The following is a 71,912-nucleotide window of genomic DNA, read 5'->3' as shown; positions in this document are numbered from 1 at the left end:
ACAGCTCTAGGGAAATGGATGCTGTTCAAGAGAGAGACACCTTTGCTTATAGGTCTGTTTGGATTATATCATATTTTCTAAGATGCTGAGCCTGTGTTGGACAGCACAAGACATTGTATGAATATTTTGGGTGTATATTTGATGCTTTAGTTTTGTTTTGAAAAGTTCTCTGCTGGTAAAAGTTTGAATAATATTTCTATGGGCCTGGACAATAATTTCTTCCAAAAGGAGTCAGTTCTTATGCTTCCAGTCACTTCAAACTGCGCAATATTAATATCTGCAACAGTGGGCAGGATTCAGCTAATGAATCCCAATAGTGGAAGTCCCGTGTAAGGACTTCTGCTTACACAATGGGGTGTTCCCCTCTCTCCTCCCCTCCCGCACCCCTGAATTTGCTTGGTGGGGTGGACAACCCCCAACCAGAACAGCATGCAGGTGGAGAGGGAGGATTATTATCTCCGGCAAGCTGAAATGCTTGTGCTTATGGAATGATCAGAAGGGTGCAACATTGAAGTCTTCCCTATATGATTTGGAACAGTACCATGATGCAAAGATAATGGGTGTAGGGGACTAATAATAAATAAATAAATTAAAAATACCAACACATTTTGAGTAACTAGCAGTTCACCTGGAGATGTTGCTATGATATTTTGGGGCGACGTCCTCCAAAAGTAGCCTCTCAGCTCTTGATTTCTGTAATGGTAGCTATTGTGATTTCTTACAGTAATCGCAATATACGGCAAAGAAGTTGGAGGTGTCTCGGAAATGCTCCATGTTTGCAAGAGTAAAAAATAAATAAACTTTTTGTTAATTTTGGAAGGCAGAATATGTAAATGTACAGAAATTTTAACATTAGGGCCAAACTAGGCATGAGATGGAAGGGATGTAATCAGGATGTCCCATGCCACATGTCCAAATCAAATTAGGACTATGGCATTGGAGGAGAGTTAACCTATAGGACCATAACTGGTAGAAATGTGCATTGTCAAAGAATATTTCTTGAAATCAATCAGCACTCAAATGTCAAATATGTTAGGGTATAAGATACCACTGAACCCAGTATTTTTTCTGTTAAACTATACAGATGGTTTAGTTAACCAGGAACATAAGGAACTGGCATCATATATGGTGTTGGCAGCAAGAATTTAGTTTTCCGGGGGGGGGGGGGAGGGAGGGAAATGAAGACCAGCAACGTTACCAACTGTTAATTAGATAGAAGAAAGAGAAAATGTGGGAGCTTGTCTGAATGGCCAAATTCACTATTTTTGATGGATTTAAAGAAAAACCAAACACAAAGACAAGATAAATCTGCAGCAAATTGGCAACAATTTTTGGAACACACACACACACACACACACACACACACACACACACACACACACATATATACCATCTCTTAAATTCACAAATTCAATCCGCTTCATTATTTCAGCCGTTTCCCAAAGCTTGGGTTGCAATCCTATGTATATACCGGTACTTACTTGGGAAAAAGTCCCCGTGAATCCTGTGGGGCTTACTTCTGAGTAGACATCATTAGTCTTACACTGATGGCTCTTCCTGCAATGCTGGGAAAATGGAAAATTCTATGTACACTCCCCCCCCCTGTAATTATTATTTTAGCTCCAGTTCCTAAGTTGTGTACTAGCTCATAGAACTGTAATCTGATATCAGGTCATTTATTTGTGGTAAATTCTATCCTATCTGTGGGCTAAGGTTGACTAACCGCCATTGTGAATTGTAGATTCGCATGCATGTCCCTTATAGCAGGATGTGGGGAACCTGTAACTCTGCAGATATTGTCAGACTTCATCTCTCATCATCCCAGACTATTGGCCATTCTGATGGGAGGACCACATTTTCCCCATCCCTCCCCAACTATAGACTATGTAAGGAGGAGGAGGAGGAGGAGGAGAGGGTGGGTGGGAAGAAGATAACATGAAATTTTAAAATACTGGTAAACACAGATGAGGAATAATTAGGAGAGGAGGGAATCAAAGGAACCAATCCTGGCTTATCCAGCTGCTTACAAATATTCTGAAGGAGAAAGCTGCAAATTATACATGCTTGCTGCATTCTTTGTGCTAGAAGCAATACAAGTGTACATTGTGCTTGGGTATTAGAATCCAAGCGGAACATGTATTGCTAGAAGGATGGAACGGAATGCTAAATAGAGCTTTTCCTCAATTAACTCACACATTCTGTTGTTTCTGGATAAAACAAACCCCTGTGCTTCCCTCTGGCATATATATTAGAGACATGAACCACGCGCATGTACTTGAGAAGAAACTCAAGACACTCATTCATATATTGAACTACTTTCCACCCCTCCCTCCCCATCTCTTTGCCTTATGTTATCCAAGGGGGCACTAAATCAGATTTATGAGTCATTCTCAGCAAGGCTGTATCCTTCCATAAAGCAGATGACTGTAAGATATAGACAGTGGAACTAATCACAGATACCAGAAGCCATTTATTCTGCAATAAGAGCACTGCAAAAAGCCATACCGCTACTTCACACCTTCTATAGAGCCTGTTATTGACCTTTCAGGCAAAATGGATAGGCTGGAAGGCTAAGATTTGCTGGCATAAGAGGAAAAATGGGATTACAAGGGAACAATTGAATTTCTGCTTGGTACGACTGGAAATCAATCCAAAGCAGAGATGGGAGAAATAGGGGTTCAGTCATTTTATTTAAAGTTCAATTTTTTTAAGAGGGAGAGGAGTGTCTAAGATTCATTGATAGGATACAGCTGGCAGAAAAAGAATTTGCTAGATTTTATATTCCTAGTGGTTTTGAGATTAATATCCCTCCTCCGGTACTAAAAGTAAATTGGAGTCAAGAATGCCTTAGCCACTCATGGAGAATAGTGATCATCCATATACCACACATGAATGAGGAAAGAGGAACAGAGGAGGGTTACTCCAAGTTATTTGTTTCATTTAAAATAAGCCCACATTTCATCAATATCAATATCAGGGCTGGGTACATAAAATGAAATAAAAACAACAAACCAAATAAAATAAACAACAATACACACTCAATTCTACCATCAAACAAATAAAAACAACAGAGCAGGCTGAACCAGTTTACAAAAGTTAAAATGCCTTGGCCAATAAGCAGTTCTTAACCTGGTGCTGGTATGATTATAGCAGTGGCACCAGTTGTTCCTGTAAGAAGGGGTGCCACCACAGAGAAGGCTCTCTGCCTTGTTACCACATTGCAAGCTTCTCTAGACTGCAGAATATGGAGAAGAGGCTTCACTGAAGAATTCTTAAGCTACCCCACCCCACCAACATATTGAGTTTAGATAGATAGATAGATAGATAGATAGATAGATAGATAGATAGATAGATAAACAGACAGACAGACAGACAGACCTCTACGGTACATTCAGAGCTTTACTGACCCTGAGGCCTTTACTGCTGGACATGAATAATGTGTAGTAGACATTATTTTAAAGCCTTGCTTCTGGAGACAGAATGCTTGACTAGACAGATTTCATACTAATCTGGAACAGAAAGTCCTATGCTTCTTACAACTCAAAACATCAGTTTTACTTACAGTATTTTTGTCTAAATTGTATTCTGATCCATAAATGTAGCAGCAGAACATGTTCTTGCTGACAGTATCGATGCTTCAATCAAAGCAGATTCATAGCCATTATTTATAATTGCTCTCCTTGCCCCCCCCACCCAATACTGTTTTTCTGTGCCTGATATAGAGAAACTGAGGGGAGGCTTTCCCCATAATTTAACCTTTGAATCAGAAAGTACTCTCCCTACTAAATTTCTGTGCATCCTATTGAGGGCAAAATGTTGTGAAAGCCACCAACTTGGATGCTTTAAAGTCATGGAGGATAGGACTAATGGCCTGATCCACAATGGCCCTTCTTAAGAACTTAAGAACTCACTTGATTGTCAGGTTCTAATTAAGGCCCTATCTGATAAAGCAGTAACAGTAACGTCTTCCCTCACAGAATCCTGGGAACTGTAGTTGTTAAGAATGCTGAGTGTTGGAGTTAGACAATCTATTCACCTCACAGAACTACAATTCCCAGAATTCCTGGGAAGAGGGATTGAGTCTTAAACCACTGTTGGAATTCTTCATCGGTGCGGGGAATAGGAGTCTCTTAACAACTTGCAAAACCCTTTAAAAACTGCAGTTTTGAAGATTCTTGGGGGGGGGGCATGACTGTTTAAAGCGTTGTGCTACTGCTTTAAACGTAATGCACAGATGGGGCCCAAGTGTGCTAGCTGTTAGTCCTCCTCATCAATGTCTGAGCAAGAATTTAAGAGTTGATCTCCCTCTTCCAACATGTTTCTCCTTGAAGTTCATCCTACTCAGGCATGGCAGAAATGTATCCATTAGTATGACGGATGTGCTTGTGCAGAAAAACCTCTTCCTTGCTACGTTTCCATTAGACCCAATTGCCCTTATTTACATGTGCTGCACATGTGCAAGGAGTGAAAGGTAATTGATCTTCATTCATTTTCAGGGTACTGTATTACCATTCATGTTGAGAGTTTCCCTGGAGACAGCACTCTCACAGTGGTGAATTCATTCACAAAATAGAGACACTGGAGGTAAAATAATACAGTACACCGTGCTCTTTCTTTCTTTCTTTCTAAAAAAGAAGCATGTTGCATTTTTCAATCATTAAAAAGGGTTCTTGATTTTTATGCTAAGCAAGTTAGCTCTTTTATGCACACATTTGTGTTACATCTGACTTTCCAGTACGGATGTGTCATTTTGCTAAGCAAAATGTGTAAGGCTGAAAACAACACATGGTTCAGAGTTTCTTGGAAGATAAATTACCTTAGAATTTGAAATGTGGTGTAGGCCCCAGTCCTAAAACCACTTCAATTGGCTTCATATTCACCTTTGTGCATTTAGGGTAGAAGCATCAGAATTTGGCTCCAAGAATTCAGCCTGCAAAAATTTAGCAGGTTATTTTGAGGTAAAGTTACGTGATTCACATCCAGAAAGGTCTGTTTTGTTTTTAAAACAGGAGGATATAATTGGCCTGGAGAATATAATTTCACCAAGTATGGTCAGGGTAGCCCAGGGGTCAGCAAACTTTTTTCGCAGGGGGCCGGTCCACTGTCCCTCAGACCTTGTGGGGAGCCGGACTATATTTTGGAAAAAAATATGAACGAATTCCTATGCCCCCCAAAACCCAGAGATGCATTTTAAATAAAAGGACACATTCTACTCATGTAAAAACATGCTGATTCCCGGACCGTCCGTGGGCCGGATTTAGAAGGCGATTGGGCCGCATCTGGCCCCCGGGCCTTAGTTTGGGGACCCCTGGGGTAGCCTAAGACATTTTGCCGCCTGAAGCAGAATAGAAAATGCATTCCTTCTGCCTATGTTGGCATACAGTAACCACAGGTGGCTATGTTACTTTGATAACTAAGGGGTAAGAAATAATCCCACAAGCCCCACTCTCTGTGAGTAAAAGTATGATACGTTTTTTTAAAAAAGGTTTGCTGCCTTTTTCATGCTTCCTGAGGTGGTTGCTTCTTTCTGCCTAATGTTAGGGCCGGCCCTGTTTTCACAGTACCATAGTGGAATTTGCTATATAGGATTGTCTAAGCTCCCTTGCATGTAAGATAATCAGGTGCAAAGGGATTTAGGTGTCAACTTTTTAATAGTTGTATGGAGAAGGGGATTTCTACTGCCCTGTTTGGGGTGGGAGTCGCATGCTAACCAAATGTGTGAGCATGGAGTGGAGGAACCAAACAGGGCAAAATACCACCAATGCTGGTGTGCTGTTCTGACCATGAACCTAACACATTCACACGTTCAATGTGTGAGTGAGGATTTCCACACAGGCATCCACCCTCCACAACTGGGGTTCCTGACTGAATGGAAGCCTTCACAGGTGTACACTGTAGGGGTTTCCACACAGAATATGAACAGTTGAAAATGTGTAGTCCTGCAGGAATATCTCACCTGCAAGCATGTGCTTGCCAGCGTGGTGTAGTGGTTAAGAGCGTTAGTCTTGTAATCTGGTGAACTGGGTTCACGTCTCCGCTCCTCCACATGCAGCTTGGGCTAGTCACACTTCTCTGAAGTCTTTCAGCCCCACTCACCTCACAGAGTGTTTGTTGTGGGAGAGGAAAGGAAAGGAGATTGTTAGCCGCTTTGAGACTCCTTAGGGTAGTGATAAAGCAGGATATCAAATCCAAACTCCTCCTCCTCCTCCTCCTCCTCCTCCTCCTCTTCATTGAGGGGGGGCACATCTCTTCCATTCATCGGAGCCATTGAGCAAGTGCTGAACACACCTCCACTTCACCCCAAATCCTATTCAGCTACCTGAAGCTGCAGATCATCTCCCTCCCCAGACTCCAACAATGCTATCTCCCTGGGACTCCTGCCTCACCATCAAAGCCTGCAAGGTTTGGGGGGAGGTTGTCCACTATCTTCTGCTCCGGTGTTCCAGCTTCCCACCCCCCTTTTGCCCTCGTTTCCCTCCTCCTCTCCCATTAGAGTCTACCGACCCCAATCTGGGCCTGAAGGCACCGTGGGACTTACAATATCCCTTTAGGAACATGGGGAGCTGCCTTATTGTGAGCAGAAGGAACAACATTGAAGAGCTGATGCCACTAACCCAACTTTTGTCATGCTGGCTGGGGCTGATGGGAGTTGGAGTGCAAAATATCTGGAGGACACAAGGTTGGTGAAGGCTGTGCTAACAAAACTACTATTGCAAACCAAAGAAGAAGAGATATACGGTATTTTATTTTTCACATAGCACCACATGCAGTGTTAGGTGGCAACACAGCTTGCTAGGGAGCATTAGCAGAAAGACTGGTGTTCAGCCTGAACACACAAAAGGCAGCATGATGCCATTACAATGGCATCTCAAAATGGGTTTGTAGTGACTAGCAAATTAAGTTTTTTTGGTAGTCTTTTTATGAGGGGGGGAATGGGATAGATTTGATTGCCCACAGACAGCTCACCTGAGTCATGTTGCTACCACTTTGTCACTTAGCTCAGAAAGGGAATATTAGAGACTGGATGGTGGTTTTATAAAATCTCTGGATGCAGGGAGAGACTGTTCAAGATTGGTCACACCAGGTAAAAGGTAAAGGTAAAGGACCCCTGGGCGGATAAGTCCAGTCAAAGGTGACTATGGGGCTGTGGCGTTCATCTCACTTTCAGCTTTCTGGGTCATATGGTCAGCTTGACTAAACCGCTTCTGCCGCAATGGAACACCATGATGGAAACCAGAGCGCACAGAAACGCCCTTTACCTTCCCGCCACAGCAGTACATATTTATCTACTTGCACTTTAACGTGCTTTCGAACTGCTAGGTTGGCAGGAGCTGGGACTGAGCAACGGAAGCTCACCCCGTCACAGGGATTCGAACCACCAACCTTCTGATCAGCAAGCCCAAGAAGCTGAGTGGTTTAGACCACAGCGACACCCACACCCCACCTCTTTCATGGAGGTGGGCATAACTCCCTTCTGTATTGAGGCATTAATGATGCATGGGACCCATTCAGTCAACCCCCTCCTACTAGATTTTACCAGCCATGATGAGCAGGAATAGAGAGGGCATGTAGTCAGCTTTACTGCCATAGTTGTCCTGTCGATCTCCCCAGGCTGCAACTGAAACCGACCGTACAGCCTGTAATTCTATGCTGCTCCAGGATCCTCCAACCAGCCTGAACTAACTATGACATCAAGTTCAGCATGGATCTGAGGAATTTCCGCCTTAGAGTGATATCCAGGTAATATTCTCAATATGATGCCTCCTGAACTAAAGCTCCCATCACCACACTGGCTACCCCAATTTAGATAAACAGATAAATCTCCCTTCATCTCTTCAAGACTTCTAATGCAAGGCTCTCCTCTTCTTATTAATTCCCCGTGTGCAACTTTAAAGTCTTCGGCTGCAACTGTATTTACACTTGCTTGAGAGTAAGCTCCGCTGAACTCAGCAGGGCTGCCTTTTGAACAGACAAGCGTTTGGACTGTGTGATATGCCATTATCTGATCTCCTTGTTTTGTAAGTGTTTCCAAGGGACTAGAACCATCTTCATATATTAATTCATTTAAAAGGCCTTTCAGGGTGTGATTCCTCAAATGATGGTGCAATTATGAGGCTTTGACAAGAAGGACAATTTACAACACCAACAAGCCAAAGAGTCCACGTAGGCACCTGCTTAATATTCACTGCCATGCCTTTGAGGAAGAAAATAAAATCTCGTGACCACTCAGTCTAGCAATGCGAGTCCAATTAATGTTATACTGAATAAATTAAAGCGTCCTTTTGTTTACTATGGGGAAACTGCCACGGTGCTGTGAAAGGTATTAATTTTATGTGTTTGCAATTAGCCTCCATGCTTCTAACAAGCCAGAGCTCCTTGAACGCGGGGCCTTCAAAAAATAACTTTGATATGAAGTTTAGATAAGTTTGTTTTCTAAGTTAAAAATTGAAATATATAATTATCAGTTCAAGCAGTGCAGCTTTTCTCTGTGTGGAAACGCAGTAGACAATCTGTAATCCTAGGCATTTAAAACATACCAGGCATATGACTATAATGCAGTGGGGCAATTCATAAGGATGCAGTCCTACGCCCACTTTAGGCAAGCCACTATTCTCTCTCAATCTAAGCCTCACATCTGAAATACAGGAAATATCAGCTTACAGGGCAGTTGTAGAGACTTAACATGTGTGAATATATATATATTCACACATGCTAAGTCTCTACAATGCTCTATATAATGCTGTTTACAAATGCCCTATTTTCTTTAAGGATTTTTAAAATATGGTTATTGGCTGTTTTTATGGCCAGGACTATTCACTCTTGTGGTTTTGATTTTGTCCCTGTATCTGTTTTGTTTATTGTATGTTACTGATCATAGCTGCCAAGTTATCCCTTTTTTAAAGGGATTTTCCCTTATGCTGAATAGGCTTCCTCGCGAGAAAAGGGAAAACTTGGAAGCTATGGTTACTGATACTTGTCTTTTATTTCTCTTGTATTTTATTCCCCTCTGTGCAAATTGTGAACGAAAGACAAGTCGTAATTTTCTAAAACCAAACCAAATGATCCATCCTATGAACATTTGCTTCCATTGACCTCAGTGGAATTCATTTTTGAGTAAACATGTGAATGATCAGCCTGCAATGCCCAGTCCGTTTACTGTGTTTTTATTATACTGATCATTCCCAGCAGAGAAAGTGCATCTTAACAGAGCCATGCTAATGACTTTTTCCCATCCCCCCTTTTTTGCCTACACACTGTAATTACTTCCCCCTTTCACTCATTTCTCATTCTCCACATTTTATTTCATGGACCGTGTACAGTGCATAGCTGTCAAGTTTTCCCTTTTCTCGTGAGTAAGCCTATTCAGCATAAGGGAATTTCCCTTAAAAAAGGGGAGAACTTGACAGCTATGCATAGCTGCCAAGTTTTCCCTTTTCTCGCAAGGAAGCCTATTCAGCATAATGGAAAATCCCTTTAAAAAAGGGATAACTTGGCAGCTATGCAGCTATGGTACAGCTATGGAATTGTAGCTCTGTGAGGGGTAAACTCCAGTGCTTTAAGCAGATGGGGTGTGTGCAGCCAAGGTCCCCGCCTTCCCACAAGAAGTTAAAATAGAAATAAAAGTGCTTCCTTTGATCAGGAAAGCCCGAAAGCCTCGTTCTAAGAAGAGTTGCTTGGAAGGCCTCACTGAGTTACATGGGAATGACTCCCAAATAAATGCGCACAGGATAACCATTCTGTGATAACTACTGTATCTCCATGTGGGAAGATAGGAAGAGTTATCCGAATCTTGGAGACCTCAGCATCATCTTCTATGTTGCTTATTCCTGAGGGATGCTGTGAATGACAGCTTTATCTTCCAGCAAGAATGGTCTCTTTTTGCACTGAGCTACCTCTAGGGAGGGACGCAGGTGGCGCTGTGGTCTAAACCACAGAGCCTAGGGCTTGCCGATCAGAAAGTTGGCGGTTCGAATCCCCGTGCCAGGGTGAGCTCCTGTTGCTCGGTCCCTGCTCCTGCCAACCTAGCAGTTCGAAAGCACATCAAAGTGCAAGTAGATAAATAGGTACCGCTCTGGTGGGAAGGTAAACGACATTTCCGTGCGGTGCTCTGGTTCGCCAGAAGCGGCTTAGTCATGCTGGCCACATGACCCGGAAGCTGTCTGCGGACAAACGCTGGCTCCCTCGGCCAGTAAAGCGAGATGAGCGCCGCAACCCCAGAGTGGTTCGCGACTTGACTTAACAGTTAGGGGTCCCTTTACCTTTTACCTCTGGGGAAGTATAAACTCCCTATTGTCGTAGTTGCAACATGAAATTGGCAATAAAGTGCTGGCGCCAGCACAAGTTAATAGACGGGAATAAATCTTCAGTGGAAAAGCTAATCCAACCTGTTAAGAGTGTCAATTTACTGGAAAGCAGGGGTCTTTTACGGCCTGCGGTCTTAAAAGTAGTTTGGTCTGCTGAAATATTAAGGGTGTTCCCGCAAATGCTCCTCAGACATTGATGGGGCAGTCCAGGAGTCCCCCCCCCCCCAGCAGGTGAATCCCACACATTTTATGTGTTCTCTGTCTTCAGGAGTAGATAAGATCATAAAGGGTTCCAGCAAGATGAGGCATCTGTGGCACTTCAGATGTTGGTGGGCTATAAATCCCACCATCCCTGATTGCTGGCCATGTTGCCTGGGGCTGGTGCAGGTCAGAGTCCAATAACATCAGGAGGCCCACTGGTTTTCCATCTCTGGCTTACAGTTTTCATTGATACCTTTGGTGAGTTCCAATGATACATCTAATAGTTGATTTTGAGGGGTAGTGTATGAGCACTGTGTTAGAGCAATTAACTTCTTGAAATAGCACTTTTTCAGTTTTCAGGCTTTTGGTCATTAATTTGAAGAGTGTTGTAATGTGACTTCTTTTAGTTGAGTGGGATCTAGAAGTCCTGCCTTTTATTTGTTTTGGGGGTTTTACTCGGTTGTTCTTAATTGCTTTTAATGTAACTCACTTTGGGTCACTCTTTGAGAAAAGCAACTAACAAATATAATAAACAATAATATTATGAATAACAATAATAGAGGAACTGAGAAGTTCTCTGTGTTCACAGCTGTGCATACATATTGTTTGTGTATTAGCTGGGTTAAGGCAATATATTCCCAAGCTCTTCCCTAAATGAAGACTTGGGAGTTTAAGGCAGGAATTGCTTAATGATGTTGTGTTTTCCTTAGTAGTATATTCTATATCTCACTTTACTACACAGAACTGCACTGCCATCTACTGATAAACAACAGCTCTAACCACCCACTCTTTTTGTTAAGCAAAAGGGTGTTCACAAACAAGGGCAACTTCCAATTATTGGGTCAAGTGTGAGTTGCACTAATTGATTTATTAGGGATCTGAGGGATCGTCACATGGATGATGGAGAAAATTTGTTTTCCATTGTTCCAGAAGTAAGGACCCAAATTAACAAGATCAAATGACAAGAAATGGGATTTAGTCTAAAAATCAGGAAGAACTTCTCAAGAATGTGAGCTGTAGAGCAAACTGACTCAGAAAGTGGTGGGATCTCTTTTGTTAAATGTTTTGAACCCGAAGCCGGATGCCTACCTATCAGGGGTGCTGTAATGGTGCATTCCCAACATTGGCAGGAGGTTAGACATGATAACCCTTTATGCTCATTTATGATTCTGTCTACTCAGAAGAAAATTCATGTGAGGGAGATGGAGAAGCTAGAGAGATTAGTGTGCCAGAAGAGGCTAGGGTTTGGTTTTTTTATTTGGTTTTTTACCTGCCAATATTAAAGGGGAGAGAGGCTGAGAGCTGCTGGGTGGGCGAAAAAAAGCTTCTGACTCAGTGAGGCACCTGTTCTGAATGAGAGACCAAGAACCAAAAGAGAGACATAAACTGCAGAGATAAGATTACAACAGAAGTAAGGCCTTTTAGGAGGTGAGGTTTGAGCAGAAGAAGCCTCCAACCCAATAGAACCTGTGCCTAGAGAAAAGTGCAGTAGGGAGAAGAAAGTATCAGGAGGTTTCATTTTTATTAACAAGGAGACCAGGCAGGAAGCGAGTAGTTTTTTTGTTTGAAGGGGAACTTCCCAGGGAGACCTTGTAATGAAAAGCCACTGCTATTCCTGAAGTAAGGGAAGCAGGCTGGATTTTGAGGGTGCCTGGTAAAGCGGGTTCTCCTTCATGGAGAGCACGTGTTGCGGTAGGGTCTAACAAGATTCCTCCTCTGCTGATGGGTGGGATCATCTAGATGGCCACATTTACGACTGGGTCCTTTTGGTTGTTAGGGAGATTTATATGTTGCAATTTTTTATTGTCAGACCAGAAGCTATAAAACCTTTGCTCTCAGCGTTGCACTTTCTCTTTCGCAGAGTGCAACGGATCACCCGCCCACCCTCCCTTTATTTAGGCTGGTGCTTTGACCTTCCTACGCCTGTCATGGGGTCGTCTGCTGCTGGGGCAGGGGCCCGGGAGGAATTTTTTCAATTTGGCTGATTGGCTGGTGCCACCTGGTTTTCGCCTACTGCGTAGCAAATCGTCACAACTCGTAAGGTTGCGGTTAGGCATTGGTTGGTGGAGGGATCAGGATTGGCTGTGCCCGTCCCTCCAATGCTGCTGGTTGGTGGCATAGCTGCCAAGTTTTCCCTTTTCTCGCGAGGAAGCCTATTCAGCATAAGGGAAAATCCCTTAAAAAAAGGGATAACTTGGCAGCTATGGTTGGTGGAGGGGCCAGGATTGGCTGTGCCGGCCCCTCCAATGCTGCTGCTGCATGGGTGAATTCTGTTAAAGGAATCCAGGGGCTCAACATGCTTTCGTCTGTACCCCCGACAAGGGGCTAGGGCCATGCAAGAGCCCCTGAGAGCATTTGGCGGAGAGCCGAAGGGTCAGACCCCTGGCTCCATTCTCTCCCCAAAATGGTTTCCCCACACTGACTTCCGGAGGCGGAGGAAGTCAGTTTTGTCATAGGGACAGATAGATGGAACCAATGCCTAAGCAACCACTCACATTTTTGTATTTAAATAAAGTTGTGGCCAAAATTATGCCAAAAACCTTAAACTTAATTTTCTGTGTGAAGTGTGATTTATTTGGGGTATCTTGGGGGACCTCTGCAAGCAAATCATAGCAACTCCTCTGAGTTCAATGTGGGTCACACCCTGGTAAGTGGTGGAGGATTGCAGCCTTAAACTTACTCAAAATTTCACATGCAGTATCTTGGTAATAAAACTCTGTCACCCTTAGCAATTCTATTACATGTATATCATTTCTTAAGTAAGCGGCCTAGCCGGAGCAACTTGAAACTCCAAAGCAGACTTCTATTATTAGATCCAATTGATGTAGATTTCATAATATTTTGCATGCATAACAAAGAACAGGATGCTTCATGAATTTCCTAGGTAGCTGCAGGCTGCACCAAAGTTAGTCGCTATGCCCTTGATAGTATCAGGTTACTATTTTTCCATTTCCTGTGTTGCATGCTCCTCTAGCAACATATGGGCTAAGATGACTTGATAAAACCTTGACGTCAAATCGAGGAAAATAACACCAGGGTGCATCTAGATAAAGTGCACAGGAAATTATGAGCTCTACATATGCGATCCCCCATGCTGTTTCAGAAGTAGCCCAAGAGTTTGTTTTGGAGACAAAGGGCTTATCCACATAATGTGGATTTGAAGCTGCTTGTGCCTCAATGTGTCTGGCATTGTCCGCATGGCATCCTTCCCATCCACCTGGCAGCCAGGAATTTGGCCATGCCAAGCTATGGTGGTTTCTTTCTCTTGTGTAATAGGGAAGAGCACAGGTGTGTTGAAATCAGCGGTCGAGAGTGGCGTGTACATGGTAAATCATTATGGTTTACTGCGTCAAGTGAATGATACCATTATTTCTAGCCCCCTCTCAAAATCTTGGCCTATGAGCAGCAGAGTTCAGTTTAAGCTTCTATTTTCCCTAATTTATCCTCCTTTAAGGTTTCCTTTCTGTTTTCTGGGCCTGTGACCTTTTGATCGTACAATGAAGAGCAGTTTCTAACTAAAACAGAAAGCAACAGAATGATCTAGAACAGCCTTCCTGTGCACAGAAGACATTTTATTTTTTAATAAATTAAACTTTCACCCAGACTTTTTTAAAAAAGCAATCATGCCAATGTGGAAATATGGCAAACTGAATTCGATGATGGGGGGGGGGGAACCAAACTTTACAGCTTCATTCATTTCAAACTCCCACTCCAATTATCTTTTGCCAGGGAAGAGTAAAGTAGCTGCCTTGGATACTGAGGGGGTGGGGTGGGGATGGGGAGCGGTACTAAGATGTTGGAGAACAGAGTTGTTCTCCAGTGTTGAAGTAAGATTCAGCTGGCGGTCCAGTCAGCTTCTGGCTTGGGATGAGGGCACCATCTTGTACTTTTCTTCAGGCACAAAAATGCTGGTCCCTTTCACTCACACAGCCAGGGGCCGATGAGACTTGAAGTCCAACAACTTACAGAGGGCCACAGTGCCCACCCCACCCCCTATTCCTGTGTCTCTGCTCTATAGCACAGCTTCTGATTTCAGAACCATCATGGCTTTGTCCTGTGAACTACTGGACATGGCAACCTTTTGTGAAAGTTGTGCATCTCTTTGGCTCTCAGAAGGGCCGCACTTGATTATGTTCCAAATATCCCTTCTTCCAGTTTCACTCACGAAGCAGTAGAGAATAGGGTCAGCTACACAGTTCAAACTTGTCAGTGCAGTTGTAATCCTGTAAGGTATAAACATCCTCTGGGCAGCGTCACAGCCACAGCCACAGTCACACTCACATGGCTCAATGATACTGCGAATGAACAGAACGACATGATATGGAGTGAAGCACAAAAAGAAAGTGACGACGATGCTCAGCAGTAAGTGGTTGATTTTCCTCTTGTCCCTGTTTTGGGTCGCTTGATTGTGCTTTACGGCTCGGTATATTTTCTGATAGCAGAAGACCATGATGGCCAGTGGGATTGCATACCCCACAACCACACGGTAGAAGTTCAGTTGGGCCTGCCAGTTTACTAGAGGGTATGTATCATAACAAAATGTATGGCGGCTGTGGTTTGTGGATTCCAAAGTTTCATTAAATATGTCTTCGTTCTTTAAAACCTGATAGTTTGACATGATTTCGAAGGCCCAAACAAAGATAGAGGCAAGCAAGGCAAATCTTCTTGTACGCAAATAATGGAACCTCAATGGATAGACTACAGCTAAGTATCTATCAATGGAAATGCAGGTGAGAAATGCTGAGCTGGTATAATAATTCAAGTACTTAAGGAAAACAGAAAAAGTGCAAAGTTGCTTGGAAAGCTCCCAGTTATCGTCATTCTGAGCATAATAAATCCATAGAGGCAGGGTCAAAGTGTACAGTAGGTCAGCTAAAGCTAAACTTAAAAGATAGATGCCCAGCTCATTTTTTCCCCTTATTTGGCTGTAGGATATATAAAGGGATGCAAAGTTGGCAGGAATACTGAAAATAATCAAAATGCTGTAGAGAACAGGAAACAAATGTTGGTCTAGTTCGTGAGTTACAAGACATGTTGTTGCATTGCATAGTGATTTATTACAGGCCATTCTTTCCATTAAGACCAGTTCACTCCAGATGGAAGGGAATTACTAGTTGTCTCAAGTCCAATTTTGGGTCACAGAAGAGCAGATAATAGGTTCTTATGGTCCAGATTGTCACCCTTCACCAAAAAGCAATTCACTGCTTTTTGTTTCTGTTTCTTTGCTGCAACGGAAAGAAAACAAAAGATGCAATTAGATGGTTTGTTTGGTTACTCTGATCAAGACAATTGTCAATGACGCTCAAAGCAAAAAACAGTAGTAAAGGGATGGAGATGATTAAAGATACCACATCTGTCATTTTGGGTGGCTTTAGTTTCTCTTTCCCTCTTTTAAAATTCTGAAAGGAAGGATAGGAAGAATGTGTGAAGCAAATTCCAAAAAGCAGAGAAGCAAACATTTATTTAAATGTACCATCAGCAGGAATCTAGCCAATGAGACAGAAGAAAGTCTAGACAAAGAAAAAATGTGGGGGGATTAAAATACCTGAGGGAGGGCAGAGAGGTCACAGAGAAGGTAGATAAATTCTTTGCATTGGTCTTACTGTGGAATCATAGAATCATTGAATTGTAGAGCATGTGTGTGAGAGATGCAATGGTGTACACTATACACTAGTAATGTGAGACATTAATGGGAGTGGATATATGTCATTTGATCAGGGTTGTAGACCCTAGCCAATAAGTGCTTTGACCTTCAAGAATCCACACTGCACACTTGCTAAAATAAATGCAGTAGCACGAGGGTGGGTGGGTGGGTGGGTGGGAGGAAGGTCACTTTCCAAGCTAATCTATATGGATTTATGTTTTGGTGGAAAATAACTGTAGGAAGAGAATTATATCCTGCCTTTTTCCTAGCCCGAGACTCTAGGCGGCTTACACAGATAAAACAGAACAAGCTGAAACCATAGAAAAGACTATCATTAAAATGTAGTTAAACACTAATAGAATTAGAATAATATACAAAGATCCATTAAAAACAAAAACAAAAACAATAAAAAAAACCACAGCACCAGCCTTTTCCTTTAAAACAGTCCGTTCACAAAGGCATTTTGAAATTGAAAAGGACAGAAGGACAGAAAGGAGGGAGCCTTTTTCAGGAAGGGGGTTCCAAAGTCTGGGAGCAGCCAGCAAGAAGCATTTGTCTGGGTTCCTTTGCAACAATTGCACTCTCCAAGTGCAGAAATACTTTTGTTTGAAATTGCTAGGCCAGGCCTACTGAGAGTAGACCCATGGAAAGGCACGTTATTAGTTATTCAGATCCATTAACTTCAGTGGGTCTGTTCTGAGCAGGACTAGCACAGGATACAACCCTGGAGGTGTTTTTTTAGAGTTATAAACTGGTTCATAATAATTGCACTTGTGAAGTTGTTTTCCAGGACACACACACACACACACACACTATTGCAGGCTTCTGAAGCAGGGGGGTATTAGTTAACTGGCCATTACAGAGAGCAACTCTAACAGTGGTGTAACGTGCGTTGCCAGTGCCCAGGACCGCGTGGAGGCTGCCTAACGGCATCCGCATCACCCAGGAGATCACAGCCACAGAGATAAAACAGAAGATTTCTGTTGTCTGGAAAGGTCACTTCCTGGTTCGCATGAAGAAGCCATTTTCAATGGAGCCCAGCAACGGAAACCCACAGCTGTATTGAGGCGCCACCAGGTGTTGAAATTTTTGTGCCTCTAAATTTTTTGCACCTGGGGCAACCACCCCTGTGCTATGCCACTGAATTCTAAACAGGTGTACTTAGAAGAAAATCCCACTAGGTTAATTGGGATCTACTTCCCTGCTAAGTGTGCTTAGGACTGCAGTCATAAAATTGAGCTCAGAATAGGGGTACTTTTGCCTAAGAACACAAGGAGAGCCCCCTTGTTCAAGCCAATGGCCCACCGAGTTCAGCATTCTGTTCTCATAGTGGCAAATCAGATACCTATGGGAGCCCTGAAAGCAGGGCCTGACTGCAACAAGGCTTTACTCACTTGTGATTCCCATCAGCTGGTATTCGAAGGCACACTACTTCTCACAAAGGAGGATTAATATGCCCATCAATGATAGCCTTACCATCCATGAATTTGTCTAATCCATAAATTCATATTCTCAGAATTGTAGAGTTGGAAAGGACCATAAGGGTCATCTAGTCCAACCCCCTGCAATGCAGGAATCTTTTGCCCAACATGGGGCTCGAACCCATGACCCTGAGATTAAGGGTCTCTTTTTATAACAATTTTTAAAATTGAATTTTCAAACAATTAACATATACTTCAATAAATAACAATTTTGTCTTTTCTTGACTTCCCACCCCATTTTCCATGGTGTTTTAATTTATCCCCCTCTGATGCACATTGCATGAAGCTAAAAGTCTCATGCTCTACTGACTGAGCTATCTTCTTTGAAAGCCGTCTGTGTTGGTGGCCATCACTCTATTGCAGAATACCTGGAACTCAGAGAACATTCAGCAACATAGAAGTTCTCTCTCTCTCTCTCTCTCTCTCTCTCTCTCTCTCTCCAAAATGCAGTGGTATTTGCATGCACTCAGAGATAAGGGGGACGATTGAGACCTGATAAACTCTTATTGCGCTTGTGTGTGAGTGCATGCTTGCATGCATACACTACTGTAGTGACAAAGGCGTTTTCTGAAAGGGAGGACGGAGATTTACCAGGGACAGATTCCAGAAAAAGGGGACAATTACAAAGCTGTTCTTTATTAATCATCCGCTTAGATGCTAGCTGCCCTGCACTGGCTTCCGAAACAGTCTAGTGGAGGGATCCACTAATTTATTTATTTTTTATTTCATGCAATTTATATACTTCTTGATTGTTAAAAAGGACCATGGAGCAGTTGCCGTTCACCCACCCACATCAACATAGTTGCACCTTGTGTTACATTCACTGCCGGCCGCCGGCCAGTCTGTCCATACAATGCTCCAAAGCCTGGGCCAGAACAAACATTACTGATCTGTTTGTTTGTATATAGTTTGTAGAAGTTACTGATCAATGTATTTTGAAACAGTTTATGTCATTGTCTGTCAAGAGGGAACCTCTTGTGTCACCCTTTGTTTGATGACATAGATGCCAAATCCCTGAGGTGCTGGGTGCCCAAACACCCACAGAATTCCCCATAAAAGTGCTGGGCACCCATAAATTTCAGTGCCAGGGCCATGCATGCTGCATGGCACCCACAGTCGCGGGCACCCACAGTCAAAGGGCCAAGTTGGCACTGCTGTTTGATGATCTCAAACAGATCTCGTAGTTTCATAATAATAATAATAATAATAATAATAATAATAATAATAATAATAATAATTTATTGTTATTTATACCCCGCCCATCTGGCTGGGTTTCCGCAGCCACTCTGGGCGGCTTCCAACAGAAAAATAAAACACAGTAATCTATTAAACATTAAAAGCCTCCCTGAACAGGGCTGCCTTCAGATGTCTTCTAAAAGTCTGGTAGTTGTTTTCCTCTTTGACATCTGTTGGGAGGGCGTTCCACAGGGCAGGCGCCACCACCGAGAAGGCTCTCTGCCTAGTTCCCTGCAACTTGGCTTTTCACAACGAGGGAACCGCCAGAAGGCCCTCGGTGCTGGACCTCAGCCTTTATACCTAACCTGAAACCTGTATTTCTAGTTAAAACCACGCAGCAGACCATATTTAGTACCAATATAAGAGAGTCTGTTAGTATTTTGTAAGAATTAGGACTTACCTTACTTCTGTTGTGACCCTGCTCTGCTGCTTTGTTTTTGTTACTTTAGACACTTCACCCTCAGAAGACAATGTACTCTAATGAGAACCAGTTCTCATGCAGAGACAGGAAATTGCTAGAGAAATCTGCTTTGAGAGGTTAGGAAAAAGAGGAAACAACTTTGCAGTTGCTGGTGGTGATGGGAGGAAACCATAGTTTCTTTTCTGCCCACATGATCCGGAGCTTAAATCTTTTCACACCAATACTAATTGTACAGGGAAAGGGGCCATAAGATTCACCGAGTCTTTACCTTACCAAAGAGCGAACTAAAAGGATTTCTATAGGGTTGGAGAGTCAGTCTGGATGATATTTGTGGGTCTCTTCAAGGCCTGTGATGTTCTCTGTGAGAGGAAAAAATCTACAAGAGAAAATCTGCTGAACCAGCCAGAGCAGTCTCTCTCTTAGGTGCTCTCACCAACATCTCAAAAAGTGAGCCATGTTGCCATAGTGACAAGTAAGTGATGGTCCCTGCCCAGGAAGAGGACACATATTTTCCTCACCTCCCTCATTTTAGGAATACCATAACAGGCCAAGGGGATATCTCTGTGTGAGAGAGTTTGGACTGATGCTGTAATCTGGAGAGAGAGAGACATGTGTTTGTGCTTCCTTGGAAGCCTAATGGGGAAGTAAAGATGCCGCGGTTTCCACTGATCATCATTCGAAGGAAACCAAACCCTGGGAAAGCACAGGTACTCCTGGAGTCACTCCTTGAAGACTGGGATGTGTACAACAATATTGTAGGTTTCACTTACTTAGGGGGAAAACATGCAATGAGATTTATCATAGATTTATATACATATATGAAACCCCTTTATTGCCACTGATTTTCACTTGACAATAAGTTTACTCTCAATTTTTTAACAAATCTGTTTCTCAGAAGATATTATTTCATAGCTGGCTAACAAATGAACATATCCTCCTTGACCACAATCCAAGACAGATCTGGGTGTGTTTAATACCATTAGAATCAATAGGCGGCATTCACCGACATTTTTTGTGCTAGTGCAAGGGAATTTCCCTCCTCTCCTCTGCCCCACACCATCTCCAAATGTGCTCTGGAGGGCAAATTTAGGGGGTGCATAGGAAGAAAGAGAGAGGGAGATAGTTTCCTTCCACAAGGAAAAAACTTTGAGTTGACAGTCTGATTAAGATAATTGCATCTCTGCCTCTTTAACAGTTTATTAGTTTGTGGATTTGGGCAGGAATGTGTCATTTCTGCTTAACAGAAGCTTAACAAAATTCCTCCCAACATTTCATGTTGCATGAAAGCAGAAGCTGCTATTTACTATATTTTCCATTACATCTGGCTTTGGAAATGAGAAATGAAACTCTGAATCAAAAAGGTCTTTCAGTGCCACAGGATATTGCAGTGGAGGGCTTCTGTTCCATTTCCTGTGCCCCTCCCAATTTTTGCTTCAATGGAGGTTTTAAAGCAGAGGTTGGATGGTCATCTGATACGAATGCTTTAGTTGAGATTCCTGCATTGCAGGAGGTTGCACTAGATGATCCTTGGAGTCCCATCCAACTCATTCTATGATTCTGTTACTTGGGCTTGCCTCACTCATCCTTGATTTGCAATATACAAGGCATTAAACCATTTGCTGTAGTAGATTAGAAGCAATTATCTACCCAGTTTTGACACATTGTCAATGTATGACTTCAGGAAAACTCATCGACCCATTTGCCTTGGTAAAAGCAGAAGCTTGATTTGTACATTAATCAACACCTTTATCTGTCTAATCAATGAATCTGTCTAATGAGGATAAGGAAAAGCATTGAAAAGCAAGCACAGCCTCTGGGCAAAAATATTGATACTGGGATGGAGACCAAAAAGGATTACCAACCTTAAAAAGACAACAGTGCAGATACAGGCTTGGAGACAGAGCCTAGGAGGGGCAAAAGAGCAGAACAAAGGGCAGGGAGAAAAGCCCAAATTAGAGATGGTGAAAGCTCTCAATTTTGGTTTCTCTCTATTTCTCATTTTTCTCCTCTTTAGCTTAGCTCTCCACATTTCCACACCCGATTCAGGGTCTTTCTCTCTCTCCTAGTTTACACATTTTCTATGTGGGTTGACCTAATACACATGTTTACGCAAAGCATGTTTTCTCTGACGTTTACATTTTTCTTAATTGAATGCATTTTTCTATGTTACTTTCATAGGGGCGTAGGAAGCTGCTGTATACAGACTCAGACCCATTGATCCATCTAGCTCACTATTGTCTACACTAGTTACAGGTAGGTAGCCATGTTGGTCTGACGTAGTCGAAACAAAAAATAAAAAAAATTCCTTCCAGTAGCACCTTAGAGACCAACTAAGTTTGTCATTGGCATGAGCTTTTGTGTGCATGCACACTTCTTCAGATACACTGAAACAGAAGTCACCAGACCCTTAAGTATAGTCAGAGGGTGGGGAGGGGTATTACTTAGATGGGTGGTGGGAATGGGTGATTGGCTGATAGGAGTGGTAAACCTGTTGACGATTGTTAACAACTGCAATTGGTCTTGCAGGAAAAAGCAAGGGGTGAGATGGCTAAAGAAAGCTTTATCATGTATAATGAGATAAGAAGGCAATGTCTTTATTCAGACCAGGTCTCTCCATGATTTTAAGCTTGGTAATGAGTTGCAGTTCAGCAACTTCTCTTTCCAGTCTGTTTCTGAAAATTTTCTGTAATAAGACTGCTACTTTGAGATGTAGTATAGAATGTCCTGGGGGATTGAAGTGTTCTCCTACTGGTTTCTCTGTCTTGTGATTCCTGATGTCAGATTTATGTCCATTTATCCTTTGGCGTAGAGTTTGGCCTGTTTGTCAAATATAGAGAGCTGAAGGGTACTGTTGGCATTTGATGGCATACACAATGTTAGAAGATGAGCAATTAAATAGTCCTGAGATGGTATGTTTGATGTTGTTGGGGCCAGTAATGGTGTTGTCCGGGTGTATGTGGCAGCAAAGTTGGCATCTGGGTTTATTGCAGGCTCTGGTACCAGTATCCATGTTAAGTCTGGTAGTGGTATTATTGTGGGTGAGGAGTTGTTTAAGATTGGGTGGCTGTCTGTAGGCAATGAAAAGTCTTCCTCCCAGAGCTATACTGACTGCCAACAGATCTCCAGGGTTACAGGAATGGATCTCTTCCAGCCCTACCTGGAGAGGCAAGGGATTGATCCTGGGATCTACATGAAAGGCAGATGCTCTGCCACTGAGCTATGGCCCTTTCCCAGAGCTATTCCACCCCCCTTGCCAATTTTCAGAAATATATGCATTTTTATGCACACTTTACATTTGCTTATTCATTTTTGTGCACATTACTTGGCTGGAAAACTGCACTACAAAATTCAGAGAAGTGTGAATCTTGAAGGATGGCTGAGTTTCAGTTTGCACATTTTGGAAAATACAAATTAGGTAGATTCACATTAAAATGCAAACTGAATCAAATTTCTGATCTTCTGGAGAACACCATGTTGGCTATCCCAGACTTAAAAGAAATGTGCAAAATTCACAGAGTAATGCATACTGATAGAGTAATGCATCCTGTGTGAGTGCCTGGAGGCGGTTGGAGGATGGATGGTGGCTAACAGATTGAGGTTGAATGGGGACAGGAGGCGGGCAGGTGTGGAGGATTGCCTGGTTCTGAATGGGGTAACTGTGCCCCTGAAGGACCAGGTGCGCAGCCTGGGAGTCATTTTGGACTCACAGCTGTCCATGGAGGCGCAGGTCAATTCTGTGTCCAGGGCAGCTGTCTATCAGCTCCATCTGGTACGCAGGCTGAGACCCTACCTGCCTGCAGACTGTCTAGCCAGAGTGGTGCATGCTCTAGTTATCTCCCGCTTGGACTACTGCAATGCGCTCTACGTGGGGCTACCTTTGAAGGTGACCCGGAAACTACAACTAATCCAGAATGCGGCAGCTAGACTGGTGACTGGGAGCGGCCGCCGAGACCACATAACACCGGTCTTGAAAGATCTACATTGGCTCCCAGTACGTTTCCGAGCACAATTCAAAGTGTTGGTGTTGACCTTTCAAGCCCTAAATGGCCTCGGTCCAGTATACCTGAAGGAGCGTCTCCACCTCCATCATTCTGCCCGGACACTGAGGTCCAGCACCAAGGGTCTTCTGGCGGTTCCCTTGTTGCGAGAAGCCAAGTTGCAGGGAACTAGGCAGAGGGCCTTCTCGGTGGTGGCGCCTGCCCTGTGGAACGCCCTCCCAACAGATGTCAAAGAGGAAAACAACTACCAGACTTTTAGAAGACATCCGAAGTCAGCCCTGTTCAGGGAGGCTTTTAATGTTTAATAGATTACTGTGTTTTATTTTTCTGTTGGAAGCCACCCAGAGTGGCTGGGGAAACCCAGCCAGATGGGCGGGGTATAAATAAAAAATTATTATTATTATTATATAAATTGATCACCCTGTGGTGATTCAAACACAATAGTTCCCAGTCTCACTTTCCCAAGAGATAATCGACTTTTGATTGGCATATATGTTGCAAGCCACATATGATTCATGACTGATTCATGACTGTGTGCAATCTCAAGTATTTACACTACAGTATATATTTAGCACCAGAATGACACTTAGCTGACTGTGCACACCTGTAATTTAAAATAATGAGCTTAGGCTTCAACATTCAACAGCTGGAATGTACATCAATTAGCAGAAGCATTGCATAAAAACAAAACAAAAACAAACCACCAAGCCTTGATCTGTTATGTTTTAATTGATTTTTGCCTGAATACAAAACAATGAATGAATCAACCAATACCATAGTGGTGAACTCAGAGCAGAGTCAATACATTTATACCATAACACATCAATAAAGTGAATATAGTACAATAAGACTGTAGCAAATTCCCACGCCATGGAGAAACCTGGTTGGCTTATGGAGTACGTGTTTGCGTATTCACATAGCTAATGAAAGGAAACCAGGTTGCATCAGATTAACCAAATCTTGATGTTTAAGCTCACAGTGAATATGGTTCTACTTTTCTGTGCTGGCTCCATGTTTTGGGGATCTCTAGTGCAAGATGCTTGTTGGGTGTGTTGAATTTTTCAGTTCTCAAATTCCGAACATGTGGGGTACTAATAAGTTGTAACATGACTTGGGAATTCAAAATATATTTGGGTTAAATTCACACAATTTAGTTTGCATGGTAAATAAAATGTGTGTAATGTTGCATAGAAATCATTAAAATGATTGCCAAGTACTTGCAGTTATATTACAGTACTGTATATATATTTATTTTATCTATATATTATACATATTTTATATTTCCTGACACTTTCTGAAGGTAAAATTAAAATTCTTTGGTTTTCCCAGTTTATTCTATAGACCAGTGGGAGGGGTTGAGACCTTTAGAACAGCAGTATACACTTGTTCACACAAATATTTTTGGGAGGGGGATTCCCATCATCTCCCTAAAAGAGAAAACAGGCTTACTTCCAAGTAAATGTGCATAGGATCAAGGTATAAGCCTATGCACACTTCCTTCGAGAGCAAGCCCCACTGAACTCAAGCCTTCTTTTAACGTTACCAGGACTAGGGCTAGGGAGACCTGAGCTGAAATCACACAGGCCACGAAGCTCAAGTCCTTTCTCAGGTTAGTTAGCCCAATCCTACCTCACAGAATTATTGGGATAAGACTGGAGGGCAGTGGTGGTATGTGTGTGTGCACGTGCAGAAGATAAAAGAATCCAGAGCTTCTTATTTGCATGCCAGTCATTCATTTTATTGCCATTTATACGGATATACGTAGTTTCAAACGGGATGAGACTCCGGCATTGCCAGGGGGTAGGGTCCCTTCCAACTCTGCAGTTCTAGAATTCACTGCCCCAACTCCCCATCTCGTCCTCACAACAACCCTGCGAGGTAAAGGTGGAGGCTGACAGCCCACGAAGGACACCCAGCCAGCTTCTTGGAGGAAGGGCGAGCTTTGCACATGGGTAAGTAAAGACAAATCGCCGTGGGATGCTAGACAGCCGAAAAAAAGAGCCTGCAGCGCGCAATCCTCCTAACAGCAAAAACAAAAACAAAAACTTCAAAAGCCACCCAGCATCAACAGGATAGTCCCCTCACGTGACTGCAATGACGCAGCGGGAACGTCATCGGAGGTGAAGAAGGGGGCGGGGTGGCAGCGGCCGGGAACAGCATTCCGCGGAACGCGCGAAAAACCTTCTCTTTCTTTTCGCCGAAACACAACAACGGCGACGCAGCCGTCAGGTGACCTCGCGTCACGTGACCGTGCTCGGGTGGGGGAGTGGAGGCCTCGAGCCGCTCGAGCCGTTGCTGACAGGATTTATGACAGGAGCCGGTCGGAAGCAGAGCAGCGCTGAGGCTACGCGGCTGCACCTTCGTCCCGAGGCTGGAAGCGCGGCAGGCCCGCCGGTCGGTCAGCCGTTCATTCACCCGTCTCGTCTCGTCTCGTCCTGCCCTGTCCCCGTCTCAGCGCAGCGTGCGAGGATGACCTGGGGGCTGTGGGGCTTCGCGCTGCTGGGCTGCAGCCTGGCCTCGGCCAGCGGCGTTTACCGGCTGGACGACGCGGTGGGGCTGGCCTGGGAGTTCGACGGCATCGGCGCCCTCAGCGGTGGCGGGGTAGGTTGAGCGGCGGTGGCTGCCGCTACCCCCGGGGGCAGGTGGGGAGGTGTCTGTAGGCGCCTCACCCCGGTCCATGAGGGTCCATGCGCGGGAAATGCGCGCGCGCGTGTGTGGGGGCTGGGGGATCCTATAGAACTGTAGAGTTGGAAGGGACTCCTAAGGGTCATCCAGTACAACCCCCCTTGCAATGCAGGAGTCTCGGCTATAAAGCATCCAGGGCAGCTGGCCACCCAACCTCTGCTTATAACCGTACCCTGTGTATCTGTTTGCTTTGTAACACAACCCCCCCCCCCCAATAAAAACTAATTAAAACGAAATGGGAGACTGTTCCTCAGTCCAACAGCTCTTCTGGTCAGGAAGTTCTTCCTGATGTTTAGTCGGGAGGTTTATTGTTCCAGTCCGTTGCTACATTACACATTTTTGGTTTTTGGTTTTATATTATGAACCACTTTGTGATCCTCGGGCGATGGGCGGTATATAAATTTAATAATAACTAATGAACTATTTAAAAATTTAAAAGATGATGCTGTTAAGGTGCTACACCCAATATGCCAGCAAGTTTGGAAAACTCAGCAATGGCCAGAGGATTGGAGAAGATCAGTCTACATCCCAATCCCAAAGAAGGGCAGTGCCAAGGAATGCTCCAACTACCGCACAATTGCCCTCATTTCACACGCTAGCAAGGTTATGCTTAAAATTCTACAAGGCAGGCTTAGGCAGTATGTGGATCGAGAACTCCCAGAAGTGCAAGCTGGATTTCGAAGGGACAGAGGAACCAGAGACCAAATAGCAAACATGCGCTGGATTATGGAGAAAGCTAGAGAGTTCCAGAAAAATGTCTACTTCTGCTTCATTGACTATGCAAAAGGGCACAAGGAGAAGGGGATGACAGAGGATGAGATGGTTGGACAGTGGTCCATGGGGTCACGAAGAGTCGGACACGACTAAACAACAACAATTAACAGGGGTTGGTGAAACTGGCTCCGGTTTGGGTTGTGAGCCCAGGTGTGTGTGCAACAATCACCTATCAGATTATGGAGTGTATGATTTTTACATTTTACGGTATAGAGATAGAAACAGTAATTCCAGCATTTTCCTTTTTTTCTTTTCTAGGCTACTTCCCGGCTTTTGGTGAATTACCCAGAACCTTATCGCTCTCAGATTTTGGATTATCTTTTTAAGGTAAGTGTGGCATTGCTGTTCTTGTAGACTTTGACCTAGGGCAGTCATTGAATCAACCTCTTTTTGACCGTTTTTTAATTTCTTTAAGAAATGTTTTAGCCATCCAGCCTTGTTAGATATCCTAGGGTTAGCTGTTGCATTATAAAACATCACATAAAAATAGCCGAACCAGAGCACATAAAATGCATAATCAAAATTCCATATAGGTGCTTCTATCCTGGGTGTCAACTGACTTTCTCAACCTCTCCAAATTCTGGAACAAATATGTCTTTAGTTGGCACTGAAAAGAAAGTAAGGCAGATCTCAACCATTCTTGTAAGGAAGGGTGTTTCATAACTGACGTGGCACTTAGTGCTCTGGCAGCTACATTCTGGGCTGCCTTCAAGGGCTGCTCCATGTGTTAATGTGCTGACAAGTATTCTTTACCATACTTAAATTTATATAAAACCTGTGAAACTGAGATGTACTGCTTTTCATTTCAACATTAAGAATGTTGATGAAAGACTGCAGTTCAGAATAGAATGTAAGAAATGTACTTACAGAAACAGCCTGGGTATTTGGGCAATGCTGAAATGGTGAATGAATAAGGTGAACAGCACAGTGCTGGGGCTTTTTTCATAGCAAGAATGTCATTTTCTGGAGTGCCTGGGAAATTTATGGTCTTTCCTGGTAAATGAATGGGGTGATAATGAGGCTTTCAAGATTATTTGTGCTGCTTGTGACAAAATGGTGTTGAGGAATATGATAAGCTTTTTATTTCTTTTCAGGCAAAATTCTTTTTAGTTCAATTTATTGCTTGCCTTTCACCATCAGGTTCCAGGGTGCACCTCAACAACTTAAAATACTATATTAAAATTGTTTAACACTAATTGCAGTCAAAAGAACAGAGTGAATCCTAAAGATGTACGTCAAAGGCTACAGTGATGATGTGCATCTTCAGCATGCATCAGAAACTATAACAAGGGTGCCAAATGCACCTCTATGGGGAGAGAATTCCACAAATTAGGGACTACTACAAATAATGGGCTGCCCCTCACACAGCCTTCTGAGGGCATTGGAACTACCCAGAGGTGGGATACAAATGGGAATGATGTAGAAACTGAAACCCTTTATTGGAAGTTGTGGGATAAATATATATTTCCTCCATTATCATTTTTCCCCCAGTTTCAAAGTTTATTGATTGGAGCAGAAAATAACAAGAATTGTTAAATCAAACAGGTTGGGGGAAAACCTTATTTCAAACTATTCCCAATAATGGTACAATCTACATCGAAGTACAAGAAAAAAGTTAATAAGATAATACTTTAAAATTCAGCTAAGTGTTTAAGTATATGTGTTGTTGTTGTTGTTGTTTAGTCGTTTAGTCGTGTCCGACTCTTCGTGACCCCATGGACCATAGCACGCCAGGCACTCCTGTCTTCCACTGCCTCCCGCAGTTTGGTCAAACTCATGTTCGTAGCTTCGAGAACACTGTCCAACCATCTCGTCCTCTGTCGTCCCCTTCTCCTAGTGCCCTCAATCTTTCCCAACATCAGGGTCTTTTCCAAGGATTCTTCTCTTCTCATGAGGTGGCCAAAGTATTGGAGCCTCAGCTTCACGATCTGTCCTTCTAGGGAGCACTCAGGTCTGATTTCCTTAAGAATGGATAGGTTTGATCTTCTTGCAGTCCACGGGACTCTCAAGAGTCTCCTCCAGCACCATAATTCAAAAGCATCAATTCTTCGGCGATCAGCCTTCTTTATGGTCCAGCTCTCACTTCCATACATCACTACTGGGAAAACCATAGCTTTAACTATACGGACCTTTGTCGGCAAGGTGATGTCTCTGCTTTTTAAGATGCTGTCTAGGTTTGTCATTGCTTTTCTCCCAAGAAGCAGGCGTCTTTTAATTTCGTGCCTGCTGTCACCATCTGCAGTGATCAAGGAGCCCAAGAAGGTGAAATCTCTCACTGCCTCCATTTCTTCCCCTTCTATTTGCCAGGAGGTGATGGGACCAGTGGCCATGATCTTGGTTTTTTTGATGTTGAGCTTCAGACCATATTTTGCGCTCTCCTCTTTCACCCTCATTAAAAGGTTCTTTAATTCCTCCTCGCTTTCTGCCATCAAGGTTGTGTCATCTGCATATCTGAGGTTGTTGATATTTCTTCCAGCAATCTTAATTCCGGCTTGGGATTCATCTAGTCCAGCCTTTCGCATGATGAATTCTGCATATAAGTTAAATAAGCAGGGAGACAATATACAACCTTGTCGTACTCCTTTCCCAATTTTGAACCACTCAGTTGTTCCATATCCAGTTCTAACTTCTTGTCCCACATAGAGATTTCTCAGGAGACAGATGAGGTGATCAGGCACTCCCATTTCTTTAAGAACTTGCCATAGTTTGCTGTGGTCGACACAGTCAAAGGCTTTTGCATAGTCAATGAAGCAGAAGTAGACGTTTTTCTGGAACTCTCTAGCTTTCTCCATAATCCAGCGCATGTTTGCTATTTGGTCTCTGGTTCCTCTGCCTTTTCGAAATCCAGCTTGCGATTTTGCTACAAAGTCATAGTACTGCACACAAAACAGTCTCAGGGATGACTTGGATTGAAATTCAAATTCCTGCATCCTGTGTCCCCCCCCCTCCGCCCTGTGGAAGTCCCCCATCAGGTCAGGCTAGCCCTGTTGTTGATGCTGGAGAATAAATTTCTAAGAAGTAAGAGGTTTACAAAAAAAACAACAACCAAGTTCTTTAACATCTTCTCAATCAGATTGGCAGGGCAGAATTGTCATTTGAATCTGTTCCGAGAGGTTAAGCCCTCTTTGTAGTTACTACGTGACACTGTTTACTATGTGAAGACAGCCGGCAAGTTTCAAAACCATGGCAAATGGCTATTTTTTTGCTTATTGGCTATTTTTTTGCTTATTACTTGTGCTGGGTGGCTTCTTTGAGGGCTAATAGGACTAGAGGACCCTTGAGATTACTTCCAACTCTACCATTCTACGATTCTATGATTGTGCTTCTGTGAATAATTTTTTTAAAAAAATATTGAAGGCGATTATTTTATGTAATTGGGATTATTGTTCTTTGAGGGAATCTATTAAGCTGCAAAATAATTGACCTTGCAGAAGAAACTTCCTTGCAATATGCAAAATTTTGCATAACAATAGTATGTACAGTATATATATGTGTGTGTGTGTATATATATATATATATATATACGGTATATATGTAGAACGAGGGAATGAGATAAAATGAGCAACTAAATTATTCTTCTGCTTTTGGTAATTAGCAATGTAATGATCCTGGCAAGGGCTCAGGGCGGTGCTGTGGGGTTCCTTCCAGCCTGGAGAAAGTGCTGTGTGTTTCATAGCCTGTTTCCCTTTCCACTTAATTGTAGGAAGGCACAGTAAAGGTAAAGGTAAAGGGACCCCTGACCATTAGGTCCAGTCGTGACCGACTCTGGGGTTGTGCGCTCATCTCGCATTATTGGCCGAGGGAGCCAGCGTACAGCTTCCAGGTCATGTGGCCAGCATGACAAAGCTGCTTCTGGCAAACCGGAGCAGCACATGGAAACACCGTTTACCTTCCCGCTGTAGTGGTTCCTATTTATCTACTTACATTTTGACATGAAGCAATTTGAAGTAATTGCAACTGTATGAGCAAAGCTGGGAGAAAACAATTGCAGAAGGGCCACAAGGCTCATTTTTGCAGCACACGGAGAGGGGAAAGGCTGATGAAAGGTGAAGGCATAATAGGCTTCTGTACCAAGTTATTTTGTAAAGATGTATTAAAATCCCTTTCCCTAGTGCTGGTGTTGCTGGGCGACTAGTTCCATTAGCACTGCAGAACTGATCCTCTGCGGGATATTGACTGCCAGCGTCTCAAAGGCTCTGAAGTCTGACTTATTATGTGCAGTGTATGCTTGCACAGCCACTATTTTGGCATATCATGTGCAAACACAATCTCTGTTTTCAATCAAAGAAGTAATGATTGTTGAGCATCGTAGTATGTGATAAATCAGTACCACAGTCATGACTGCAAATTATTTCCTAGTTACATGATACACTGTGATCCATGCATAGCATAAATGTTAACACTGCTTCCTCTTCTTTTTCCCCTGAAGCCAAATTTTGCTGCCGCTTTACAAATCCTCAAAGTGGAGATTGGCGGAGATGCACAGTCCACAGGTATGAGCTGTTGAGGAAAGAGATTTAACCACAAAACATTGTAATAATGCTGTAATTACTGGTTGGTTAGTTCTAAACATTGTCAACCAAGTTGCTCACCACGAGCTTTGCATGATATACTGATTGTGCCTCTTTACTAGGTTCTGGAAAACTGATTCTGTTATGGTTGGAACAAAATACTCGTGGAGATTTTTCTCAAGCCCCTTGATGGGGATATATTTGCCCTTCCCCAGAGTTATGTTGATAATTTGATAAGCAGGGTGGGGGTGGTACCCCCCCCCAGCTGTTCTGTGTACCTGTGTGTACATCCCATCAGATGTCAAACAGATAAATAACTACAGTATTTGACTTTTAGAAGACATCTGAAGGCAGAGAAATTTTTAATGGTTGATGCTTTATTGCATTTTTAATATTTTGTTAGGAGCCACCCCTAGTGTCTGGGGTGACCCAGTCAGATGGGTGGCACATTATTATTATTATTATTATTATTATTATTATTATTAGCATCATCATCATCAATATTATTAAGATTGTTGTGTGTATGGTGCTTTGTTTTTGCATGGTAGGGGGAGCTGTTGCCTAGTGGTTTCCATATTAAGTTGGAGAATATCTCCAGAAAATTGGATGTCCTCCTGCTATAAACATGCTTTACTTTGCTGTAAATCCATTGATTTCATTAGCACTTATTTCCAAGTAAGCATATCAAGGTGCTGTTAAATGGGTAGGCGGAAGCATATATGAAACACCCCCCCCCCAAGTTCCTACTGTTACAAATTATACCGTAGCCTGGACCTGTGTGTGTGGAGGGCTGCTGATCCACTGTTGAATAGGACACAGCTGTGGACAGCTTGAGGAGGCTCCCTCACATCTTGGCGCCTGCCCGCACACCCTACAGCAGGTGTGGGGAACTTTTGACTCTCTGGATGTTGTTGAACCACGATGCCTATCAGCCCCTGGAAGCATTGGCCAGTGGCCAGAGATGGTGGGAATTGTAGTTCAGCAGCATCTAGAGGGCCAAAGGTGACCTTACCTACAGTGAGAGACAAGGGTGAGACCAGCATGTTCAGGGGATCTTCATTGTTGTGAGAGATGCTGAGGTGACCTGTGAGTTTGTTTGTTTGTTCCTAGGGGAGAAACGGGAAGCTGAGAGGTGTTGTGTGGGGCTCCCAATTACTGATCAACAAAGATCAGTGTTTTATTGAGTTGTATTTATGGTTTCATTGCATATTTTGGTTTTTTTATTTGCTGTATACTGCTTAGAGGTATTTTATATGAATTAGGTGACATAGATATGGTGTTAATAATATTATTATTGCTATATATGTAGCTGGAGGATGTTGAGGTTGACAGATGTAGCTATTAAGAATAGTTAGAATGGTGTTATTATTGTTCCATATTACATGAAGCTCTCAATCTAATGCAACTGGACATAGATCATAAACAGAGAATAGTTTGCCTTGTAAATGAGGCATGCATATCCTGGGCTGGCAAAGCACTGCGTAAGCTGGATGGTACAGCTGATTTATATTTAGAACATTTAATTAGCATTGTTTTTTTATTAGCATTATTTCAGTGCAGAGTCATGAGTGGGTGAATGCCAAACTTCAGCTTATAATATCTTTGGACTTTATCAAAAAATGGTTGCTATGATTTTTGAAGAACCCCGCAACATAACCTGGTGCCATCTGGGCACCACATTTCGTCTACATTTCAGATTTTAGTATTTTTTTGCCATCATGTTTCATGTGCTTGTGATTCTTCAGCAGATAAGCCCCAGAACAACCTGACTTAAAGTATAGCTTTCCACTCACTAAGTTCTTACAACCTGTGATTACAGGATAGGCATTGGAATGTCTATAGAAGATCAAGGTTCTTAATGTAGGTGTATAAGTACAGAGAACTGCATTTGTTGTTAATCTCCTTCTTCTCTTGATGCTATCCAGGGTGCTAAAATTGGTGTAAGAATAATATTGCATGTCCACTTTCATGATACACATATAGTTTACATGTCTTACGAAATGTATTAGATTGATGTAGCAAAGGATGTGTCACACATTGCTGAGTTACAGTTTTGTTTTCCTTCTGTAGATGGGACTGAACCATCCCACATGCACTATGAAGATGATGAAAATTATTTCCGGGGCTATGAATGGTGGCTGATGAAAGAAGCTAAAAAGAGAAACCCTAATATTAAATTGATCGGTAAGAACTGCAGACCTGTGAGCTGACGTTTTGTCCTTCTTACCCTGTAATTTGAGAGTACCTTTGTGATTCATTTTAAACCAGTTTGTTCCAATGTAACATGCAGCATGCTTTAAATAATAATAATTTACTCAGCTTGGAGAGTATGTGTTGTGTGTTTGAGAGAGGTTGGGTTCGCACAACTTTGCAAGCCCAAACTGTGATTTACCAGGACCATATGAATTTGCAAGCTCTCAGAGAGGAGCGGATGCTTTTCAGGCCTATCCTGTGCTGACGTTAGCCAGTGTTTGGCTTTGCATGTCATTCAAACCTAGGCTGGTGGTTATTCTCTTTCCTCACTAGCCATGAGCTTCTACCAAGAAAAAAACCGTGGGGGTGGGGGAGAAAAGAAGGCATCCTCTGCTGTTGTTACTGCTTACATAGGAATGAGTTGGTGGCCAGATGGAGCAATTTTGACCTGTCAGGCTTTATTTATTCATTCATTTAAAAAAAGAGAGAAGACTTTTATATAATGATTAAACTGTAAACATTTTACTTCTCCCAAAATACTCCCCCCCTTCACTAAAAATTGGGTTTCGGTCAGCACCCCATGATTAACACACACTTAAGGGATTTTGTAGTTTGAATCCCCACATCCATTCCAAATCATTTCTGTTATATAAACTTATAATAAAATCCTCTTAAATTTGAAAGGGAAGTTTTGGGGATGTAGTGTGATGGAAGTGTTAAGAGAACATTATTATTTTTATATAAAACTCCAATACTGTATACCGCATGCTTTGATACCAAAATTACCATTGCAATTGACAAGGAAACCTTATTGAAGAAATCCAGCCAGTTTGTAAAAATACAATATGCAGGAACCTCTAACACTTCTGAAAAATTAAATTGTGATGTTGGTTGGGGACTGAGGTGAAGCCCCAAGAGCAAGCAGTGCATTGTATAGTCTCTTGTAGGGTGTCCCAAAGAAAATCAGCATTACCTGGAAGGGCTGACAACCAACGAGGAAGACTAGATGCCTGGAGCTGCCGTTTGCCTCTTTTGAAAGCCTTCCACTCATAATGTCACAAATGTCTTCCCATGACAGAGTTAGGCAACACAGATTTCCCATGCATTGCAGAATCTTCCTCTTTCAGAAGTGCCAGTTGCAACGGCATGCTGCCTCACCTTCCTGTTTTTGCATTTCTTTGCCCACACAATCAACTTGTCATTTCCTGAGTGCTTCATGAAAAATGCATTAGTTCTGAGAAAGTGCACACTCCGAATATGAAGGAAGCCCAGGACGAGCCTGAAGCAGTGCTGTTCACCTGACTGTAATTGTTCCTCCTGATAACTCCATGAGGTGTACCACTGGGTGAAAAGCACTGTTTTGTGGCATACAGTAAAGGAGGGCCTGATAGCAGAAAGAGTGCAGTTTGGACTGGCTGAGCCTTTGAGTGTTTGTTGGTTGCAGCCTTTCTCCGCAGGCACTTAAGCCCACAGCTTTGCTGGAGGAAGAAAGGGAAGACCCAGTAGCAGAGGGTATTGTTTGTCAGCACACATTTCTGGAGAGAACGAAAAGATGATTTATAGTTATATTTGTGGGGAAGCGTGGAAATACTGAATCAAAACTTACCAACGAAAGAAAATTGATGTTTAGTGCTGCCTGATCGCCAAACCATGGTTTGGTTTGTTATCTGGGCATATGTGCTTCTCTTCTCCCCTCTCCCTCATGTCTCATATGGGCATGCCCTTAGAGCCAATAGTTAGTGCAGATATTCTAGTTAGCCCAAACCAGTTTCCCTACCTGCTTCTAGCCATGATTGTTAGACTGGATTTGGGATTAACATCCCCATAAGTGTAACTTGCTTTTTAATCTCCTTGGCTGCCAGCTAGACACCAGGCTAAACTCAGGAGGCTGGTACTGGTGTACAAAGCCTTACATAGTTTGGGACACGGATACCTAGCAGATAATCTCACCCCTTTATACCCAGTTGAGCACTGCACTCTGCAGGAGAGGGCCTCCCTCAGACACAAGCAAAGAAATGTATGGATTGTTCTGTAGCCTGAGCACACCCCAAATGCCTCTCTTGCAGGGTAGGTTTAAGTTTGAACTGTCCTATTTTGAGAATAGGGGCTGTGTGCTAAGCTTTTCCGTTGTATTAATTTTATGCTTGTTTTTTCCTCTTTACAGGGTTGCCCTGGGCTTTCCCAGGATGGGTTGGGAGGGGTGAGAACTGGCCCTATGATCATCCGGATGTGACTGCTTATTATATTGTGTCCTGGATTATAGGCGCTAAAAGATTTCATGATTTGGACATTGACTACATTGGGGTTAGTAAAGGAATTCCTGTTTAAATACTTTTGAACATGATTCATGTTAGATATTCCAAAGTCATCCAATACAAGTCTGCTTCGACCATTTTCCTTAAAAAATCCACTGGGTTACTTCACACCCCTCCCCCCAATTATTAAAATAATGATTAGGAAACAAAGGTGCGCACACTTTAGGCTTATGGGATTTGCCTTGTTTTTTTGTCCTAGAACCTCAAGATCCACCAGTCAGAGCCTGGTACAAAAGACATACGTACATTTCCTTTGTGTACACATTTATACGCAAACACATGCATCCTTTTTCCTACCTGTAACACCTGGAGAAGGCGCTACAATTAAACCATTCTTTACTACCAGAACTGCACTGAACTTATGTTCCTTCCCTCCACCTAACCCCAATTTTCAGTCCTCCTTTTCCTGCTTTCCTCATTTAAGTTGTTGTTGTTGTTGTTGAAGTTGAACAGTTGGTAGTCAGAATTTGTTGCTGATCTACTTTTAATCACCCAGAGATTTACTAGTAGATTGCAATCTTCCGTTTAGGGCCTTAGGCCATCCACCACTGGCTGCCTTTCATTCTGTGTGCATTATTACCACACGTTGGGCCAGGACAGAGAGCGTAGCTTCCAGTGCAGATCCTTAAGCCTGGACAGTTTTTCTGCAGCATATCAGACCTAGACAAACCTGAGGCTTCATAAGTACCAGGAGCAAAACATTTTGCCCATTGGCCCTCCAGGCTTAAGCCCAGTAAGCTCAGGAAAGGGCATGCCAGGAATTGGGTTTGAGTGTGTCTTCTCTTACCTTTGTATCACTTCTGTTTTTTTATTTTATTTTGGTATTTTTAGATCTGGAATGAACGGTCTTTTAGCAGCAAATATATCAAGGTAGGTCAACTGATCAATTGACATCCATTTTTAAAATAATGCATTCTTAGCATGTGTAACATAGAACTTCTAGCAGAATTCAGCTAAGTTGTTGTACTAGTGCAACAGGATCTCTCCCTCTGCATCCTCTCCCAATTTTGCTTGGACACATCAGAACAGCACAGCTGGTGTTTCTGTATGTGTATCTATGTGTGTAGAAGAGGGCAGAATTTTTGCACTAGCTTACCTTTATCAGCTTACCTACAGTTCTTGCTTTTGTTTTTGTTCTGTTGCTAATTGGTAGCAAAGCTTCCTAAGGCAGTTTTAATGGATAAAGATGCATAGAAAATGGCTGCAATCCAAACATGCCCAGCTGATGCCTCCCAAATGTTTTGGACTACAATTCCCATAATCCCTGGCTGCTGCCCATATTGATTGGAGCTGATGGGAATTGTATTCCAATACATCAAGAGGATGTCTGCTTGGGAAACACTGGACTAGGGGGTCTCTAGATTCTCAGTGTTGGTTTTATTCTTTCTTCAGTTTCTGGCCGATAACTATCGTTTATTAGCAAATAAGCCTTTTGCTTGTGCACATCGCCCCTTCACTCCTCCCTTTGAGGTATGAGCAGACACATCAGGTCTTCAGTTAACCATAGTCTCCCATTCCCTCTGAACTGGGAAACAAGCCACAGTTTCATGGAAACAAGCCATTAAACCATGGTTTGAGCCTGCTACTTGCTCAACCATTGCATACAATACATAGTGTTTATTGACAAAGAGTGTCTTGCTATGCACAGCAAATTAAAATGAACCCCATTTTTGAAGACATGAAATGCTACTACAGTTATAATGTAAAATGAAGGGATATGTTAAAAGTGTGTATTTTGTGTGTATGTCTGGTAGCAAGGGACTGCAGTGAAAGTTATAAGTGACTGAATGCACGTTTGCCCAAGCTGAACTCTGCTAGGAAAACTAGTGTAGTTAAATTTGTCCTTTACAGATGTGTCTCTTAAGCTAACTTGTCTCACTGCTACAGATTTATCTTTTATTGAACATTCCTCCATTTCTCTGAAGTAAGGTTTGACAGCAGCACTAATAGGCCAAGAACTGAAAGGTGGGAGGAACCACTTACTCTCCAGACATTGTGGACTATAAATCCCATCAGTTCTGACCATGACCCAATGGCCGTGCTAGCTGGGGCTAATGGGAGCTGGAGTCCAAGAGTATCTGGAGGGCAACTGGCTGCCCATCCTCGTTTTATATCCGACATAGTGCCCTACTAGACAACCCCCTATCTACTCAAAAATAAGTCCATTGACTTCAGTGGAGCTTATTCCCTGGAAAGTACCTAGAGCCGGCCCTGCATGGGATGCACTTCAATTACAGTCAGTTTCTAAGTGGTGGTGGTATTATTAGTCCGCTTTATTAAATGTAGGATAATGGACATAACTCATGGGACGTCTTATCTGTATGAGACAGAAATATTTATTTAAGATTATCATCTTTTCTGTATGTGTAGAGTGGTTTATGTTGTATGAATGATTTCTGCATTGCATAAAATTGGAGATTGCAAGATTAACAATGAAGGATATAATAGGGTTTTACAAATGGATTTTTTTTTTACTGGTTCTGTTTTAAAGTAGAGGTGGGGAACTGGATCTGGCCAGGAGGATCTTCTCCCTCCCCTCCATTGTTGAAGACCAAATTTGGCAGGTGGGTGGGGCTGCTCACCTCTCAATCACCTGACATCACAATGACGTCAGTTACCCCTTCCACTCTGCACCATTTGAAATCAAACAGTGCAGGCAAATTCACAGCCCACAAAGTACCTTTCAAAGCACTATTCAAGACCTGTCTGATCTTGTGAAGTCTACCAGTATTGCAAAGCATTCTGCAAGACCCCATGACAGAGTGCTTTGTAGATTGTTTTTCAGACACCACATATTGGCAGCCCCTGCAAACCTATTTCAGCTGAGCCAGGGGTTTCCTTTCATCTGTGGGGCAGGCCAAATGGGAAGACCTGGTGGGCCTAATCAGGTCTGTGGGTTGGAGGTTTTGCACCCCTGTTTTAAAACATGGTATTAGAAGCTGGCTGCTAAGTGAATGTAGAACGGAGTTCTCAAACACTTAATTGACTTCTGAGTTCAGGGTGTCATGCCTGTTTAATGATAAGAATGGAGAGCTGCCAAGGATTTTCAAATCTCCAGCGTTTCTGCTTTCTCGGTCATTAACAATTCAGTTAAAATTCTTACATTATTTAAATTGGATGATGATGTGTCTTAATGGGCGAGATTCATCAAATGAGTCCCATCTATTTGTGCAATGGGGTTTCCCTGCTCTCTGTGCATGTCCTGAAATTGGCTTGGGAGAACATCCAGAACAGTGTGTTGGAAGGGGGCAGATGTATCACCAGATGTAAGGGAATTAGCTGTGGCTAATTGGTGGCTAGGAAAGTCAACCTGTACACCTGCCAAGGCACTCCCTTCAAGTTGAAGCCCCGGAAGTCCTTGTTTTAACAACAGGTTCCATGATTAAGAACTGGTAATACATGAATAACTTGGGGAACTGGGAGCTTTGGAGCACAATTTAAAGCAGTAGTTATCCAAATGTTGAAAGTACCTTTCATGTATATATTGGAGTGCTCTGTCTCTTCCTGGCCCCTTTCCTGGGCTTCACACAGTTAATTGGCTGAACTATGCATGTCCGCTCAGGGATATGTTCCACTGAATTCAGTGGGGCTTGCTCTCAGGTAAGGGTGTTCAGGATTCCATTTGAGAGCTGTGACACTTGGGCAGATTAACTGTGTGTGTAGAAGCTCAGCTCTTCCATCATTTCACAGCCCTCACACTTTAATTTGATCTGTTAAGATAATGTCACACTCTCCCCATTGATGAAAGCTGTGTATCTGTCAAGTAATGTTATCTGTTACCAAGGTGCTCCGCAAAACCATGGACGGAGTGGGTTTAAGGAAGGTTGGCATCATTGCTGCTGATGGCGATTGGGACATTGCAAATGAAATGCTAGTTGATCCCTATCTTAATGACTCGGTTGAGATAGTAGGGTAAGTGTGGAAGCCTTGGGTAATAATAATAATAATTTTATTATTTATACCCCGCCTATCTGGTGATGGTGATTCCTTTGTGCCTTTGATCACAGTTCCATATGAGCTGAGGAAAGTTTGCATCCATGTTTGACCATTAACTGAAGGAAATTTGGATCCAAGCTTGGCCATTTCTGCATCTCATACTTGAGGTGCTATGCTGCCCCTTTTGCGACCTCTGCTCTTGTGCTTGACATTGTGCATTTAGTGCAACCTGTCTAGTGTCTCTCTGCTGCTGCTGCTTATTTTGGTGTCTGCATCCTTTTTTAAATATATCTTCTACAGTCTTTTCGGTGGTGGTAGTGTGGTTTTGGTATACTCTCATTGTAGAAATCCTTCAGGCTGTCTCTCTGGCCTTTCTTTTCTCTGAGCTGTAAACTTCACTTTCAACATGGTTTTAATATTTAAAGCAGTAATATTTTACTACTTTACTGTATTGTTACTGTATTGTTACTCTTTTTTCAGATTTCCTTATTTTTAATTTCATTTGTAGATGTGCTTTTAATGTGTGCCTTTCCCTTGTTATATATGCGTTCCATATTTCTTAGCTGTGAAACTCTTCTAGGTGCTCTATAGAGGGGGGGAGCAGGGTATCCATTACCTGCATTTATTTATTAATCAAATTTGTACCCAGCCCTTCCTCCCGAAGGAACCTAGCAAACGACATGCCATGAAACACTTTAAAAATACATTTAAAGAACTCCCATTCAAAGCTGAACTCAAAGGCATTTTGAAAGAGGAAGGTCTTCAGTAGGTGCTGAAAAAGACAACACCTGTTTAATATTCAAATTCATGTCGTATACGGAAAATTTATGGCCATTTGGACATTCCTAGTGACAGTCTATGCTTAACATGCCTTTCCAACAGGGAAATGCTCATTTCAAAAAGGGATCGCCCAATATATCAGCACGATCGCCCTTGGGTTTGTGATATTTGCTTGGTCTGTAAAATAAGCTTGTGGAAGTGCCATCATTCCCTCTGTTTCTGACATTCGGGTATGAACACAATTGTTAGGTAGCCTAAACAACCCAACCCACACATAAGAGAGAGGTATCAGCAGGCTTGGGGGGGGGCACTAAAATCTGCCAAAGTAGGAAAGAACCTTAAGGAATACCCGGGGGATAACCCCACAAAGCAGCACAGTGGCAGCGGCGGAGCTAGGCACTCGAGCACCCGGAGCGGCGCACATGCCGTGCACCCAGGGGCGGGGTGATCGTGCCCAGGGGGTGCGATTCAACGTTGCAGCCCGGCCAGGGGGTGCGATCGGCACAGCGGCGATTGCGCCCGCCCAGGATTTTGTCACTCCCCCCTCAGGGAAGACACCCGGGGCGGAGCGCCCCCTGCCCCCCCTTCCCACGCCCCTGCACAGCAACCACTGGCCATGCTCTGTACCCATGGAATACTGGCTGGTTCTTGGGAGGGAGAAATTGGGAAACTGGGTGGAAGTGAAGAGCACTGAGCAGGAACACTCCACACAACAATATTTTGCGGCAGCTCTTACTTTTACATTGTTTAAAGCCATACATCTCTTGGGAGGAAAACTTGAGAAATAAAAGTTCCTCTTCTGATGTACCCCTTAAGTAGGGGGCAAGCATCATTGAACTAAGTGAGGCTACATAGGGCTGGATCATAAATCTGTTTTGTGACGGCTAATTAACCAGTAAGCAGAAGCTACACCTTTTAGCCTAAACAAAAGAGTTATTTTAATTAGGGGATATTTTTAGTAGTTCGGAAGAAGCTGGCTTCTCCTAATGGTGTCTTCATGCACCCGAATTTTGATGATGATGATGATAATAATAATAATAATAATAATAAAAAAAATATACCATCCTTCATCTGTAGATCTCAGGGCGGTTCACAACAAATCTGGGGCACTCATCAGGGCCATTGTTTTTCCTATTATTGTACCTGTTCTGCAGAGTTGTCTAATGTTACTAAATTGCCACAGCAACAATTAACTCTCTGCTGACTAATTTAAAAGCGATTCAGCTGGTAGTCACATTTGACCCAATTGTGGATTCATTCAACAGGATTAATAATTTAGTTAGCTACATTCACACACACACACATTGTCAGCCCTCAGAAGAACTTAAGGATTTTCAAAATGATTACTTGCCGTGGAATAACTTTTCTGATTGAAAAATGGTAGTTAGGCATCATAGAGAAGAGCAGCTCAAGGTTTATACTTGGGTGTGATTAGTGGCAGGCACTGTGTGTGGAATGATGCTGCTCACCTGAGTCACAGCTGCACTGATCTTTCCTCTGCCTCTCCATTCCAGTATGCAACAGCGACTCAGCTGGAGAGAGGTCAGGTGAGCAGCGCAGCCTCAACCTACAGCCTGCTACTGAGTGGTGGAAAAGATTGCCATAGATAATGTCTTGCTTTTCTGAACATGCTCATTTAGGCCTCGGCTATGCAGATGTAGCTATGCAGATAGACTTCCAAAAACTAGTCTCATGCAAAGTCCTCCTAACCTTACTATAACCATTTATTTTTTAAAAATGATATGCCTACTCCTAGGACCTTTACACTTAATTGTACGAGGAAATCAGAATTCTTAAATGCACCAGATTTTAGTGTTTTGCCTGTAGTTTCATGGTCTGGCTCAGTAAACTCCACCTGCATTTTGTTTTGTTTTGTTTATTTATTATTTTTTTTATTAAATTTTCTTTTTCTATCATTACATACATCTCATATCCATAACATTTATATTACACTCCCTCTTCCCTTGAGTTCCCTGTTATTTACACAGCGTAGGAAGCTGCCTTATAATGAGTCAGACCATTGGTCCATCTAGCTGAGTGTTGTCTATGCTGACTGACAGCAGCTCTGCTTGGTTTCAGGCATCTTCCCTCCTAGCCTTACCTGGAGATGCTGAGGATTCAGCCTGGGACCATCTGCATGCAAATTGGATGCTCTAGCGACTGAGCCCTTCCCCCTCCCTTCAGATTCTTCTTCTGCTGTTCAGAGAGGCCACCTAGTGGAACGTTAGTGGTGTTTGAAAATAGAAATGTCCTCTGTTTGCCACCGCAGTGATGTTGCCTTGGGAGCCAAGTGTGTCTTGCCATAAGTTCACCATGGAGTACTCATTCATTCTCTTGAATAAATGAGTTGTGAATGAATGAATGAATGAATGAGAATTGAAAATGGGTTTGGGCTTTAGTCGGGAGAGGAGAGAATTCGCTTTTGTCCCCAAAGCCTTTGCAGTAACTGGCTTAAGCATAGAGAGCTCTGGTTGGGCTCCATAGAGTTTGTTCAGGAGGTCAGCTACTTGGATTGTAGCAACTCTGCTTGTGATAGTCACTTCTAGCATGAATGTTGTGTGTGCAGTAGGTGTTGAATTTGCCGCATGTGTCCAGGAGACATTTCTACTGAATTGATCTTTTCTCTACTCCAAAACTTTACTTGCTTGCAAGAAATAAAAATAAAGTTTCTTCCTGATTTGGAAGGAAGAGATGGAGGTGTGCTGGCTTGCCCAGCCTCTGCACCCATTGGAAGTTGCTTGGTTGGAGTACCAGTGAGGTGCAGAGGAAGAGCAATACTTTGCATAACCCCAGCTCTGTACTTTTGGAGGTGGAACTTGTTTTCATGTTCCCACTTCTCCCCCTTACTCCAAACATAAAAGTTCAGAGGAGCAGGTTTTTTTTCTGACTTCTGACCATGTGCCGCATTTCAGAGAAGCTGTTGGACCCTGTCCTTTGGAGGAGTGGGGTCCTGCCAACAACAAATGCTTAGCTCCGCTGGTAAGGCCAGCCAAAATGCATTGACCCCTGACAAAGCTAGGTATGAATTTGAATTCTTTGTCTTGGTCCAACTGGAGGTTGGTTCCATTTACAATATTGGGAGTAATCTAATATTTAGGAACTTCTATGAGGTGCCATCCAAATATGTACTAATCCTACTTTTGCAGAAAATTAGTTGTATTTGTGGAAGGAAGTAGATAACGATGAATGTTCTTAAGATGGTTGGATGGTGACTTGTATGCCTCCTTCCCTCAACTCTGCTTTCCTTTGGACCATATCAGTGAGACCGAGAAGGGGATATTTGTCATCTGGGTAGCCCAGATGCACACTGCATGCACACTGCCCAGGCTTGCATCCCAGGAGGTCACTTTGGTTCTGCTAATGCAGCGGTTGACTTCACCCCTGGAGGTGCACTCCATTGTCTTTCAAGACAGACAGATGCCAGCAACCATAGTAGCTCTCTTTGTATAACAGCTAAGTTATTTTGAAGACCTTTTGTTCAATTAGGTTTATGGGTCTATTGCAGGTGTTGTTGTTTTAAACTACTAATCTTTTGAAAGAGGTATCAGTGTCTTTGCTGCAGCAGAATAACATGGCCACTTTGTTTCCCCTTGCAAGTGTTGACAGGATGTCGTAGTTAGCCACTGAGCCTCTTGGGCTTGCTGATCAGCGGTTCAAATCTCCGCAATGGGGTGAGCTCCCATTGCTCTGTCACGGCTTCTGCCAAGCTAGCAATTCGAAAGCACACTAGTAGCTGCTGCTACTAGTAGGTACCGCTGCAGCAGGAAGGTAAACAGCGTTTCCATGCAATCTGGCTTTTGTTGCACCAGAAGCGGTTTAGTCATGCTGGCCACATGACCCGGAAAGCTGTCTCTGAACAAACGCCGACTCTTGGCCTGAAGGGGAATGCCCCATAGTCACCTTTGACTGGACTTAACCATCCAGGGGTCCTTTACCTTTACCATGTTGGTCACCTGGGCTGTACATAAAGGTCTCCCATGAGCTTTGTTTAATAGTGATACCTTATAGTCTGTTTATACCAATTCAGTCCATCTTTGGTGAAGTTCTTGTCTGCAGTTTTTGAAACTCTACCATTTGTGCAGATTTCTCTCATGGAGATGAGGAACAGGTGATAAAATCTTGGCGCAGAATAATAAAGCTGTAATTTGTGCCCTCTCCCATTGCTTGTTGATTCTTCTTAAAACCCAGCTTAAAGTAACATTGGCACAAGCATTCAATCTCGCACTTTAGAAGCTGCTAATATCCTGTGTCAGGGCTATTGCACAGAGAGACGGTTGACTTGGTTGATTTTGTCTATCAATGGATGTGAATGAGAGCAGGGTTCTTTCTCTTGCTTCCCAAGATCAAATCTGAGAGCAGACTTCCAATTCCTGTTTAATACCTAGCCTTCAGGAGAGTGAAGCACATAATATGCCTGCTGTGTACCAAAAGAAGCACAGCAGCCTTGGTTTTTGGAAAACGCTGTGTGTGGGAATGCTACCTTTTCATCTCTTTATTTTCCAAGCTTTTAAGATACACTTTGGATAAACAAGAGCTGCAGCGGGTGAGGATCATAGCCAGCGATAACCTCTGGGAGCCAATTTCCTTTTTCATGCGGGTTGACTCTGAGCTACGTGAAGCAGTCGATATCATTGGGTAGGACATCTCTTCAAAGCTGATTTTTTCACCCATAATCCCTTCTGAAAAATTATGGCAAATGATGGAAAACAGCAAATTTGGAAAAGGTGTGCTTTCTGGAATATCAGCATAGCAGTTACAAAATTTTGGCCACGTGCCTCTTTAGCAGCAATCCTGTATGCCAAGGGGAGGATGTGGGGTGCCCATCAGATGTTGGAATGCAACTCCCATCAGCCTCAACCAACTTGGCGGTGGTCATGGCTCATGGGAGCTGTAGTCCCAATAGCATCTGCAGGGCAGCATGTTGACTACCCCTGCCATACACATGGATCTGGGAGGATGACCTATTGTTGCAAAGATGGACTGACCCCTGATCCATAGAATGCTTTCAGGGATACTGAACTACACACACACATTGATGTAATTGGAACATGACAACCCTCTCCTTTTTCCTTTGCTCTGGGAAAGGGGGAGAGGAGAATTTGAGCAGAGAAGTGCCTCATTGCTTCAAATCATGCCACCCACCTCCCCAAGCTGTTTCCCCTCCTTCCAAGATTCCTGGTGGAGGAAGTATTTGCTGAAAATCACATCCTCCCAAAGCTGTTTTCTTTGGACAGTAGGGAGGCCTGTCAGGCTCTATACCTGCATGTGATTGACTGTCATTCATAGCGGTAGGTCTCCTTAGTTCTGGTTGTTCCCTTTTGGTAGAGTGAATGGTTGCCATGTAGATCTGATTTGATCAGCCTGACCAATCCATGTGGTGACATTATATCTTCAGTGAGTAAAATTTGCCTTGCATATCTTTTTGAAACTGGTGATTGTGGAGGTGGACTATATTCAGTTAAGATCTGAATCTTGTTTGTGTGTGTTGTGGGAGGTAAATTGGTGTGATTTAGGTTAAAACAATAAGATAACTGGAGTTCAAGATTTCAGAAGATACCGTGTTTCCCCCTTTTTAAGGCGTAGTCATAAAATAAGCCATAGCAGCATTTCTAAGCATTTGAGAAATATAAACCGTACCCCGAAAATAAGCCATAGTGATAGGCGCTGTGCGGAAGAGAGCACTGAGCTCCCCGAGTCAGCAGCAGCAACGCCGGCCGCAGCAGTGTTTGCTGAGTCCTTTCTTGCTTTTGGGACTTGGTTACTGTGCTGGCTTGGGATGGTGTGTGTGCAATTGCTGTTGCTGCTTCGTGTTTTTCAGCTGGATTCTCTGGGTTCTAAGCACTTTCCCCCGTTTGTTTGCGAAGCAGCACTCGGCTGCAGCCCCTGCCTCTCCCAGCGGCTGCATGAATGCGAGGCTGGTCGATCCCCAGGAGGCTGTAGTTGATCGCTATCTCCTTTTCCATTTATTTTGTCTTTGAGCACCCGGCCCCGCCCCCTCTCCCCTTCGTGGAATGAAGAACGGAGTTTTAGCAGCATTTCCTCATTATAAAAAAAAGGTCAGGAACTTTTACTTTAACCTCAAAAATGGGATATTTCCTCTCTCTAAAAACAACTCTGACCTGAACACCAATAAAACGGGGGTAGATCACCTCCAGTTTATAAATCCGCAAGTAGATCGCAGTCTCCTGGAAGTTGGGCTCTATACTTTGGCTGATTGCAAGCCTTTGCATCTTTAAAAAACAAAAACCATGCGCTTCTCAGTCTTAATTTTCCTTTAATTCATCCCCCTATACCCTCCTCCAACCATTGCCTCCTTCCATTCCTTACCCCCTCCCTCTCTCCCCACTTCCCTCACTCCTGTGCGATCTCATTCAGTCATATACTTGCTTTTTCTGTTGTGTTGTCTATTTTATATTTAATATTATTACCCTTTTTGATGTTATTTTTTCCCTTGCGATAATTATTTATTTTTTATCTTTAACTAACTTTCCTTTCCATATTTTTCCATATATAACTCAACACTTTCCCATTCCTTCTTAACTCTTTGGATAGAGTGCCCCCCCCCATTATTGTTGTTAATTTTACAATTCCTGGATTTTTTATGGAACCGAACAGCTCGGGTGCTTCAGAATGTGCCTTCTGTTGCTACAGGGCTATGGGGCTTCACTATTTGACGCCCCCCCCCCCCAGGTTGGGATTTTTAAAGTAGTTCTGTGGGTCCCAGGGCGCAGAATCACCCCCGATTCTTTCCTTTGTCTAAACAGACCTCTTCCCCCCTGACTTTGGAAGGCTGTGCTTCAAGGGGGATACCAGGGGTTTTTTAAGACCTGCGCCTCTTAAGGATTGTTACGGTCCATAACTTCCATTGCTTTCTACAGGGTTGGGGGTTTAAAGCACTGCCACCCCCACCCCACCCTGCAGGCGCTCGGAACTGGCAGCGCCAACAATGCGCCCAGCAGCGCGCAGAAGAGAGCACTGAGCGTCCTGAGCCAGTGGGTCCCAGTTGTACCAGCACTTTTTTTAAAAAAAGACACCCCCTGAAAATAAGCCACTGTGTGTTTTTTTGAGGGAAAAAAGTTATAAGACGGTGTCTTAAAAAAGGGGAAACACGGTAGAAAGTTCTTAGGGATAGCTGCATGTTTCAGCACTTCCATGTTTCTAAATCAACTTGGCATGCTCGGAGTGAGGCAGGGGTTCCTGTTTTGAGAAACAAGAACCCCAAACCCTGTTGTGTGACATTATAGTCCTTAAGGTCTTTGACTTTGAGTCAGGAATGGCGGCTGAGAGTTAGTAAACCTATGCAGTTTAAATTCTGCCTCTGCTGTGAGCCCACCAGAGGCAGAGAGAGAGAGAGAGAGAGAGAGAGAGAGAGAGAGAGAGAGAGAGAGAGAGAGAGATTGGAGACAGTGATAACGACTTACTTTGCAGGGTTCTTGCAAAGATGGATGAGAAAGTATGCAAAGCTCTTTTGAGTGTCCAGAGTGCTATGTAGATGCTAAGTATTGATATTTTTCCCCTTCCAAGTTTTGAGATGTGAATTATTATTATTCAGTCTATTAGCCATCCTTCACCAGCAGGTCCCAGAGCTGGTTACAGCAGTTTACAATTCAGTATTCAGAACAGTTAAATGGCAGTCTTTGGCAGAAATTAATAAATCCCTGATACTTTCAGGTTCAAATATTCTGTTCTTCTGGGTCATGGACTTAACTGTGTATTGCATCCAAATGGATGATGCAGCCTGGCCTTCACCAGCCCTGTGCCTTACAGACATCTTGGACTGCAGTTTCCATCATCCCTGATTGTTGGTCATTCTATGGCACAGATAGGAGCTGAATTTGACAATGTCTGCAAGGCAGCAAGTTAAAGACACCCAATTTCACTGGGTGATCAGTGATTTGTTAAATGTATTCCAGAGGTGTTTGGATCCTAATCTCTCCTCCATGGGGGAAAGGACTGATAAGAAGAACTACTGCAAAAGAAAGAAAGAAAGAAAGAAAGAAAGAAAGAAAGAAAGAAAGAAAGAAAGAAAGAAAGAAAGAAAGAAAGAAAAGAAACTACAGTTTTCTAAAGTTTAAACTTACTGCAATCGAGTTTATTTAAGAGTGCTTGCTTGGAGTTAAAATGCACTTTTTCCTTGCTTTTTGTTTTTCCATATCCAGGGCTCATTACCCAGGGACGGAAACGGTGCCTAGTGCATTGCAGACAAAGAAGAAACTCTGGGCTTCAGAAGACTATAGCACTTTCAATGATGAAGTGGGGGCAGGTTGCTGGGCTCGAATCCTGAACCAAAATTTCGTGAATGGGAAAATGACATCGTATGTCTTGACTTTCATAGAATTATAGATATGTGTGTGCGTGTGTCTATCATCTATCTATCATCTATCTGTCTTTCTATCTCTGTCATCTATCTATCATCTCCTGTGAGAAGCAAGGTAGAATAAAACCTTGTCTAATTACCAGTAATTGGAAATCCTGGTTGCCAGCTTGGCATTTTTTAGCTAATGAAATCCCTGTGGGCTTGAAACTTGTATTTCTTGACAATCTGGTTCACTTTTATCCAAAACAGAAGAAGTAGGCTCAAACACTTGATATTGTGGCTTAGATAAGTCTTAATTTCCCTCTTCACATGTTACCTCCAGTTGTTGTTGATGACCTGCATGATGACCTCTTGTTGGGAGAAAGACGGAGGGAAAATATGTCCCTGTTAATTCTCCTCGATCTCTCAGCGGCTTTCAGCACCATCAACCATAGTATCCTTCTGGAGCGGCTGTCTGCATTGGGGGTGGGTGTCACCCACTTTGCAGTCGGTCGGGTCCTGCTTGGATGGTCATTTCCAGAGGGTGATGCTTGGGGAGTGCTGTTCAGCCTTGTAGAGCCTTCATTGTGGGGGTTCGATTTTGTCCTTGCTGTTTAACAAGTAATCTGGAGTTTTGGAGTTCGTTGTCAGCAATATACTGATGACATACGTTGAGCTACAGCCCTTTCTCATAGACAAATATATTCCCAGTATATTTACTGGTCTAACCATAGCATGCTAGACCAATTTTTTACATGATTCTCTTTACTAATTCCTGTATTCTTTATCCCTATATCACACAGCACTATTGCTTGGAATTTGGTGGCTAGTTACTATGAACACTTACCTTTTGACCGGTGTGGTTTAATGACAGCACAGGAACCATGGAGTGGGCATTACACTGTGAACCCTCCCATATGGATAACAGGTACTTTTTTTAGACAGAGCTTTTTGAAATGAGATGTATGTTTTTCAATTGTGGCTTTTCTAAGTTATTAAGAAAAGCCGCAGCACTGGGCATACAAACTATTTAACCCAGCAGGGCTAACTTCTGCATAGATATGCATGGGGTTGAATTGCAAATGTATTTTGAATTGCTGCTCTGTGACGCAATTTTTCAAACTTATTGGACAGCCTTTGTAGTAGTGATGTTCTTGGCAAGTTAACTAAGAGCTGGAAGGGAAAGGTTATGGTGTATTTGGAAATTAACTTGTTTGGGCAGAACAAGGGCCAGCTCAAGGCACGATCAGCATGATAAAAAGAAATGCCACGTATTCATGCTATGCACACATGCATGCACATGTTTTTACAGAGCAGCCCTAACTGTGGCTCAGAAGCCCTATTGAATTTAACAAGGTTTACTCCCATCAGCCTCAGCCAACTTGGCGGTGGTCATGGCTCATGGGAGCTGTAGTCCCAATAGCAATAGGTAAGTGGAGTTAGGATTGCAGCCTAATTCAATGATTAAATTTTAGTAAGATTCCATGTTTTCCCCAGGGGGGGGCAGAACTAAGCAAATTCTCTCTGTGTGTACATAGGGCCAGCTCTAGACATTTTGCTTTCTGTGGTGCAGCAGCAAATGATGCATTTTCTATCCCTAAAGTACATAGTACCCAAGACCAACAAAGTTATTTTGGTATCCGGGGCAGAAAATACCACAAGTTCCTCTCCTGTCTTGTAAAAATAAATCAACAATAAATACATAAATATTTCCTGCAATGATTTCATGTCACCCCAAATTGGCTGCCTGAGATGGCTGCATCACTCTGCCTACTGTTAGGGCCAGTCCCCACCTCTCTGCGTCAACCTGTGTGTGTAGAGCTGGGGTCCCCAACATGGTGTCCATGAGCACCACAGTGCTCAGATACATCTATGGCACCTTCCTTGGGCCTCTGACCCTCCTGATTTTTATCTTAGTTTTGGAATTGGGGGATGTTTGGGGGGGACGGGGACTGTCTACTTTTTTCATTGTTTTCTTTCCTCCCCCCACTTTTTTTTGCTGATGTCAGTTTTGCAAAAGCAAAAACCCTCAATGCAGTTTGCAAAAAAAGATAAAACTGTAGTAATGTTATCAATAGAAAGAAAGAAAAAACAACCTCGTCTGCTTTTTCTGTTTTGACACAGCACACACTACCCATTTCACACAACCAGGCTGGTACTACCTGCAAGCCGATGGGCATCTGGAAAAAGGTGGCAGCTACGTGTCTCTGACTGATAAGCAAGGCAACCTCACAATCATCATTGAAACCATGGTAATGCTCTCTTAACACACTCTGCCAACATCTACCTAGCTCAGAACTGTATTCCAGCTATTTAAAACAATTGTGTTTTAAAGGTACCTGTGCTGTATGCTGGTCTGCCATGGTCCGTTAGGGTTTAAAATCTTAAGCTTGGGATTGCAATGTGGGATGGGGACACATGCAGGCAACTGACTGCCCCCTTTTGACCTCCCTATTGCTCCCCTTTTAACAGCCCCAAAGTGATCCAGGGTTGCCTTAACCCATTTTGGCTCAATTTTGGGTCAACCCAAATTGGCCCCGTTCAGGACCTGGAATTCAGCCAGAGCCAGCACATAGCTCCTAAGCAGCACATGGAGTTCTAGTTGTGTTGTTAATACAGTATGTGAGTCTTTTGAGTATTAGTTTCAGATAATATATTGTCTTGAGTTGAGATGGTGATTGATGTGAGTTCCTTGCTGTTCATTTTCAGACTCATGACCACTCCAAGTGCATCAGGCCACCACTATTTCCCTACTTTGTGTCACCACAGAAAGCAACTTTCCACCTCAAAGGATCCTTTGTAAGTAAATGGCATGCACTTAATTTGCTGCCTCTCACTTCTGTGTGCTGCCACTAATGTGCAATATATGTGCAGTAGGATATATAAAGAAAACAGAATCTTGGAATAATTGTGTGTGTGATCCATATTTGTTATTTTGAAGTGTCTATGTAGCTAGGCACCATATATAAATAATCCTACTTATTTATACTCAGCCAATCACAGCTTTGGATCACTCTTCTTCTTCTTTCTTCTTTGGTGATCACTCGTATCTGAGTAAGATTGTCTTCCATAAACACTGTTTTAACAATGGGTCTGTAAGTGAATGTAGAGGCCAATTCTGGATCCGCACGTCCTTCACATTTGGGACATTGATTTTCGGACGGGAGTTGATCACAGCTTTGGATCACTCATTAGTATTCTGTATGATGTTCTGTTCTGTATGATGCATTTTTTTTAGGGTTAAGGCACCTACCCTTCCACTGAATGTTGGACAGCTGCTGTCTCTATTGCCTTTTTGGCAGCAGCTGGAGACCTTTCTTTTTCAGCAGAGATTTGACTCGTACCAAATTTGAAATTGTTTTTAATATATGATAATGTTTGTATATGTTTTATTGTTAAATTGCTTTGAGGTGTTTAATAAAAAATGGTTTTAAAAAGGGCGGACTTTGCCACTACAGACTTACACTCTATACATTCTTATTGAGTTGCCCACACAACAGTTGTATATGAATAAATTAATATTAAAACAGTAGGCAGCTAGGTATTCTAGATCCATGGTGTTTGGATATTGTCACCAGCCCATGATTTTTATGTGGGCCTTACATCTGCCAGGAGGAAGACTTCTACTTTGCTCTGGCATTGGGAACCTCTTTGACTGTAGCTCCCATAAGCCTAAGCAAGCATGGCCAATGATGTGGATGATTAGAGTTGTAGTTCAACAAAATCTGGAGGGCCACAGTTGCCCCATTCCTGATTAAGCTAGAATCTACACACGTATAAAATCTGTTGTAAAAATGTTTTTTTAAAAAAATATGTTTTGAAAAAGACATTGAATTTGGAATAGCTCAATGTTGCCATCGAGTGTCACTTTTGTATATTGCACTTTACAACACGTTCAGAAACCCACAAGGTTTATAAGATGACTCACAAAAGTTTTCTCCCCCTTCCTCAGAGCAAGCTGAAATCTCTTCACATGTGGTATTCTAAACTTGAATTTAATTCTCCCAACTCCACATTGTTCCAGTCTCTTGGACCCATAAATGTAAGTGTGCCTTAATTTACTTGCGAGATCACCTTACCCCATAAATGTCAGCTCGATTGCTTTGATCTGCTGAACTGGCACTGATTCTTGCCTATCCAGACATGTAGAATGTTGACATGTCTTTTATCATTGACTGTAAATATTTTTTTTAATGTTTTAAATGGTTGTTTTCAACTGCCCCCCGACCAATAATTTTATTGTTTTATTCTTTTGTAAAATGCTTTGAAGTTTTATTACCATCAAGCGGTATATAAATCTTATAGAATTAATCAAATAATTTATAACAAAATGCAGTCTTCAAGAAGAAGAAAAATCCATGTTGCTTGTGATCTTTTCTCCAGGCCTATAAATAAAGATTGCCTGATGAGTCCACAACATGCTAAATATTGATTCTGTTTACTGCATAAACTCACTACTGTCCCAAGCCTGAAATGTAATGCCTTACTGTACTTACCTATAATGCCTTGTATTGTTGCAGTAAAATGTCACATCTAGAGGTTGTGGCTAAAGCTTAGTCAACCTGGTAGTGTTAATCTTGCACTCAAGATGAAAGATTTCATCTATATTTCCTGCCTCTAGTCAACCACTTGTGCATCATTTCTCTCTCTCTCTCTATCATTTTTATTACATTTTCATCCAATGTCTTCCCTTCTTCTCTTTCCATTATTCATTTTGCCTATCTTACGACCCTGCATATTTTACAATAACCATTCCATTCGGTTTTCCACTATTACGTCCATCAAGAATTATTTACTCTGTTGTATTTATCTTAACGTTGCCAGCGTTTTGAGCTGTACACAGTTATTTTCCATATACTCAATAAACATTTTCCAATCTTCTTTTGACGTATGTTCTTCTTGCTATCTTATTCTATATGCCAAATCTGCAAGCTGTGCATATTCTTTCAACTTAGGTTGCCAATCCTCTTTAGAGAGGACCTTGCTCACTTTCCATTTTGGGGCTAACAAAACATGGGCCACAGTTGTTGCATACATAAATAACCTTTTCTGACACCTGAGGATTTCAGCCTGGGGTATCCCCAGCAGAAAGGACTCTGATTTTTTGGGGAGAAGTAATTTCAAACATTTTTTTCCAGTTCATTATAAATCAGTTCCCAAAACTCTTTTACCTTTTTACATGTCCACCACATGTGAAAGAATGTTCCCTTCACCTCTTTACACTTCCAGTACCTATCTGGTTCCGTCTTGTAAATCTTGGCCAGCCTACTTGGAGTTAAATGCCATCTATGAATCATTTTCAAATAGTTCTCTTTCAAAGAATAAAATGCTATAAATTTCAAGTTGCTTTTCCAAAGTTTCTTGTGCATCCTTTCTCCACGCAGGTTTCTGAAGGTGTGTTGACACTAAATCTGGGTCTGGATGAGGTCTATACTTTGACAACCTTGACAGCAGGCTTTGAGAAGCCTTTCCCAGATCCTCCTGCATCCCAGCCATTTCCTTCCAATTACAAGGATGATTTCAATATCCGTAAGTAATACTTGGAAGTCATTATTTGGGGTCAGGAGGTGGGATGGGACATTATCTGGTGGTCCCAGGCTAGCACAGGGTCCTTATCAATAGTATTAATTCTCAAGCATACATGATTGAGACATAATGAGGCATTAACACAAATGTTTGACCTGCGGAGTATCCAGCATATACTCAGTGGATGTTCAAGTTTCTTTTTGTGGACCTTCAGCTTCAGGAAAGACTTCTGATCCCCCAAGGCAGGGGTGCTAGAACCTCAGGTCTGGGGGCCAATTGCAACCCACAGCCCTGGCTCCTCTGGCCTTCTTGATTCTCTGTAGCCACACACCTCCCTGGATCTGTTTGGACCTTGAGCATTTCTGCCTGGCTGTGATGTGTCTGATAAAGCCTCTTGCTTGACAGGGTTGAGGATGGAGAGGAAAGTGTGAGTGTGTGTAGAAGGTAGCCTACTTTGTAAAGGTAACGTTTACATGTATGGCTCCGCCTGCCACTGCCACATGGCCCTTGGAAGGTAGACCAGAAAAAGAATGTAGACGGTTCCCCAGCTCTGCCGCAAGGTCAAAAACAGCCATCCGTGTTGAGATTTGCATCCAGTGCCGGAACTGCTTGCAGGTTAGGATTGAGGATCCTCCATGGGCTTCGATTCCTGAGAGGCTTTCAGGTGTCCTCTTCAACTTTGATGACCCTAATGAAACACTCAGTTTGTTACCAAATTGGGGGGATGTCAGCTCTGTGTCAGGTTCTGCCTGCTGCGTCCCTGGTGTTGCGGTGGGGCTGAGAGAAGCTGTCATATCTTCTTTCGTAGTGCAGGCGAGTGAAATAGTGAGCTTTCTGTTCTCCCAACAGGCAACCCACCTTTCAGTGAGGCCCCAAACTTTGCCGATCAGACTGGGGTGTTTGAGTACTTTGTAAACGTTTCCGATCCAGGGGAGCACGTCTTCACCCTCCGACAGGTGGTGACGCAGAGGCCTATAACCTGGGTTACCGAATCAAAGCATCCCATCAGCATTATTGGCAACTACAAATGGTATGTAATTAAACGCAGTGCAACCCGCTGAATTTCCAGCTTGGTGTAAAGTTGCAGTGCAATCCAGTAATTGCACTGATTTTATTTTCTGCGATATGCAGATTTGAACATCAGTGAATGCAAAAGGGCATCCCTCGCCAATGAATTGCAAGCTGTCTTTTTGTTTGCTGGGTTTTTGTGGTTATGTAAACCAGGTGCTGCATGGCGACGTACAGTATTTAATGTGATTCAAGGCTGCCACCTGCTGTTGTTTTAGCATAACTACGTGAAAAGAAGCTGATGGAAACCAAGGTGTTGCAGAGTGTGAATTTAATGAGCATGCATGGTTGAACTTAAAAAGAAAACTGCCTTAGATTGTGTGTTTGGAAATCGGAGTGTTACAGGATTGTGAATGAACTATGGTTCAGAGTATTACTTGCTACTCCTTTTATCTCTTCAGTATTGGAGCTCTGCGCTTATAAATGTGCTGCAGTCCCTGCAGTTTAGTTTTTCTTATCAGTTTGGTTTTTTGCTCTATAATAAAGATGTTGGGTTGTATTCAGTGACGTCACTGCACGATTGGAACAACTACTGCTCACACAACAGAACCTACCGTTCTCTTTCCTCCCCGTGTGCCCCCACCCCCCCAAAAAAATTTGCTCTTGGGTTTCCCTAACCCTCTGGAGTAGATTTAGTAGGTGGGGAGGAAGAGAGGAAGTGGTGTTCAATTGTGCAAGTGAAAATCATTTTGCTTGCATAAGGATGTAATTGGATACAACCCGTGCTTTTTTCCAGGGGGTACTCAATGGTATGTGTTCTGGCACTCCCCCCCCCCTTAAAAAAGTGTGACACTTATTGTAACAGCCTCGTGGTGAGTACCAGCACCTATTTTTCCAGGGGGGGGGAAAGCACTGGATACAACTCCATTTGAGGGTGGCTTACATATAAAAACAAAGAGCAGTTGGCTAGGTGTCTCTTTTCCCTTCCTTCCTATCTTCTTCCTCCGCTCCCTGGGATTCTGTTATTTGCCCTGCGCAGGGATAGCTGAGGAATGGACTGGGTGCCTCCTTGGGTGCAGTTGCTCTTCACTTTAAGCAGCTCTTGGAAAATGTTGGGGGGCGGGCAGGGAGAGTCAACCTCTGTTGTGCCACAGTACTGATCCAGATTCCACCTCTCCCACCAGCTGTAGTTTCTAAATACAAAACAAGTGCAGGAAGAACTGCATTATAATTATTACAATATGTTTATTCATTGATACTCTGCCTGTTTCCCTGACAAGGACTCATGCATACAGGTCCTTAAATACCGTATGTTTTCACTTAGAAGTGGTTGGAACTTTTCTTGTTTAACTAAGCACCACAAAGAGCACAGCACCTCTGTTGTTGGAAGACTAATGCCAAAACCGACACTTTTCCAGTGCTGAGAACTGCATTTGTCTTTTTGCAGGGTAAACCTAACAATAACTTGCGACATTTACATAGAATCAGATGATGGAGGTGCATTCATTGCGGGAAGAGTGGACAGAGGTGGGATATACATCAAAGCTGCTAAAGGCATTTTCTTCTGGGTATTTCCTGATGGTACATACCGAGTCACAGGTGATCTCAGTGAGTATCCTTTAAAATGGATTTTGCATGCTTAATTAAATAGTTGCAGCTTATCCTGCAGTAGGTAATGCAGAATGGCATTTCTAAGGGTTTGAGGCTTGCAAATCCATTATGCAATAGTTCTCTTACTTGTAATTGCTGTTTTCTGTTGGGTGTCCTCCTCCACCCCTCATTTGATTTTGATTTCAAGCCGAGGTGCCTTTGCTAGTTTATCAGATAATAATCATAACTGACACGGAGCAATCAAAGCAAAACTTTTTCAACCAAAAACTGTTCTGAATGGTTCTTATTTGCAGCGTTAAATGCTCAAGTGTAGAAGGAGGGCTAGCTGCTTTGAAATATTGAAAGTGTTTCTAAGTGGTTTATTATTTTTTTTGAAAAAAATCCCTAAGTGGCATACAAAACAGACAAAAAAATCAGTAATAAATAAGGGGCCAGTGCTTTAGGGGCCAGGGAGCACCTGGGCAAAAATATGTCCTTAGAAGTTGCCTGAAGCAACTGATGGCTGATGCTTCATACATGGCAGAGGAAAGGGCACAGTGTAGGCGCAATTTTCAGGCCATCACCCTGTGATATGGGTGCGCTGCTGTGAGTAAAATATCAAGTCACCTCTTGCTTGATCAAATGGATGACTTTAGAGTCCATGGCCTACAAGGCCTTTGTACAAAGGTGTTGTTTTTTTCAAAAACAAACAAACAAACAAACACCATAATCTTAGATCTAGGCTCTAGAGGTTTGAAATCTGGAAGGCCTCTGAGGCATGTGCATAGGCCCTCAAATAGTGTGCCTGTACGGAATCTTCTTCTTCTTCTCTAGTTAAGAACAGTTTCAGGTTAAGAACGGACCTCCGGAACGGATTAAGTTCGTAACTAGAGGTACCACTGTAATGTATAATTTTAGGGCATGTCCCAAATAAAGAAAATTTCTTCTTCTTCTTCTTCTTCTTCTTCTTCTTCTTCTTCTTCTTCTTCTTCTTCTTCTTCTTCTTCTTCTTCTTTTCTTTTCTTTTCTTTTCTTTTCTTTTCTTTTCTTCTCTTCTTTTTCCAGGTGGGGAAGAGGTCTTGATGAGAGGACTGTCTGGTGTGCGAGCCAAGGCATGGCATACCCTCACTCTGATTCTTACGGTAAGCACCGAAGCTGGAGTATAAAATAAGATTAATTTTGACCGATAGCAAGGGATGGCATTTAAATTCTTTAGAGTTCTAAAATAGCAATAAGCCTAAAATAGCTTATAAGCCTAAAATAGCTATCATTTAAATTGCTATGGTGGCGCTGTGGTTAAATCACAGAGCCTAGGGCTTGCTGATCAGAAGGTCAGCGGTTCGAATCCCTGTGACGGGGTGAGCTCCCGTTGCTTGGTCCCAGCTCCTGCCAACCTAGCAGTTCGAAAGCACGTCAAAATGCAAGTAGATAAATAGGAACCGCTACAGCGGGAAGGTAAACGGCGTTTCCATGTGCTGCTCTGGTTTGCCAGAAGCGGCTTTGTCATGCTGGCCACATGACCTGGAAGCTATACGCCGGCTCCCTCGGCCAATAATGCGAGATGAGCGCGCAACCCCAGAGTCGGTCACGACTGGACCTAATGGTCAGGGGTCCCTTTACCTTTACCTTTAAATTGCTATGAGAAGTATTCCCCTGATAAATGTTGATGACCTGCTAATACCACTTGTCCGTCATAACAGATGGAACCTACAATGAAAATGCTGAGTGCGGAGTGCTTTAGTTCAGGGTTTCAGCCAGCCAAACCTCTTTTCAGGATATTCCATTCCATAGCCACTAAGCAGGCTTTGTCCTCCCTGGACTGTTTTGCTCCACCCCTGCTCCCTCTGCAGAAACCTTAGTGTACCCTGGAGCATCTCTCATCTTGTATGTAGATGATGGTGTTTTGGCTATATAAGGATCCACACTTGGAAAACCTGCTTTGCTATCAATATATAGGATTTTCCAGAGGTGCAGCCATGCTAGTCTCCTGCAGCAAAAACAATGAAAGGCAGAACATATCCACCATGGGTAGTAGCCATTGATAGTCACATCCTCCATCATCATTGGGAAACACACTTGGATGTCTTTCACTTCAACTCACTTTGCAAAGCAGTTTCCAGATAGCTTTGCAGCCCTCGTTCTCAATCAGTTTACTGAAATCCACACCAGACCCTGTACATTAATGTTCTCCCCTTACTTTTGACAGGGCACCAATGCGTCTGGCATGTTAAACGGCTATCTTCTCTGGGCGAACCTCACTGTAACGGATCCTGGAAACGGATGGGCAGCTATTGGGACGCACACTTATGAATTTACACAATTTGACAACTTTCATGTCCAGGCCAGCTGAGACACCCGTCATACTTGGACAAGCCGATTCTTGACTCCTTTTAACTTGAGCCAGTTTCAACCCTGTTGCTGTCGTCATTTTGTAATTGACATTGGTACAGAATTTTTGTTTCATTTCCCCTACAGCTTTTGTGGATGAATTCAACTTTCTTCTAAAGTGTAAATGCGTTTGTGTCGTCCTAATTAGGATTTTCTCAGAATTCAGTTTTCTCTTTTGGCAGAAATAATTAGTTTCAGAAAGTCTCCCTCTGTCCCCTCGCCCCCTTTTCTTTTACAAAGTATAAATGGAACTGGAGCACAGTCCTTGTCGTTTCATTGGTGGGAATTGTGACTGTTTAGCCTCATTTTAAGAAATGTGCAACAGAGACCTCAGAAAACTGCTGTTTTCAACTGTTTCAAAAGCTATGAAGTCCATTCCTTTTCAGAAGTGCCTGGTGTATCTGGCTGTTATGAAGTGCTGTGAACTGAAAGATCCTTTTGCCTCTTTCATACTTTATCTGAGGTGATGGAATAAGGGATTCAATGGATTTAAATGTCCCCTTCCAGGAAATGAAAGGTTTCACTCCTCCTCTTCTAAAGTCTTAATTCATATATCTGTTTTTAATGAAAAGCCAGCTGCTAGCTGGCTTCCTTATGAAGTGCCTTATTTTAAACTACCTCTGCTAATGGCAGTGTAGCAAATATGTCGATGGTGCCTGTCACTGTTCGAAGGTTTGATAACCCCACAACTTGCCTTGCCTCTTTGGCTTCTCTTCTAAGCTTGTCTGCCTCTTTCGGTAAATGGAAGGGGGAAAGAATCTGTAAAAGTAATGTGGATGAAAAATCAAGGGAGAATGTGTATCCCCACCCCCCACCCTCACGATCCTAAGAGCCAATTTGCACAAGTCAGTATGAAAGCACTTGAAGTTGCCAAGCTTTCAGCCATGCACCATTTGTGGGAATCACAACCTCCATATGAGTCAAGTTAAATATGTGTCCTGCAAGGGGAAAATAGCTCGTACAAAAAATACCTTTGCATGAGTCTGGATGGAACTTTATTGGTGACCAGAAAAATCACTGTGAACTGCCCTTGAGACATGTAATGCTTGTATTGACTGCTAATCTTTGGTGGCAAATTTCAGGCTTGCAGGATATAGTAGAGCTATGAGGTCCACCAGCTAGACATGGGTGCGAAGTAAGGAAGGTGATGGTGGAGACAGAGACAGGGCTTTTTGTCAGGCGGAACTCAATTCAGACCAAATTCAAAAGTGCAGATAAAGATGTTCATTGTAGCATTTCCTTCTTGATGGGCTTTCACCATAAGCAATGAAGATGTAAGGTCATGACTGATTGGCTGCATTTATTCCAAAGATTTCTCCCCCTTTTTGTGCTAGGGCAGATAATTTCTTTTTTTCTTTTTTTGCATTGTGTACTAAATGTAGAATAATTACAATATTTGTTTCTTATTAATTTATTAAATGGTAGACTTAACCTTGCTGGGTTGTAAATGTGTTCAACAGGTTAATGTTTGCTGAATGTTTGGACTTTTCATGATTCTTAACAAGAATTGCCTTGATGTTACAGCAAAAAGCTGGCATATGGTGGTTGACCACCACAAAGCTCATTACCACCATGTTTCAAATGGGAAAAATAAATGCTGCTTTAAAACCTTTTTATGTCTATGGTACTGCTTTAAAAATTGTCGCTTTTCCTGAAGGTTCAGAGGTAAGCTTTCCTCTTTTGTAGAGTCTGATCTCAGACCCAAAGAGGCTTGTATTTTCACAGCCTTCTTCACTAAATAGGAATATACGCTGAAGGGTTTCACCACATGTGTGGTCTGCATTTTACAATGACTGAGCAATAAATCATATATTGGCAACACAATTAAAATAAAAACAAAATCAGTTGGAAATATAGGAACACTTTGAAGAATATCCGGATTCTTGTCCACAAGAGGGAGCCCCATCCAAATCTACTGGGTCTTCAGGTCTAGCCTTAGAAGTTGCATTATTTGGATAAAGTATACACTGATTAACATTTTGGCAAAATCTCCTAAGCAGTTTACACACACACACAAACACACACACAAAATGTGCAAACAGAAATCAAGATAACAACAAACATGGTAGGATAATACAAACAGAAATCAAAATACAAGAGGTCCATTAGAAAAATGTCTTCATTTAAAATAACATTCAGCAGCTGCACAGAATAAAAGTGGGAAGTCCGTATCACCTGTTTTTCATCTTGTATTTGTTCAGTGTAGGTGTAGGTAAATCAGTGTAGCACATAGCATTTTTATGGAACAAAATTTATGTACCACTTGATCATAAGAGAAACTATAAGTGGTATACAAAAGTACAAAATGAAACATTACAATTACCTACAAACACTTAAATCGGGTATGTAGAAGCATTCAAAATATGATTGAAATGAACAGGAGCTAAAAAGAGATAAAACACATGTAACTTCTCCATGTCTAGGTAAGCTTGCTTAAACAAAAATGTTTTAAGCAGGTACCAAAAAGAGTACAGTGAAACTGCCTGCCTGATATCAATACACAGAGAGTTCCAAATGGTAGGTGCTGTCACACTAAAATATTGATTTATGAGGAACCTGTATGAGGAACATGGCAATGATTCTCAGGGAGTTAAGGGCTTTATATGCTAATAGTAACACCTTGAACTTGGCAAATGGACAACCAGTGGAAACTGAGCAAAGGTGTTACATGCTAACAAGGTCTCACTGCTGTCATCAACAGTGCAGCAGTACTCTGCACTAACCACGGTTTCTATATCCTGTGCAGGGAAAGCCCCACATACCATGTGTTGCAGTTATCTAGTCTTAAAGTCGCCAGTGCCTGAACTGCTGCGGTCAGGCTCTCTTGGTCTAGGAATGGCTGTAGCGGTTGCACCAATCGCAGCAGGTAGAAGGTGCTTCTGGCCACTGAGGCTTCCTGGGCCTCCAGTGACAGAGCTGGATCAAGAAACACACCCATACTCTGCACTTGCCTCTGTAGGGGGAATGCAGCCTTTTCCAGAGCACTGCTAGTCCAGTCTTCACAAGGTAATAATCCAACCATGGTAAGGAAGCGCCTTGCACCCCCTATCTTCCTTCCATCTTTCATATCACTTGTGGTAAATACGACATCAAGGGTGGGCCCTGATTGATGCGTTGGACCAATGGCCATTATGGAATTGGTTTGGGTGGCCTCTGTTCAAATTAGAACTGGGCTAACAAATCCAGCCAGCTCTTTTTTGACCACTTGCAAGAGGAAAACCCCCCCCCATTTCTTTCTCTTTTTTTATTTAAAGCCTTGTGCCACTCAGAACCATGTGGTTGGCAGGAAACGGAGAGCACCTTGCAATGCTTCCTGGTTGCCTTGGGAGCAATGGGATGTGGCACACTTTTGATGGGGAATACAAAACCCTCAGCCACCACAACACAAAAGTGAAGTATGGGATCTCTCCTTCCCCCAACAAACTGGGAACTTTTTATCTCCCCACAACCAACACAAGAAAGAAGCAGAAAATCTATTCCTGATTTCACAGGGAGTGGGAGAGCAGCCCAGCTTTAATTGAAATTCCTGTTTGCCCATGAAGCTCACTGGGTGACCTTGGGTCATTCAGTCAATCTAACCTACTTTACAGGGTTCTCAGGATAAACTGGACTTTATCCCTATGGATGGCACACCCTGAGTCTCTTGGAGGAAGGACGAGATGTGCAGATGTAGTCATTCCTGGAGCCTACAGCTTCACCTTTCATAAGTGCTCATTCCAACATTGAGTGCCCTTGGGAAGGAAACAGGCTGCCAAAATGTTAAATACCCCAAAGATTTGTAATTAGCCATTGCAATCCAACAGCCCAGATGGTTCCGCAATACTGGGAGCATATTTCAATATGGCTTGGTGAAATATGGAGCAAGGTTGTATTACAATGTTTGGGTTTGCCGGAATGGAGGAAGGAAGTGAAAAGGATAAATCCCAGGAAACGTTGCTTAACGTCTATTCGGAACAGATGTACACAGAGAACTGCAACGATGTAGCTACTCTGCATTATGCTGGTAGACAGCAATGCGCTGTTCTCTATTAAGCATATCAGGAAAATAGAAAAGGCAAGCTCAAGTTAAATTGTGAATGTGGGAAAACAACAACACCTTGATCATGTGTTAGTTTTCATGGCTTTAAGGCAGCACGAGTGGTGATTAGCCCTCCCCCCTCCCCGCAACAATGGATAGAAATAATAATAAAAAATGAATAAAGAAATGCAGAACACACTTGATAGTTCCACAGCTGTATCATGCTTTTTGGGTCGGGAGAGAGAATAAAATAAATAAAATATTCAAATGCAAAATGGGAAATTTCCTTAGTTCTGCTTTTGGAGCTGGCTACAGTCTGCTCTGTTATAAGACAGCTGCTACCTTGCTCTTTAATACACACAAGCACATCACAGGAGGAGAGACAGAGAAGAGAGAGGGGGAGAGAATGAAAACCTTGAAGGGGTATATGTGCGGGGGTGGAGGGGTGGGCAGAGTGAGCAGAGGAAATCGCAGCACCTCAACGTTCGAAACGAGGAATCTGAGATTTGCGTTCTCCAGCTGCTTCTGCTAAGTCTCTCTGTGTTGCACAGTCTGCCACGTGTTCTTCCAACAAGAGAAGCTCCCGTTGGCAATCCCAGCTGCAGGCTCCTCTCAAGTTAAATCCCTCCCAGACTCGCATTTTCAACCACATGAGACATGCCCTAAGAGCCAGGGGACTAGGGAGAGGAGGAGGAGGAGGGTTGGGGAGAGGGACATTGTCCAGAGCTTCACCATTCCCTTTCAATTTTCATATCTGTCCCTTCTTCCTCCCTGCCCCAACCTCTCTCCCATGAATCGCTGTCCTTGCCTGCCCACCCCCTTTATTTTCTTCAAGTTGGCACCCCTGCTGGTTAGGTTCTGCTTCTGGGTTTCCTGTTGGTATCTGGCTGGCTGCTATGAAAACAGAGAGATGGTTGAGATGAGTCCTTGGCCTGATCCAGCAGGGCTCAGCTTATGCACTTAGGAGTTTGAGTCTAACAGGAGCCCAGCCTATTCTTAATGGCTTCTTGCTTTTGCCTCTGTGCTGCATAGCAGAGCACTCTGACTTTGGTTGGAACACACCAGAATTGGGCAACAGGGCTGTGTGAATGTGTGTGCAACTTTTTCCTCTGCAGGCCATTTTCCTGATGGAAAAGTGGCAAGGGGCACGTATCTCCTGCATCACACATACTTTTGGCCCTTAAATTCCTCTTGGCTTGAGAAATCTCCCTTTTGAGGAAACACTCCTCCCCCAGTCTCATTACCACATCGTGCTTCTGAAGGTTGAGCAGCCCAGATGGCTGACTGATCTTCAAACAATGCCACCAATTGCGCTGAGGAATATGTTGCAGGTCTCAACCTCATATTCCACTGGAGGTCAATCTTGGAGATTCCAAGCAGCCGTTCATATGAAACGCTTTTGCATACAAAATGGAAAAGAACCACCCTGTGGGTTTCTGGAAATGCTCTACAACACAGTAAATGAGTGGACCTGAGGGATAGCTCTGGCATTTCACTGCCCTGAGACATATGTGAACCAATATTCAGATTCAACTATTAACAGCGCTGTCTTCTCCAAAGAATCAACTGTGTTGAGGTATCAATCACTGCGTTCTTCTTTAGCCCCTTTCATATCTGGCTTTGGTGTATTATCTCTGCTTTCCCACCATTGCAATCTTTCACGAGCTCCTAGCACAGCATGCTTAACAGAGCTCGGTCCAGAAAGGGTGCTGCATTTCGTTTTTCATTACAAAGATGGATTGCAGCAATTCTCTGCTGTCCAGCCTCCCTGATGAGGCCTTTCAGCATCCACAGATGCTCCTGCTGTAGGGTACTTAGTCTTATTAGGTCGTCTCAAAAGCAAGCTACTTTCGAGAAGTTCTCTGGCGTCATGCGAGGCAAGCCTGTCTTTTGAGCAGCAGGTTTCATTTAATGCCACGAATTAACTCGGCGTGTCCCTTCTGGATAGATTTCCTTTTACCCTTGCTGTAACTGTGGTGAGCAAGCTATTTATTAAAGCGGGTGAGGGTCAAGGTGTGTGGTGGTATTCCATGCCAAGAAAACCCAACACTGGGCCATTAAAGTGAAAACATAAACAGAAGAAGAGCCTGCTGGATCAAACCAATACTCCATCTCATTCACCATCCCGTTCTTACAACAGCCAACCTTCGCAAAACTGACACACAGGACCTGAGCAACAAAGCATTTGTTTCCAGTGACTGGTATTCAGGAGACTACTGTCTCTAACTGTGGATGTAGAGCATAACCTTCATGGTTAGTAGATTTGCACACCCCCCCCTGTTGATGTTTTATCATTGCTGTGTCTGCTGCCTTGGGCTCCTTCAGGGGGAAGGGTAGAATATAAATCAAATAAATTAATAAATGGCATAGGGTGATGGGAATGGTAGCCCCCAACAACCTCTGAAAGAAGGAGCCAGTTTGGGGAAAGCTGCAGAATGCTGATGTGGCAAATAAATAAATGACAAGTAAGTGCCAAGTTGCAAAGACAAATGTGGCCATCTCCTTTCCTTAAGGGCAAGTTATTTCTCTCATTTCTGAGTTTTCATCTGCTGCCGGTCAAATCGATGCTCCCTAGGGATGGGGGGGGGGAGGAGGAAATTGGTTGCTTGCATTTAAAGCTTTCTAATTTGCACTGTCAGAAACAATACGTGAAGCCAAAGAAAGACATCCTTCTAAATTTCCACTTCTCCAAATTCTGCGTTGCAGTTCTCCAGCCAAGTAATTGTGCACAAAACTGCACTTCCTAGGGCAAAGTGTGGGGAAATTGATGTATTAGGGAAAATAACATACAAAATTGCATTCTGTTAGGGGAAACTGCATTGCCAAAATATGTACGCAAAGGTGTGTGTTTGAGGAGATAGTTGCATTCAAATGCTGATCAAATGTGGCTAAAATTGCACATGGATGGGGAAATGTGGAGAACTGAACTTAATATTGGAGAAATGAGATACTGAGAAACTGAGCTGACCATTTCACCCATCTCTATTGCTTCCTGTGTACTGTAATATCAGATTCCGGTGGATTGGATGTGGTTCAATGATACTGAATGTGGTTGGATCTTGATTCCACCTCACTGATGAATAGAAATAAACACATCATGATGACAGGGGGGAAAGTAACTTAACGGTGGCATTTCCCTGCACAATACGCACATACAATCACAATTTGAATCTGAATCTGAATATTATTACAGTGGTACCTCTACTTATGAATAGCTCTACTTACGAATGTTTCTACTTACGAACAGAGCTCCGTCCGCCATCTTGGATGCAGTTTAGATAGGATTTTTTTTCTACTTACGAATTTTTAGATAGGGTTGCTTCGACTTACGAATTTTTTCTCCCAATGCATTCCTATGGGATTCGACTTACAATTTTTTTCGACTTACAAATGTGCGTTCGGAACACATTTAATTCATAAGTAGAGGTGCCACTGTATTATTTATTTATTTATTATTATTATTATTATTATTATTATTATTATTATTATTATTATTATTATACACTGCCCTATAAAAAGGTAAAGGGACCCCTGATCATTAGGTCCAGTCGTGACCGACTCTGGGGTTGCGCGCTCATCTCGCATTATTGGCCGAGGGAGCCGGTGTATAGCTTCCAGGTCATGTGGCCAGCATGACAAAGCCGCTTCTGGCAAACCAGAGCAGCACACGGAAATGCCGTTTACCTTCCCGCTATAGTGGTTCCTATTTATCTACTTGCATTTTGATGTGCTTTCGAACTGCTAGGTTGGCAGGAGCTGGGACCAAGCAACGGGAGCTCACCCTGTCACAGGGATTCGAACCTTCTGATCAGCAAGCCCTAGGCTCAGTGGTTTAGCCCACAGCGCCACCTGGGTCCCACACTGCCCTATACCTGGAGGCAAATGAACCAGTGTGGTGCAGCAGTAAGTGTGTTCAGTGGGCTGAGATGTGGGGAAATGAGGCTCAAATCCTACTCAGCCATAATAAACCGAAATTTATAGATTTACCCATTTCTAGTCTTGGACAAGTCCCTCTACGGATGTCCAGTCATTGGCCCTCCAAATGTTTGAATTTCAGATGAGTCCCACTCCCCTTTGTATGTATTTATAACATCAGCATGGATGGCTAACAAGTGACTAGCATCTTCTCTCTCGGTCTAATACCTCACGTGATTTCTGGAGAGTTTAAAAGGTGGCCAGGACTCCTTGGAGGAAGGGTGGGATTCTGAGGGTTACTAAACAAAAGGAGAGCTCCAAAACACAACATCATGTGAACTCTTTATGCAACAAACCCCTGTCTCCATCAGAGCAAGCTGCTATTTTCATTTGCCTCTTGATATATCACTTCCTCAAAGTGAAATAATTCTGAGCTACCCTCCTTCCCTTCCCAGAAGTTGCCCTCTCTCTCCCCCCCCCTTCACCTCCCATGGAAAGCTTAAGTGAGACATGCCACTTGTCTTCCTCAAAATGGCTGCCCTGTGGTAACAAGTACTTTCTTACAGGAAGACAAGCTTTTCATTCATTTGATTCATTCCTCTCAAAGTTACTTTCAAGGGAGCTATTCTGAATGAAGTCCCAAATAGCCAAAGTGGTGTTTAAGTGACCATGCTTTATTACACCACAAAGTCCTGCGCCATAGTAAATTTATGGCTATATCATTTGCGTTCATGAAACTTATCACACTACTTGGCTGGTCTTTGCAAGTCAGCGCTTGCTGAGAGAAGAAAAATCCTAACCACTGAGGCAACACTCTAGTTGTGTGTGTGTGTGTGTGTGTGTGTGTGTGTGTGTGTGTGTGGTTACACACAAACACACCTATATGCACACATAAAGCAGAGGAATAATAATAATAATAATAATAATAATAATAATAATAATAATATACCCTGCCCATCTAGCTGGGTTTCCCCAGCCACTCTGGGCAGCTCCCAACAGAATATAATAATAACAAAGCGATAAAACATCAAACATTAAAAACTTCCCTAAACAGGGCAGCCTTCAGATGTCTTCTAAAAGTCAGATAATTGTTTATTTCCTTGACATCTGATGGGAGGGTGTGCCTGCCAAACAGGGTGCCCATTTTATAGCTAATTTAAAAAGTAGCATAGACACAAATACAAATTGTATTTAACTGGTTAGATTCCAAGTCTTAAATCATTTTGTTTCCATGACATGTGGAAAAATGAACGGGTTCCATTCTCTGAATTTGGGACCTAGTCAATGGTTGGCAGGCATGTGTAGGGGGAGTGGATGTGGAAAATTAAGGTTCATGACAGTTCTATTTTTTCTTTTTAATCTGAGAGATGAAGGAGACAATTCCACGAGTCTTTAAACACAGAACCTCTCAGGTAGAAAGGTGTGTGTTCATTTGAGGACAGGCCAAGACATTTTGCTGCCTGAGATGAGGCAGCAAATTGCTCTCTCCACCCGTCACAGTGCATAATCCCCAAGGCCGATCATGATATTTTGGCACCTGAGGAAGAAAAGGATGTAGTTCAGTTATGGAGCATCCTCTTTGCAAGCAGATGATCCTAGTTCAATCTCTGGGCAATTCCAGGTTGGGCAGGGAAATCTGGAATCCTGTAGTGCTGTTGCGCAATGCTGAGCTAGACAGACCATTGGTCTGAATCTGTATATGCGGTGCTGTTTTTCTTGAAAAAGAGGTGCCAAAACTCACCATGAATTCTCTTATAATGACAATGGCGCCCACCTGAGAGGTGCCAGATCTGAGTTCCAGCAAGTTCCGTCTGAAAAAAAGTTCTTCTAAAATTCCACAGGCAACTCCTCCCTTCTCTGGTATTAAAAACACAACAACAATAAATTATATGACTAATCATTTGCTACCCTTTCGTGGCACCTCAAATCAGCAGCTTCTCTTGTATTTGTGTGTGGCCTTTAGTTAGAGAAATAAAGAAAGATAATAACACCTTCAAACTTTCTTTGGCTGATGGGGAGGGTAAATAATATCACTTATGCAACAGAAACAGTTAAGCATATTATGTAACTGTGTACGAGCAAAGATATCACCAAAGCACACAAACACACAGGCCCTCTTTTGACACATTGATGCACGTGGTCTATTTTTATGGCAGTTAATGAATGCATGTCATATCACAGGTGGTTTATCACGGCACCTTGCTAGGAGTCGCCCTCTTCCCTTCTGAGACACTTCTAAGCCTCAGCTATAAACAGATAAGCAGTTCACTGAGTGAGACTGACCCCCGTCTTTGAAAACTGTGCCGAGGCTGCTAATGGTGCTACCTCAGTCTAAGAAAAAAACAAACAAAACAAAAAGCGTCCCCTTCCAAACTTATTTCAGCAGGTCTGATCTGTACGTTTAAAGAAAGAAATATATAGAGCTATCACAAAGATCAGTCTGCAGAATGGAAAATAGAAGCTTGACATGAATTTTTATTATCTCCTTCTTTCCAAAAACTTTTTGACAAGTCTCACAAGAGCACAACATACCTCTAGATGGCAGTAATACTATGGCTAAGGAAGCATGTTGCATCTATTGAGCTTTTTCTGCCTTCCTCTCAGGCATGGGAAAGCAATTTTATTGATGGCTGCTTTGAGACGTCATGTTTTTGTCAGTGGCCTTACTGCCCACCACATTTTGGAGCTAAATGTCAGTCTGAAATGGTTGACAGGAAGGAGGAGGCCTGGTGGTAACTGTAGACCAGGGGTGGGGGACACTTGGTCCTCAAAATGTTGCTGAACTACATTGCCCATCAGCCCCAGGAATGGCCAGGGAATATGGCAGTTGTAGTTCAGCCACATCCGGACAGCCAAAGGTTTCCCCCACCTGCAATTTGGTCAATATATTATGGGGGTCAAGAGTCTGTCAGGACTCAAGCAAAACCAATACCCTTAAGTACATGCTGAAGTCTTCTTCCTTCCTATACAGAATGCTCAACAGCATTGTGTGCCTGCATTTTAACCTCTTGAAATATGGCAACCCTACTTATGTGATATAATTTCTGGGGTGAATAAAGTTTGCCTACCTTTTGGAAAAAACAAGAATTTTCTTCTTTTTTAAAAAAGAGATTAAGATAAAGATTAAGATAAAGGCATTTCTGGTCTCTCGATGATTATCATTTTTTTCCATGGCTCTGGCATCAAGAAAACTAGTTGTTACCTAGTCAGGTCACCAAGAGGATAAGGGTTACTAATCCTGACTTAGACAGACTACTGGACTGAATCTTGTGGTCCCTTTGCCTTCCACATGTATTTGGAAAGATCCAAGAAAGAAAGGAAACATACATTTATATAATTAACCTCTATTACTAGGACAGAGGTAGGCAATGTGGTGCCCTAGAGATGTTGTTGGACTTCCATCAGCCTCAGCCAGCATAACCAATAGTTAGGGGTGATGGACTGGTCAGGAGGTTGGAGCTCAACAACTTCTGGACAGCTCTGTCCATGTAAGATACTTCAGTGCAAGTGATGCTAAGGATTCATAAATGCCAACGTTTTGCCAAATAACTTGCAGGGCTGTCAGGTGATTTTCTTGTTGTTGATTAAATTGATTGAGACATTTGCATATTTTCCAAGCCTGGCATCAGAGATCAGTGTCCTTGGGCAGCTGCTAAGGCTTCAGCAGTGTGGCAAGGCCCCCCTATGACCAGCTGTTCTGAGGGTGGTGGAGGAGGTGGAAGGCCATCTTGCCTTAACTTGGAGCCAATTCTCATTCTAAATCAACCTCAGTAAAGGTCGCTTTTTAGGTATAAAAGGGAAATGTAAGATACATGATTGTTTAATTTGAAAAGGCCACCATTCTCTGTTAGAATGAAAGACATACATTAAAAAAAATATCTAATTGCCATAACAAAAAGGAGGGAAAGCCTCAAAACGTAAACAAATGTACTCTCAATTCATAGCTCCACTGGCTCCAATCTGCCTTCAGTGGCTGAAAATGACTCTTACCGATCAGTCCATGAAAGCTGTAGTTGATGAATCCAAATTAAGGCAATTAAGACTTCTGGTCCTAATTATTCACTCTTTGTCCAGTTCTGCTAATGCAGGCAATAACCATGACAAGCATCACCTTTGTGTGAGGCCTGTATGGTCTGCCTCAGCTCTGGATCCTTTGAGTTGTATCTAACTAAGTTATATGCAGAGCAGACGCACACACCCTCCAACATCCTGGGAGGGCAAATTAGGACACAACCTCCCCCCGCACCATTCTGCCACCCACCGCCCTTACAAATTGCCACTGGCCGCCTCCCCTCAACACCAACTTGCCACTGGTCGCCTTCACCTGTCCATAAATTACCACCTAACATATATTCAACAAAAAAACCAGTGACAATTTGTTGTTGACAAAGGACAACTGGACATATAAAGGGCCCCCTTACCTTCAGTAGCTTAGGACCTCATCAAACCTAAATCCGGCCCTGAAAACCATCCAAGAAGAAAACAAAGCTAAAGGCAAATTTCATGTGCAAAGATTCGCTAGTGTTTGTGGCAACTTTTGACTAAAGAAATCTCAAGGTTTTCTTTCTCCCCTTGCCACCCCCTGAGTTGTTGTGAAATGTTATGTGTTACATTATGAGGTTGAAGCACAAAGGAATATCAGATCTGGAAACAGACAAAAGAAGATGGGCTGGGCTGAAGAGGAGGAGATTG

General features: G+C 42.9%; 2 protein-coding genes across 5 annotated transcripts; one reads left to right on the top strand and one right to left on the bottom strand.

The window, feature by feature from the left end:
• Window positions 1-14,047: 14,047 nt before the first annotated feature.
• Window positions 14,048-19,377, bottom strand: GPR65 (G protein-coupled receptor 65). 3 transcript variants are annotated; one of them, XM_060277684.2, is made up of 2 exons: window positions 19,267-19,377; window positions 14,048-15,730 (listed from the first exon to the last, which is right to left on the bottom strand). In XM_060277684.2, the coding sequence occupies exon 2, from the start codon at window positions 15,580-15,582 to the stop codon at window positions 14,518-14,520; it is 1,065 nt and encodes a 354-aa protein (XP_060133667.2). In that variant the 5' UTR covers window positions 15,583-15,730; window positions 19,267-19,377; the 3' UTR covers window positions 14,048-14,517. The 3 variants fall into 3 exon arrangements, 2 of the variants coding, with proteins under 2 accessions (XP_060133667.2, XP_088528799.1); XM_088672673.1 differs by having other exon boundaries at window positions 19,272-19,377; XR_015950706.1 differs by lacking the exon at window positions 14,048-15,730 and adding an exon at window positions 15,859-15,904 and having other exon boundaries at window positions 19,267-19,364.
• Window positions 19,378-25,378: 6,001 nt separating this feature from the next.
• On the top strand, window positions 25,379-60,899 carry GALC (galactosylceramidase). 2 transcript variants are annotated; one of them, XM_035107687.3, is made up of 17 exons: window positions 25,379-25,886; window positions 27,003-27,071; window positions 31,174-31,237; window positions 33,326-33,439; window positions 35,613-35,752; window positions 36,595-36,633; window positions 44,984-45,114; window positions 48,639-48,794; window positions 49,579-49,703; window positions 50,900-51,027; window positions 51,485-51,574; window positions 52,728-52,817; window positions 54,160-54,304; window positions 55,151-55,331; window positions 56,757-56,917; window positions 57,965-58,041; window positions 59,106-60,899. In XM_035107687.3, exons 1-17 carry the CDS (start codon window positions 25,593-25,595, stop codon window positions 59,247-59,249), a joined length of 2,148 nt encoding a protein of 715 aa, XP_034963578.3. In that variant the 5' UTR covers window positions 25,379-25,592; the 3' UTR covers window positions 59,250-60,899. The 2 variants fall into 2 exon arrangements, with proteins under 2 accessions (XP_034963578.3, XP_034963588.3); XM_035107697.3 differs by lacking the exon at window positions 44,984-45,114 and adding an exon at window positions 39,548-39,675.
• Window positions 60,900-71,912: the final 11,013 nt, after the last annotated feature.

Source organism: Zootoca vivipara, chromosome 1, assembly GCF_965207765.1.
Source record: "Zootoca vivipara chromosome 1, rZooViv2.hap1.1, whole genome shotgun sequence".
Lineage (NCBI taxonomy): Eukaryota > Metazoa > Chordata > Lepidosauria > Squamata > Lacertidae > Zootoca > Zootoca vivipara.
Note: the sequence above shows the minus strand (reverse complement) of the source record. Positions and strands in the feature narration are given on the sequence as shown.

Bases quoted from the DNA above. Each gene is read 5' to 3' on its own strand.
- GPR65 (XM_060277684.2), bottom strand. From the start codon at position 15,582: ATGGAAAGAATGGCCTGTAATAAATCACTATGCAATGCAACAACATGT.
- GALC (XM_035107687.3), top strand. From the start codon at position 25,593: ATGACAGGAGCCGGTCGGAAGCAGAGCAGCGCTGAGGCTACGCGGCTG. The intron at 54,305-55,150 runs GTAAGTAATACT...TTCTCCCAACAG, and splicing joins CAAGGATGATTTCAATATCC to GCAACCCACCTTTCAGTGAG. The intron at 58,042-59,105 runs GTAAGCACCGAA...TACTTTTGACAG, and splicing joins CCCTCACTCTGATTCTTACG to GGCACCAATGCGTCTGGCAT.